General features: G+C 39.3%; 13 protein-coding genes across 13 annotated transcripts; all 13 read left to right on the plus strand.

Annotated features, from left to right (window-relative positions):
• Positions 1-2920: 2920 nt before the first annotated feature.
• Positions 2921-3844, plus strand: LOC133613160 (olfactory receptor 10J4-like). The gene has a single exon (XM_061970555.2). It carries the CDS (start codon positions 2921-2923, stop codon positions 3842-3844), a length of 924 nt encoding a protein of 307 aa, XP_061826539.2.
• A 1269-nt stretch (positions 3845-5113) lies between these two features.
• Positions 5114-6037, plus strand: LOC133613159 (olfactory receptor 10J4-like). Its single transcript, XM_061970554.2, has one exon. It carries the CDS (start codon positions 5114-5116, stop codon positions 6035-6037), a length of 924 nt encoding a protein of 307 aa, XP_061826538.2.
• A 2771-nt stretch (positions 6038-8808) lies between these two features.
• Positions 8809-9732, plus strand: LOC133613155 (olfactory receptor 10J4-like). The gene has a single exon (XM_061970550.2). It carries the CDS (start codon positions 8809-8811, stop codon positions 9730-9732), a length of 924 nt encoding a protein of 307 aa, XP_061826534.2.
• A 2771-nt stretch (positions 9733-12503) lies between these two features.
• LOC133613158 (olfactory receptor 10J4-like) lies at positions 12504-13427 on the plus strand. The gene has a single exon (XM_061970553.1). It carries the CDS (start codon positions 12504-12506, stop codon positions 13425-13427), a length of 924 nt encoding a protein of 307 aa, XP_061826537.1.
• A 4106-nt stretch (positions 13428-17533) lies between these two features.
• Positions 17534-18517, plus strand: LOC133613157 (olfactory receptor 10J4-like). The gene has a single exon (XM_061970552.2). It carries the CDS (start codon positions 17582-17584, stop codon positions 18515-18517), a length of 936 nt encoding a protein of 311 aa, XP_061826536.2. The 5' UTR covers positions 17534-17581.
• A 2740-nt stretch (positions 18518-21257) lies between these two features.
• Positions 21258-22181, plus strand: LOC133613972 (olfactory receptor 6N2-like). Its single transcript, XM_072914576.1, has one exon. The coding sequence runs from the start codon at positions 21258-21260 to the stop codon at positions 22179-22181; it is 924 nt and encodes a 307-aa protein (XP_072770677.1).
• A 1265-nt stretch (positions 22182-23446) lies between these two features.
• LOC133613156 (olfactory receptor 10J4-like) lies at positions 23447-24370 on the plus strand. Its single transcript, XM_061970551.2, has one exon. The coding sequence runs from the start codon at positions 23447-23449 to the stop codon at positions 24368-24370; it is 924 nt and encodes a 307-aa protein (XP_061826535.2).
• A 2745-nt stretch (positions 24371-27115) lies between these two features.
• On the plus strand, positions 27116-28039 carry LOC140679345 (olfactory receptor 10J4-like). Its single transcript, XM_072914577.1, has one exon. It carries the CDS (start codon positions 27116-27118, stop codon positions 28037-28039), a length of 924 nt encoding a protein of 307 aa, XP_072770678.1.
• Positions 28040-29318: 1279 nt separating this feature from the next.
• On the plus strand, positions 29319-30242 carry LOC133613154 (olfactory receptor 10J4-like). Its single transcript, XM_061970549.2, has one exon. The coding sequence runs from the start codon at positions 29319-29321 to the stop codon at positions 30240-30242; it is 924 nt and encodes a 307-aa protein (XP_061826533.2).
• A 4993-nt stretch (positions 30243-35235) lies between these two features.
• On the plus strand, positions 35236-36168 carry LOC133613971 (olfactory receptor 10J4-like). Its single transcript, XM_061971902.2, has one exon. It carries the CDS (start codon positions 35236-35238, stop codon positions 36166-36168), a length of 933 nt encoding a protein of 310 aa, XP_061827886.2.
• A 573-nt stretch (positions 36169-36741) lies between these two features.
• On the plus strand, positions 36742-43487 carry LOC133613970 (olfactory receptor 6E1-like). Its single transcript, XM_072914378.1, has 3 exons — positions 36742-36752; positions 36878-37517; positions 43482-43487. The coding sequence occupies exons 1-3, from the start codon at positions 36742-36744 to the stop codon at positions 43485-43487; spliced, it is 657 nt and encodes a 218-aa protein (XP_072770479.1).
• An 84-nt stretch (positions 43488-43571) lies between these two features.
• On the plus strand, positions 43572-44495 carry LOC133613153 (olfactory receptor 10J4-like). Its single transcript, XM_061970548.2, has one exon. The coding sequence runs from the start codon at positions 43572-43574 to the stop codon at positions 44493-44495; it is 924 nt and encodes a 307-aa protein (XP_061826532.2).
• Positions 44496-69003: 24508 nt separating this feature from the next.
• LOC133613152 (olfactory receptor 10J4-like) lies at positions 69004-69939 on the plus strand. Its single transcript, XM_061970547.2, has one exon. It carries the CDS (start codon positions 69016-69018, stop codon positions 69937-69939), a length of 924 nt encoding a protein of 307 aa, XP_061826531.2. The 5' UTR covers positions 69004-69015.
• Positions 69940-71343: the final 1404 nt, after the last annotated feature.

The raw sequence follows: 71343 nt of genomic DNA on the forward strand, positions 1-71343 counted from the left end.
ATTTCTGTGTTGTTAATTTTTACTTTACTAACTGTTCTTTGCAATCACTTTTCGTATCATATTTGTCCATATTGTTGCGCTTGTAATGCAAAAGCAAGACAACTTGAGATAGCTTTGACACACAGACATGTGTGCCGTTTAATCACACAAAGAGAAGTATGTTTTTACCTAAAGATGGCGTAAGGCCGTGTTGGGAAGAGGGGACTGGGGCAGAAACCTTGTCAGTGTCGAGGAGAGGAGCCCGCTGCTCACCAGCGGACAAGGGTGCAGTAGCGGGCACAACAAGCCGTGGCCGACCCGTAGCGATGTCACAAAGAAGTGTAACATCTGTGTTCTCTAATGGAACTTCAGGCAACTGAACTTCCATTTGAGGAACTTGCTTATCGTATTTGCTGATGTTGTTCTGCTACTGTTGTTGCTGTCTCTGTCTTATGCCCCCTTGTTCCCGCAATTTCCCACTCTGTCTTCCCTTTTCCCTCTTTCTATCCCCTCCTGCTGCGGTCCAGCTGCGCCAAATAATAAAATACAAACCTTGTTTACATACGAGTTGGGAAATTGTGTTAGATGTAAATATAAACGGAATACAATGATTTGCAAATCCTTTTCAACCCATATTCAGTTGAATGCACTACAAAGACAAGATATTTGATGTTCAAACTCATAAACTTTATTTTTTTTTTGCAAATAATAATTAACTTAGAATTTCATGGCTGCAACACGTGCCAAAGTAGTTGGGAAAGGGCATGTTCACCACTGTTTTACATCACCTTTTCTTTTAACAACACTCAATAAACGATTGGGAACTGAGGAAACTAATTGTTGAAGCTTTGAAAGTGGAATTCTTTCCCATTCTTGTTTTATGTAGAGCTTCAGTCGTTCAACAGTCCGGGGTCTCCGCTGTCGTATTTTACGCTTCATAATGCGCCATACATTTTCGATGGGAGACAGGTTTGGACTGCAGGCGGGCCAGGAAAGTACCCGCACTCTTTTTTTACGAAGCCACGCTGTTGTAACACGTGCTGAATGTGGCTTGGCATTGTCTTGCTGAAATAAGCAGGGGCGTCCATGAAAAAGACGGCGCTTAGATGGCAGTATATGTTGTTCCAAAACTGTACCTTTCAGCATTAATGGTGCCTTCCCAGATGTGTAAATTACCCATGCCTTGGGCACAAATGCACCCCCATACCATCACAGATGATGGCTTTTGAACTTTGCGTCGATAACAGTCTGGTTGGTTCGCTTCCCCTTTGGTCCGGATGACATGATGTCGAATATTTCCAAAAACAATTTGAAATGTGGACTCGTCAGACCACAGAACACTTTTCCACTTTGTATCAGTCCATCTTAGATGATCTCGGACCCAGAGAAGACGGCGGCGTTTCTGAATGTTGTTGATAAATGGCTTTCGCTTTGCATAGTAGAGCTTTCACTTGCACTTACAGATGTAGCGACAAATTGTATTTAGTGACAGTGGTTTTCTGAAGTGTTCCTGAGCCCATGTGGTGATATCCTTTAGAGATTGATGTCGGTTTTTGATACAGTGCCGACTGAAGGATCGAAGGTCACGGTCATTCAATGTTGGTTTCCGGCCATGCCGCTTACGTGGAGTGATTTCTCCAGATTCTCTGAACCTTTTGATGATATTATGGACCGTAGATGTTGAAATCCCTAAATTTCTTGCAATTGCATTTTGAGAAACGTTGTTCTTGAACTGTTTGACTATTTGCTCATGTAGTTGTGGACAAAGGGGTGTACCTCGCCCCATCCTTTCTTGTGAAAGACTGAGCATTTTTTGGGAAGCTGTTTTTATACCCAATCATGGCACCCACCTGTTCCCAATTAGCCTGCACACCTGTGGGATGTTCCAAATAAGTGTTTGATGAGCATTCCTCAACTTTATCAGTATTTATTGCCACCTTTCCCAACTTCTTTGTCACGTGTTGCTGGCATCAAATTCTCAAGTTAATGATTATTTGCAAAAAAACAGGTGTGGTGAATTTTGTCCTCTGCATTTGACCCATCCCCTTGTTCACCTATGAGAGGTGAGGGGAGCAGTGGGCAGCAGCGGTGGCCGCGCCCGGGAATCATTTTTGGTGATTTAACCCCCAATTCCAACCCTTGATGCTGAGTGCCAAGCAGGGAGGTAATGGGTCCCATTTTTATAGTCTTTGGTATGACTTGGCCAGAGTTTGAACTCACAACCTACCGATGTCAGGGCAAACAATCTAACCACAAGGCCACTGAGATTTTGTCCACCACCGACGCTGAGATCAGTATTCATGCGTTTGTTACGTCTCGTCTCGATTACTGTAACATATTATTTTGGGGTCTCCCTATGTCTAGCATTAAAAGATTACAGTTGGTACAAAATGCGGCTGCTAGACATGATTGATGTCATGATTCATGTCACATTACAAAACACTAATGCAACAAACTTAGCACCACTTAACCTAAGTATCATTCCTCTACTTCAAATACTCACTAACTAAGTAGCTTGATTTACTTTTATCTACAAGCAAATATACACATATTTTCACATCAACAGTAACCAACAAGGTCTGTACTTTACTTTGATACCAAGATCATCAGCAAATGAGCAAACAGCATGCACTACAAAACACACAGTGCTGAGGGAGCCGCCCATCTGATGACGAAGACAAGGACAGAATCATGTGTTTGCGTCACGTGTTACAAAGCCAGGTGTCTTTGGAGGACTATGAAGTGCAACAGCTTTGAGGTGGTCCTACATCTTACACTTTTCAGCATTGACTGCTCACAACAACTTCCATCAACATCACCGTGAAGACTTGGAGGAGCTTGTCGACATGACAGCATCTCTTGATGGAGGACTTGATGAGATCCATGGAGGGTGAACAATTCTCATAACCGACTTCATTTGACTACTTTTCTGTTAGGTATCATGGATGCTGAATTCAATGGAACATTTATAACTCTTGGTGGCTTTGTAGAAATGGACAAGTATAGATATCTTTACTTTGTCATCTTGTTGACATTATATATTCTCATCCTCTGCACTAACTGCACCATTGTATGTCTAATCTGGATCCACAGGAACCTTCATGAGCCTATGTACATTTTCATTGCTGCTTTGTCACTCAACTCTCTTTTGTTTAGCACTGCTATCTACCCCAAACTTTTCATTGATGTTTTGTCTCAAAAACAGATCATTTCTCATTCTACTTGTATGTTTCAATATTTTCTTTACTATTCATTTGCAGGATCAGACTTCTTACTGTTGTCAGCCATGTCTTATGACAGGTATGTGTCTATCTGCAAACCTCTGCAGTATCCAACTATCATGGGAAAAAGAACTGTTGTTGTCTTCTTGACTTTGGCCTGGTTTCTACCTGCATGTGAGGTTGTAGTGCCAACTGTGGTTAGTTCTCAACAAAAACTCTGCGACTTGACAACAAAAGGAATTTTATGTAACAATACAATGTTGAAGCTTCACTGTGTAAAATCAGCATTTCTTACCTTTTATGGTTTGTTTATCATGATGACTGCTGTTGTTGTTCCTGTGATTTTCATCCTTTTTACGTACATAAAGATATTTATAATAACTTATCACAGGTGTGTAGAAGTCAGGAAAAAAGCTGCAGAGACATGTTTACCTCACCTGATGGTTTTATTCATCTTCCTTTGTTTAGTTTTATTTGATGTCGTCATAGCTCGATTGGAGTCAGATCTTCCAAAAATTGTACGTTTAATGATGACCGTACAAATAGTTGTGTATAATCCTCTGTTCAATCCAATCATTTATGGAGTGAAAATGAAAGAAATCTGGAAACACATCAAGAGATTGTTTTATCAACTGGTGCACTAAAGAAAATGATCCCACTTGTTCGCTACTTGGATGAGAGGGGAAACGTCTTCTAAGACAAACCAAACAGTCCAGTTGTGATCGTTTGAATGCCCTGAGAACACAATGACCCGGGTGAGTGACAACATCCATAGACATAAGATTGAAGTCTTTATTTTCCCAAGTAATTCTTTAAGAAAAGTCATTCACATTATCATATGGTGTTTATAAGATGTATAAATTGAAGAAAAAGGAAGCGAAGAGCCATGCTGTCTGTTGTCATTTTATATCAATAATTGTATTGCTTTTTCACTATTAAAATATTGCAAGGTCAATATCCTGCATTTATTGATACATTATACAACGTAATTCAACTTCAACTTCTGTATTTATTTATGTTTATTGTATCTAAAATCCAGGCTGAAATTTTATTTCATTTTATTGTGCATATGACAATTGGAAATATGTTTTGTACACTTAGATTTTAATTTGAATTGTGATTATTTTTATGATGCTAATCTTTTTTTGTTGTTGTCATTTTTGCCTTCTTGTAAATTTCCGTAAAGCACTTTTAATTGCCTTGTGTACAAATTGTGTTCTATAAATCAACTTAACCCTAACTCATATATATTTATGTACTGTAACACTATTTTCACCTTTATCACTGCAAAAGCCATCCATATATTGATCACAGGTGAGTGTGAAGAGGATGAGAACATGAGGCCTGATTTCCAATTGGAAAAAGGTGTGTTCATGCACCAGGTGGAGGCCTTGAAGAACAGCAGGTGTTGGAAGCGCCATCATAAATCATTGATCATAGATGAATCACGATGACGCCGAGCCAACGGAAAAAAGTGAAACGACAACAGCAGAAGGGACAAATTGACATATTTGGCTGCTTTCTGTTACGAGTCTTCGTGGCAGGCCCCTCCATTTACGTAGTGTAGGGCCCCGTAATCCGTGGGGGCCATGTTTTGCACCAAGAAGCACATGTAAAAATGCCAATTAATGGACAACACTTCATATCAAATTTTAACCTTAGGCAAGATTTGTCATGAGTTTGCATCACATTTTACAAATTAAAATCTTGGGAGGGTTAAAAAGTAAAAGAGGAGAACGCCTCTTCAACTTGGAGGCCAATCGCAGGCAGTCTTCATCCTGTGAGTCATCCTTATAAGGTGGACGACTTCTTACTCTTCTCAGCATTGACTGCTCACAACAAGTTCCATCAACATCACCGTGAAGACTTGGAGGAGCTTGTTGACATGACAGCATCTTTTGATGGAGGACTTGATGGATGCTGAATTCAATGGAACATTTATAACTCTTGGTGGCTTTGTAGAAATGGACAAGTATAGATATCTTTACTTTGTCATCCTGTTGACATTATATATTCTCATCCTCTGTACTAACTGCACCATTATATGTCTAATCTGGATCCACAGGAACCTTCATGAGCCTATGTACATTTTCATTGCAGCTTTGTCACTCAACTCTCTTTTGTTTAGCACTGCTATCTACCCCAAACTTTTCATTGACGTCTTATCTCAAAAACAGACCATTTCTTATCCTGCTTGTCTGTTTCAATATTTACTCTATTATTCTTTTGGTACTTCAGACTTCTTACTGCTGTCAGTCATGTCTTATGACAGGTATGTGTCTATCTGCAAACCTCTGCAGTATCCAAATATCATGGGGAAAAGAACTGTTATTGTCCTCTTGACTTTGGCCTGGTTTCTACCTGCATGTGAGCTTGTAGTGCCAACTGTGATTAGTTCTCAACAAAAACTCTGTGACTTCACAACGAAAGGCATTTTTTGTAACAATACAATTTTTAAGCTTCACTGTGTAAAATCAGCATTTCTCAAGGCTCGTGGTTTGTTTATGATGATGAATGTTGTTGTTGTTCCTGTGATGTTCATCCTTTTTACGTACATAAAGATATTTATAATAACTTATCACAGTTGTGCAGAAGTCAGGAAAAAAGCGGCAGAGACATGTTTACCTCACCTGATGGTTTTATTCAGCTTCTCTTGTTTGTGTCTGTTTGATGTCATCATTGCTCGATTGGAGTCAGGTCTTTCAAAACTTGTACGTTTAATAATGACTTTACAAATAGTTGTGTATAATCCTTTGTTCAATCCAATCATTTATGGAGTGAAAATGAAAGAAATCTGGAAACACATCAAGAGATTGTTTTATCAACTGGTGCACTAAAGAAAATGATCCCACTTGTTCGCTACTTGGATGAGAGGGGAAACGTCTTCTAAGACAAACCAAACAGTCCAGTTGTGATCGTTTGAATGCCCTGAGAACACAATGACCCGGGTGAGTGACAACATCCATAGACATAGGATTGAAGTCTTTATTTTCCCAAGTGATTGTTTAAGAAAAGTCATTCACATTATCATATGGTGTTTATAAGATGTATAAATTGAAGAAAAAGGAAGCGAAGAGCCATGCTGTCTGTTGTCATTTTATATCAATAATTGTATTGCTTTTTCACTATAAAAATATTGAAAGGTCAATATCCTGCATTTATTGATACATTATACAACGTAATTCAACTTCAACTTCTGTATTTATTTATGTTTATTGTATCTAAAATCCAGGCTGAAATTTTGTTTCATTTTATTGTGCATACGACAATTGGAAATATGTTTTGTACACTTAGATTTTAATTTGAATTGGGATCTTTTTTACGATGCTAATCTCTCTTTTTTTTTTTTTTTTTCCATTTTTGCCTTCTTGTAAATTTCCGTAAAGCACTTTTAATTGCCTTGTGTACAAATTGTGCTCTATAAATCAACATAACCCTAACTCATATATATTTATGTACTGTAACACTATTTTCACCTTTATCACTGCAAAAGCCATCCATATATTGATCACAGGTGAGTGTGAAGAGGATGAGAACATGAGGCCTGATTTCCAATTGGAAAAAGGTGTGTTCATGCACCAGGTGGAGGCCTTGAAGAACAGCAGGTGTTGGAAGCGCCATCATAAATCATTGATCATGGATGAATCACGATGACGCCGAGCCAACGAAAAAAAGTGCAACGACAGCAGCAGAAGGGAAAAATGAACATATTTGGCTGCTTTCTGTTACAAGTCTTCGTGGCAGGCCCCTCCATTTACGTAGTGTAGGGCCCAGTGACGTGCAGTCACTAGAGGCAGGTGAGGCGGGGCCTCACCTGCCATCATGGAAAGAAAAAAATTTAAAAAGAGAAAAAATTAATTAAATTGTTATATGTATCCAGTGATTATACTATAAAGTTATTTTCCATTTAACTTCACCAGTTTTAGATAATTTTTATTCAAAATCGCTGAATTTTCACATTCGCCGTTCAAATACTGAGACGAGACGGTGCGGTGAACAGCAGCCAGTTGAAGCACGTCACTCAGTGCCTCAACATGGATTCCGGACTCGGCTAACTGCTGGCCTGTTGTGCAGTGAGACTGTATTGCTATATGAATTACATTATACATTTCCATAGTTTAGTTAGCTGAGGTATATAATGTACAGTGTATTTTGTCAACAACTTTATGTGTGTAACGTATTTCTTGTGCTGAGCGATCATAAAACGGCTGCAAAAGACGCACTGGCTGAGGCTCCAGTAATCCGCCTCCTGCACCCCCGCCGTAGAATTGTTATATCAACTAAAGCCCACACTTAAACTTTCCACGTGCAAGATTGAATCTATTTAAAAAAGTTATTTTATAAGGAGCCAAAAAGTGCAAAAACAATAATGTTCGTGTTGGAGGAGTTGTGAATGACTGCAGGGCCACAACATTAGGTACACCTGCAGACTGCAGGTGTATCTAATTCACAACTCCTACAACATAAACATTTTTGTTTTTGCACTTTTTGGCTTCTTATTAAATAACTTTTGTAACCTATTTTCATGGGCTTTCCTCTTTGTGATGTTAAGTTCCTGTTATGCGCTGTTATACAGTATATGCCTTGAGCTCTTATTTTGAAGGCGCTAACAGCGGAAGTGGTGACACGGTGTGGTGCGGAGGTTTTTGAAAGAAGGTAAATAAAGTGGTCCTCGTGTAAACTGGAGCCTCCGTGTTTGTTATTTTGTAGTTTCATACTGTATAGGCGACATTTATAAACCCTCGGTTACACTTTTTTTAAATAGATTCAATCTTGCACGTGGAAAGTTTAAGTGAGGGCTTTAGTTGCGGCACATGGACTTAATTTATAAGTAAAGCTAAGACCATAATAACGTTTTTTTTTATTAAATGTGCTTCTTTGTGTGCTACAGTTTGTATGTGTAAAGTTAAAGTTCAGTTAAAGTACCAATGATTGTCACACACACACTAGGTGTAATGAAATTTGTCGTCTGCATTTGACCCATCCCCTTGTTCACCCCCTGGGAGGTGAGGGGAGCAGTAGGCAGCAGCAGCGGCGCCGCGCCCGGGAATCATTTTTGGTGATTTAACCCCCAATTCCAACCCTTGATGCTGAGTAGTGCCAAGTAGGGAAGAATGCTGGTATGAGCTTTTAAACATAACCCGTTAACTGCTGCCAATCAAATAGTGAATAAGATACACTTTAGGGTTCATATGTTTGTAAATCTGACTGTGATGAAGTCAGTGCCTCACCAGCCATCAACCTCACCGCACGTCACTGGTAGGGCCCCGTAATCCGTGGGGGCCATGTTTTGCACCAAGAAGCACATGTAAAATGCCAATTAATGGACAACACTTCATATTAAATTTTAACCCTAGGCAAGATTTGTCATGAGTTTGCATCACATTTTACAAATTAAAGTCTTGGGAGGGTAACAAAGTAAAAAAGAAGAACACCTCTTCAACTTGGAGGCCAATCGCAGGCAGTCTTCATCCTGTGAGTCATCCTTATAAGGTGGACGACTTCTTACTCTTCTCAGCATTGACTGCTCACAACAAGTTCCATCAACATCACCGTGAAGACTTGGAGGACCTTGTTGACATGACAGCATCTTTTGATGGAGGACTTGATGGATGCTGAATTCAATGGAACATTTATAACTCTTGGTGGATTTGTAGAAATGGACAAGTATAGATATCTTTACTTTGTCATCTTGTTGACATTATATATTCTCATCCTCTGTACTAACTGCACCATTATATGTCTAATCTGGATCCACAGGAACCTTCATGAGCCTATGTACATTTTCATTGCTGCTTTGTCACTCAACTCTCTTTTGTTTAGCACTGCTATCTACCCCAAACTTGTCATTGACGTCTTATCTCAAAAACAGGCCATTTCTTATCCTGCTTGTCTGTTTCAATATTTTCTCTATTATTCTTTTGGTGCTTCAGACTTCTTACTGTTGTCAGCCATGTCTTATGACAGGTATGTGTCTATCTGCAAACCTCTGCAGTATCCAAATATCATGGGGAAAAGAACTGTTATTGTCCTCTTGACTTTGGCCTGGTTTCTACCTGCATGTGAGGAAGTGGCGCCAACTGTGATTAATTCTCAACAAAAACTTTGTGACTCTACAACAAAGGGCATTTTTTGTAACAATACAATTTTTAAGCTTCACTGTGTAAAATCAACATTTCTTAAGGCTTATGGTTTGTTTGTAATGATGAATCTTGTTGTTTCTCCTGTGATGTTCATCCTTTTTACGTACATAAAGATATTTATAGTAACTTATCACAGTTGTGCAGAAGTCAGGAAAAAAGCGGCAGAGACATGTTTACCTCACCTGATGGTTTTATTCAGCTTCTGTTGTTTGTGTCTGTTTGATGTCATCATTGCTCGATTGGAGTCAGATCTTCCAAAACTTGTACGTTTAATAATGGCTTTACAAATACTTGTGTATAATCCTTTGTTCAATCCAATCATTTATGGAGTGAAAATGAAAGAAATCTGGAAACACATCAAGAGATTGTTTTATCAACTGATGCACTAAAGAAAATGATCCCACTTGTTCGCTACTTGGATGAGAGGGGAAACGTCTTCTAAGACAAACCAAACAGTCCAGTTGTGATCGTTTGAATGCCCTGAGAACACAATGACCCGGGTGAGTGACAACATCCATAGACATAGGATTGAAGTCTTTATTTTCCCAAGTGATTGTTTAAGAAAAGTCATTCACATTATCATATGGTGTTTATAAGATGTATAAATTGAAGACAAAGGAAGCGAAGAGCCATGCTGTCTGTTGTCATTTTATATCAATAATTGTATTGCTTTTTCACTATAAAAATATTGAAAGGTCAATATCCTGCATTTATTGATACATTATACAACGTAATTCAACTTCAACTTCTGTATTTATTTATGTTTATTGTATCTAAAATCCAGGCTGAAATTTTATTTCATTTTATTGTGCATACGACAATTGGAAATATGTTTTGTACACTTAGATTTTAATTTGAATTGTGATCTTTTTTACGATGCTAATCTCTTTTTTTTTTTTTTTTTTCCATTTTTGCCTTCTTGTAAATTTCCGTAAAGCACTTTTAATTGCCTTGTGTACAAATTGTGCTCTATAAATCAACTTAACCCTAACTCATATATATTTATGTACTGTAACACTATTTTCACCTTTATCACTGCAAAAGCCATCCATATATTGATCACAGGTGAGTGTGAAGAGGATGAGAACATGAGGCCTGATTTCCAATTGGAAAAAGGTGTGTTCATGCACCAGGTGGAGGCCTTGAAGAACAGCAGGTGTTGGAAGCGCCATCATAAATCATTGATCATGGATGAATCACGATGACGCCGAGCCAACGAAAAAAAGTGCAACGACAGCAGCAGAAGGTAAAAATGAACATATTTGGCTGCTTTCTGTTACAAGTCTTCGTGGCAGGCCCCTCCATTTACGTAGTGTAGGGCCCAGTGACGTGCAGTCACTAGAGGCAGGTGAGGCTGGGCCTCACCTGCCATCATGGAAAGAAAAAAAATTTAAAAAGAGAAAAAATTAATTAAATTGTTATATGTATCCAGTGATTATACTATAAAGTTATTTTCCATTTAACTTCACCAGTTTTAGATAATTTTTATTCAAAATCGCTGAATTTTCACATTCGCCGTTCAAATACTGAGACGAGACGGTGCGGTGAACAGCAGCCAGTTGAAGCACGTCACTCAGTGCCTCAACATGGATTCCGGACTCGGCTAACTGCTGGCCTGTTGTGCAGTGAGACTGTATTGCTATATGAATTACATTATACATTTCCATAGTTTAGTTAGCTGAGGTATATAATGTACAGTGTATTTTGTCAACAACTCTATGTGTGTAACGTATTTCTTGTGCTGAGCGATCATAAAACGGCTGCAAAAGACGCACTGGCTGAGGCTCCAGTAATCCGCCTCCTGCACCCCCGCCGTAGAATTGTTATATCAACTAAAGCCCACACTTAAACTTTCCACGTGCAAGATTGAATCTATTTAAAAAAGTTATTTTATAAGGAGCCAAAAAGTGCAAAAACAATAATGTTCGTGTTGGAGGAGTTGTGAATGACTGCAGGGCCACAACATTAGGTACACCTGCAGACTGCAGGTGTATCTAATTCACAACTCCTACAACATAAACATTTTTGTTTTTGCACTTTTTGGCTTCTTATTAAATAACTTTTGTAACCTATTTTCATGGGCTTTCCTCTTTGTGATGTTAAGTTCCTGTTATGCGCTGTTACACAGTATATGCCTTGAGCTCTTATTTTGAAGGCGCTAACAGCGGAAGTGGTGACACGGTGTGGTGCGGAGGTTTTTGAAAGAAGGTAAATAAAGTGGTCCTCGTGTAAACTGGAGCCTCCGTGTTTGTTATTTTGTAGTTTCATACTGTATAGGCGACATTTATAAACCCTCGGTTACACTTTTTTTAAATAGATTCAATCTTGCACGTGGAAAGTTTAAGTGAGGGCTTTAGTTGCGGCACATGGACTTAATTTATAAGTAAAGCTAAGACCATAATAACGTTTTTTTTTATTAAATGTGCTTCTTTGTGTGCTACAGTTTGTATGTGTAAAGTTAAAGTTCAGTTAAAGTACCAATGATTGTCACACACACACTAGGTGTAATGAAATTTGTCGTCTGCATTTGACCCATCCCCTTGTTCACCCCCTGGGAGGTGAGGGGAGCAGTAGGCAGCAGCAGCGGCGCCGCGCCCGGGAATCATTTTTGGTGATTTAACCCCCAATTCCAACCCTTGATGCTGAGTAGTGCCAAGTAGGGAAGAATGCTGGTATGAGCTTTTAAACATAACCCGTTAACTGCTGCCAATCAAATAGTGAATAAGATACACTTTAGGGTTCATATGTTTGTAAATCTGACTGTGATGAAGTCAGTGCCTCACCAGCCATCAACCTCACCGCACGTCACTGGTAGGGCCCCGTAATCCGTGGGGGCCATGTTTTGCACCAAGAAGCACATGTAAAATGCCAATTAATGGACAACACTTCATATTAAATTTTAACCCTAGGCAAGATTTGTCATGAGTTTGCATCACATTTTACAAATTAAAGTCTTGGGAGGGTAACAAAGTAAAAAAGAAGAACACCTCTTCAACTTGGAGGCCAATCGCAGGCAGTCTTCATCCTGTGAGTCATCCTTATAAGGTGGACGACTTCTTACTCTTCTCAGCATTGACTGCTCACAACAAGTTCCATCAACATCACCGTGAAGACTTGGAGGAGCTTGTCGACATGACAGCATCTTTTGATGGAGGACTTGATGGATGCTGAATTCAATGGAACATTTATAACTCTTGGTGGATTTGTAGAAATGGACAAGTATAGATATCTTTACTTTGTCATCTTGTTGACATTATATATTCTCATCCTCTGTACTAACTGCACCATTATATGTCTAATCTGGATCCACAGGAACCTTCATGAGCCTATGTACATTTTCATTGCTGCTTTGTCACTCAACTCTCTTTTGTTTAGCACTGCTATCTACCCCAAACTTGTCATTGACGTCTTATCTCAAAAACAGGCCATTTCTTATCCTGCTTGTCTGTTTCAATATTTTCTCTATTATTCTTTTGGTGCTTCAGACTTCTTACTGTTGTCAGCCATGTCTTATGACAGGTATGTGTCTATCTGCAAACCTCTGCAGTATCCAAATATCATGGGAAAAAGAACTGTTATTGTCCTCTTGACTTTGGCCTGGTTTCTACCTGCATGTGAGGAAGTGGCGCAAACTGTGATTAATTCTCAACAAAAACTTTGTGACTCTACAACAAAGGGCATTTTTTGTAACAATACAATTTTTAAGCTTCACTGTGTAAAATCAACATTTCTTAAGGCTTATGGTTTGTTTGTAATGATGAATCTTGTTGTTTCTCCTGTGATGTTCATCCTTTTTACGTACATAAAGATATTTATAGTAACTTATCACAGTTGTGCAGAAGTCAGGAAAAAAGCGGCAGAGACATGTTTACCTCACCTGATGGTTTTATTCAGCTTCTGTTGTTTGTGTCTGTTTGATGTCATCATTGCTCGATTGGAGTCAGATCTTCCAAAACTTGTACGTTTAATAATGGCTTTACAAATACTTGTGTATAATCCTTTGTTCAATCCAATCATTTATGGAGTGAAAATGAAAGAAATCTGGAAACACATCAAGAGATTGTTTTATCAACTGATGCACTAAAGAAAATGATCCCACTTGTTCGCTACTTGGATGAGAGGGGAAACGTCTTCTAAGACAAACCAAACAGTCCAGTTGTGATCGTTTGAATGCCCTGAGAACACAATGACCCGGGTGAGTGACAACATCCATAGACATAGGATTGAAGTCTTTATTTTCCCAAGTGATTGTTTAAGAAAAGTCATTCACATTATCATATGGTGTTTATAAGATGTATAAATTGAAGAAAAAGGAAGCGAAGAGCCATGCTGTCTGTTGTCATTTTATATCAATAATTGTATTGCTTTTTCACTATTAAGTTATTGCAAGGTCAATATCCTGCATTTATTGATACATTATACAACGTAATTCAACTTCAACTTCTGTATTTATTTATGTTTATTGTATCTAAAATCCAGGCTGAAATTTTATTTAATTTTATTATGCATACGACAATTGGAAATATGTTTTGTACACTTAGATTTTAATTTGAATTGTGATCATTTTCATGATGCTAATCTTTTTTTTTTTTTTTTTCCATTTTTGCCTTCTTGTAAATTTCCGTAAAGCACTTTTAATTGCCTTGTGTACAAATTGTGCTCTATAAATCAACTTAACCCTAACTCATATATATTTATGTACTGTAACACTATTTTCACCTTTATCACTGCAAAAGCCATCCATATATTGATCACAGGTGAGTGTGAAGAGGATGAGAACATGAGGCCTGATTACCAATTGGAAAAAGGTGTGTTCATGCACCAGGTGGAGGCCTTGAAGAACAGCAGGTGTTGGAAGCGCCATCATAAATCATTGATCATGGATGAATCACGATGACGCCGAGCCAACGAAAAAAAGTGCAACGACAACAGCAGAAGGGAAAAATTGACATATTTGGCTGCTTTCTGTTACAAGTCTTCGTGGCAGGCCCCTGCATTTACGTAGTGTAGGGCCCAGTGACGTGCAGTCACTAGAAGCAGGTGAGGCGGGGCCTCACCTGACATCATGGAAAGAAAAAAAATGTAAAAAGAAAAAAAAATAATTAAATTGTTATATGTATCCAGTGATTATACTATAAAGTTATTTTCCATTTAACTTAACCAGTTTTAGATCATTTTTATTCAAAATCGTTGAATTTTCACATTCGCCGTTCAAATACTGAGACGAGACGGTGCGGTGAACAGCAGCCAGTTGAGGCACGTCACTCAGTGCCTCAACATGGATTCCGGACTCGGCTAACTGCTGGCATGTTGTGCAGTGAGACTGTATTGCTATATAAATTATATTATACATTTCCATAGTTTAGTTAGCTGAGGTATATAATGTACAGTGTAGTTTGTCAACAACTGTATGTGTGTAACATATTTCTTGTGCTGAGCGATCATAAAACGGCTGCAAAAGACGCACTGGCTGAGGCTCCAGTAATCCGCCTCCTGCACCCCCGCCGTAGAATTGTTATATCAACTAAAGCCCACACTTAAACTTTCCACGTGCAAGATTGAATCTATTTAAAAAAGTTATTTTATAAGAAGCCAAAAAGTGCAAAAACAATAATGTTCGTGTTGGAGGAGTTGTGAATGACTGCAGGGCCACAACATTAGGTACACCTGCAGACTGCAGGTGTATCTAATTCACAACTCCTACAACAAGAACATTTTTGTTTTTGCACTTTTTGGCTTCTTATTAAATAACTTTTGTAACCTATTTTCATGGGCTTTCCTCTTTGTGATGTTAAGTTCCTGTTATGCGCTGTTATACAGTATATGCATTAAGCTCTTATTTTGAAGGCGCTAACAGCGGAAGTGATGACACGGTGTGGAGCGGAGGTTTTTGAAAGAAAGTAAATAAAGTGGTCCTCGTGTAAACTGAAGCCTCTGTGTTTGTTATTTTGTAGTTTCATACTGTATAGGCGACATTTATAAACCCTCGGTTACACTTTTTTAAATACATTCAATCTTGCACGTGGAAAGTTTAAGTGAGGGCTTTAATTGCGGCGCATGGATTTGATTTATAAGTAAAGCTAAGACCATAATAACAATTTTTTTATTAAATGTGCTTTTTTGTGTGATACAGTTTGTATGTGTAAAGCAGAGGTGTGGACTCGAGTCACATGACTTGGACTCGAGTCAGACTCGAGTCATGAATTTGATGACTTTAGACTCGACTTGACAAAAAGTAAAAAGACTTGCAACTCGACTTAGACTTTAACATCAATGACTTGTGACTTCACTTGGACTTGAGCCTTTTGAATTGACATGACTTGACATGACTTGCTACTTTCCCCAAAACCCAAAGATGAAAAAGTTATTCGGGAGCGCTCTGTATTTTTCATTGTGTACTTGTCTATCAGCGTTGCGTGTGTCAGCTGGTGTGGTCTCAGTACAACAGCCAATCAAATTAGATCTACTTTGTTTTCATCACACAGCATTCATCCAATCAAATTGCAGGACAACCAACGAAGAAGACATGTCCAAACCACACGCCAGTGAACAAAAAATGATACCTAAAATAATTTCGTTTGGGTATAAAAATTACGAGGTGGTCAACACAAAACGGTTTGCAGTATGCAACACATGCGGTTCGAAAATTACTGATGGAGAGGCAACAACTTCCAACTTCGTCCGGCATTTGAAGTTGCACAAAGAACGGTAAGTTTTGAATGTAAGATAACGTTTATTGGCTAAGTAACGTGACTTTTATTTGCTGTGTAGTTAAATCAGTGAGGCTGTAAACTCACTGCTAACGTTATAACGTTATTGCAAACACGGGAATCTGTTGCAGTTCACTACCTTATTCATACTTTTTGTTCAGTGATTTTTTTTTAAGCAGGGTTACGTTAGTCAATATATCACACGTAACGTTAGACGGCGGTCAGCAGCACCGCGTATTTTAGCCACCTAAAAAAAGACAAAAGTGGTAAAATAAAAATAAAATAAATACTACGCCCCCATCGTGCACAAATGACTGACAGACTCTTGGCTAATTTGGTCTTTTGCAAATGCAATGCAGCATAGGGCCCTGACATATAAAAAGTACAACTTTTTTGTTATGTTCACGTATATGTCATGTTTTTTCAATGTTAACACTTTTGTACAAAAAAGTACATTTGCACTTTATTTTTTAATGTGTTTGTTCTGTAAAGGAATGAGTTAATGTTTAAAATGACTGGTTAATAGTGCTATTATAAAGTGCAATGTCAGCACAATTTTCTTTCCTGCAATTTAAAATGCACTTGTTTTAATAAATAAATACAGCGTTTGAAAAGCATACACAATCTCTGTTAATATATTAGTCTGTGGTTAAAAGGACTTGAAAGGACTCGAAACTCAAAATGCAGGACTTAGGACTTGACTTGAGACTTTCCAGTCTTGACTTTGGACTTGACTCGGGGCTTTCCTGTCTTGACTCGGGACTTGACTCGGACTTGAGGGCAAAGACTTGAGACTTACTTGTGACTTGCAAAACAATGACTTGGTCCCACCTCTGGTGTAAAGTTAAAGTTAAGTTAAAGTACCAATGATTGTCACACACACACTAGGTGTAATGAAATTTGTCGTCTGCATTTGACCCATCCCCTTGTTCACCCCCTGGGAGGTGAGGGGAGCAGTGGGCAGCAGCGGCGCCGCGCCCGGGAATCATTTTTGGTGATTTAACCCCCAATTCCAACCCTTGATGCTGAGTGCCAAGTAGGGAAGAATGCTGGTATGAGCTTTTAAACATAACCCGTTAACTGCTGCCAATCAAATAGTGAATAAGATACTCTTTAGGGTTCATATGTTTGTAAATCTGACTGTGATGAAGTCAGTGCCTCACCAGCCATCAACCTCACCGCACGTCACTGGTAGGGCCCCGTAATCCGTGGGGGCCATGTTTTGCACCAAGAAGCACATGTAAAATGCCAATTAATGGACAACACTTCATATCAAATTTTAACCCTAGGCAAGATTTGTCATGAGTTTGCATCACATTTTACAAACTAAAGTCTTGGGAGGGTTACAAAGTAAAAAAAAAGAACACCTCTTCAACTTGGAGGCCAATCGCAGGCAGTCTTCATCCTGTGAGTCATCCTTATAAGGTGGACGACTTCTTTCTCTTCTCAGCATTGACTGCTCACGACAAGTTCCATCAACATCACCGTGAAGACTTGGAGGAGCTTGTCGACATGACAGCATCTTTTGATGGAGGACTTGATGAATGCTGAATTCAATGGAACAGTTATAACTCTTGGTGGCTTTGTAGAAATGGACAAGTATAGATATCTTTACTTTGTCATCTTGTTGACATTATATATTCTCATCCTCTGTACTAACTGCACCATTATATGTCTAATCTGGATCCACAGGAACCTTCATGAGCCTATGTACATTTTCATTGCTGCTTTGTCACTCAACTCTCTTTTGTTTAGCACTGCTCTCTACCCTAAACTTTTCATTGACGTCTTATCTCAAAAACAGACCATTTCTTATCCTGCTTGTCTGTTTCAATATTTTCTCTATTATTCTTTTGGTGTTTCAGACTTCTTACTGCTGTCAGCCATGTCTTATGACAGGTATGTGTCTATCTGCAAACCTCTGCAATATCCAACTATCATGGGAAAAAGAACTGTTATTGTCCTCTTGACTTTGGCCTGGTTTCTACCTGCATGTGAGGATGTGGTGCCAACTGTGATTAATTCTCAACAAAAACTTTGTGACTCTACAACAAAGGGCATTTTTTGTAACAATACAATTTTTAAGCTTCACTGTGTAAAATCAGCATTTCTCAAGGCTCATGGTTTGTTTGTAATGATGAATCTTGTTGTTTCTCCTGTGATGTTCATCCTTTTTACGTACATAAAGATATTTATAGTAACTTATCACAGTTGTGCAGAAGTCAGGAAAAAAGCGGCAGAGACATGTTTACCTCACCTGATGGTTTTATTCAGCTTCTCTTGTTTGTGTCTGTTTGATGTCATCATTGCTCGATTGGAGTCAGATCTTCCAAAACTTGTACATTTAATAATGACTTTACAAATAGTTGTGTATAATCCTTTGTTCAATCCAATCATTTATGGAGTGAAAATGAAAGAAATCTGGAAACACATCAAGAGATTGTTTTATCAACTGGTGCACTAAAGAAAATGATCCCACTTGTTCGCTACTTGGATGAGAGGGGAAACGTCTTCTAAGACAAACCAAACAGTCCAGTTGTGATCGTTTGAATGCCCTGAAAACACAATGACCCGGGTGAGTGACAACATCTATAGACATAGGATTGAAGTCTTTATTTTCCCAAGTGATTCTTTAAGAAAAGTCATTCACATTATCATATGGTGTTTATAAGATGTATAAATTGAAGAAAAAGGAAGCGAAGAGTTGTCATTTTATATCAATAATTGTATTGCTTTTTCACTATTAAGTTATTGCAAAGTCAATATCCTGCATTTATTGATACATTATACAACGTAATTCAACTTCAACTTCTGTATTTATTTATGTTTATTGTATCTAAAATCCAGGGTGAAATTGTATTTCATTTTATTGTGCATATGACAATTGGAAGTATGTTTTGTACATTTAGATTTTAATTTGAATTGTGATCTTTTTTATGATGCTAATCTTTTTTTGTTGTTGTCATTTTTGCCTTCTTGTAAACTTCCGTAAAGCACTTTTAATTGCCTTGTGTACAAATTGTGCTCTATAAATCAACTTAACCCTAACTCATATATATTTATGTACTGTAACACTATTTTCACCTTTATCACTGCAAAAGCCATCCATATATTGATCACAGGTGAGTGTGAAGAGGATGAGAACATGAGGCCTGATTTCCAATTGGAAAAAGGTGTGTTCATGCACCAGGTGGAGGCCTTGAAGAACAGCAGGTGTTGGAAGCGCCATCATAAATCATTGATCATGGATGAATCACGATGACGCCGAGCCAACGGAAAAAAGTGAAACGACAACAGCAGAAGGGACAAATTTACATATTTGGCTGCTTTCTGTTACAAGTCTTCGTGGCAGGCCCCTCCATTTACGTAGTGTAGGGCCCAGTGACGTGCAGTAACTAGAGACAGGTGAGGCAGGGCCTCACCTGTCATCATGGAAAGAAAAAAAATGTAAAAGAAAAAAAAAAAATTAAATTGTTATATGTATCCAGTGATTATACTATAAAGTTATTTTCCATTTAACTTCACCAGTTTTAGATAATTTTTATTCAAAATCGCTGAATTTTCACATTCGCCGTTCAAATACTGAGAAGAGACGGTGCGGTGAACAGCAGCCAGTTGAGGCACGTCACTCAGTGCCTCAACATGGATTCCGGACTCGGCTAACTGCTGGCCTGCTGTGCAGTGAGACTGTATTGCTATATGAATTATATTATACATTTCCATAGTTTAGTTAGCTGAGGTATATAATGTACAGTGTATTTTGTCAACAACTGTATGTGTGTAACGTATTTCTTGCTCTGAGTGATCATAAAACGGCTGCAAAAGACGCACATGCTGAGGCTCCAGTAATCCGCCTCCTGCACCCCCGCCGTAGAATTGTTATATCAACTAAAGCCCACACTTAAACTTTCCACGTGCAAGATTGAATCTATTTAAAAAAGTTATTTTATAAGAAGCCAAAAAGTGCAAAAACAATAATGTTCGTGTTGGAGGAGTTGTGAATGACTGCAGGGCCACAACATTAGGTACACCTGCAGACTGCAGGTGTATCTAATTCACAACTCCTACAACATGAACATTTTTGTTTTTGCACTTTTTGGCTTCTTATTAAATAACTTTTGTAACCTATTTTCATGGGCTTTCCTCTTTGTGATGTTAAGTTCCTGTTATGCGCTGTTATACAGTACATGCCTTGAGCTCTTATTTTGAAGGCGCTAAGAGCGGAAGTAATGACACGGTGTGGAGCGGAAGTTTTTGAAAGAAGGTAAATAAAGTGGTCCTCATGTAAACTGGAGCCTCCGTGTTTGTTATTTTGTAGTTTCATACTGTATAGGCGACATTTATAAACCCTCTGTTACACTTTTTTTAAATAGATTCAATCTTGCACGTGGAAAGTTTAAGTGAGGGCTTTAGTTGCGGCGCATGGACTTAATTTATAAGTAAAGCTAAGACCATAATAACATTTATTTTATTAAATGTGCTTTTTTGTGTGCTACAGTTTGTATGTGTAAAGTTAAAGTTAAGTTAAAGTACCAATGATTGTCACACACACACTAGGTGTAATGAAATTTGTCGTCTGCATTTGACCCATCCCCTTGTTCACCCCCTGGGAGGTGAGGGGAGCAGTGGGCAGCAGCGGCGCCACACCCGGGAATCATTTTTGGTGATTTAACCCCCAATTCCAACCCTTGATGCTGAGTGCCAAGTAGGGAAGAATGCTGGTATGAGCTTTTAAACATAACCCGTTAACTGCTGCCAATCAAATGGTGAATAAGATACTCTTTAGGGTTCATATGTTTGTAAATCTGACTGTGATGAAGTCAGTGCCTCACCAGTCATGAACCCCACCGCACGTCACTAATAGGGCCCCGCAATCCGTGGGGGCCATGTTTTGCACCAAAGCACATGTAAAATGCCAATTAATGGACAACACTTCATATCAAATTTTAACCCTAGGCAAGATTTGTCATGAGTTTGCATCACATTTTACAAATTAAAGTCTTGGGAGGGTTACAAAGTAAAAAAGAAGAACACCTCTTCAACTTGGAGGCCAATCGCAGGCAGTCTTCATCCTGTGAGTCATCCTTATAAGGTGGACGACTTCTTACTCTTCTCAGCATTGACTGCTCACAAGTTCCATCAACATCACCGTGAAGACTTGGAGGAGCTTGTCGACATGACAGCATCTTTTGATGGAGGACTTGATGGATGCTGAATTCAATGGAACATTTATAACTCTTGGTGGCTTTGTAGAAATGGACAAGTACAGATATCTTTACTTTGTCATCTTGTTGACATTATATATTCTCATCCTCTGTACTAACTGCACCATTATATGTCTAATCTGGATCCACAGGAACCTTCATGAGCCTATGTACATTTTCATTGCTGCTTTGTCACTCAACTCTCTTTTGTTTAGCACTGCTATCTACCCCAAACTTTTCATTGACGTCTTATCTCAAAAACAGGCCATTTCTTATCCTGCTTGTCTGTTTCAATATTTTCTCTATTATTCTTTTGGTGTTTCAGACTTCTTACTGTTGTCAGCCATGTCTTATGACAGGTATGTGTCTATCTGCAAACCTCTGCAGTATCCAACTATCATGGGAAAAAGAACTGTTATTGTCCTCTTGACTTTGGCCTGGTTTCTACCTGCATGTGTGGATGTAGTGTCAACTGTGATTAGTTCTCAACAAAAACTTTGTGACTTTACAACAAAAGGCATTTTTTGTAACAATACAATTTTTAAGCTTCACTGTGTAAAATCAACATTTGTTACCCTTTATGGTTTGTTTGTAATGATGAGTTTTGCTGTTGTTCCTGTGATGTTCATCCTTTTTACGTACATAAAGATATTTATAGTAACTTATCACAGTTGTGCAGAAGTCAGGAAAAAAGCGGCAGAGACATGTTTACCTCACCTGATGGTTTTATTCAGCTTCTCTTGTTTGTGTCTGTTTGATGTCATCATTGCTCGATTGGAGTCAGGTTTTTCAAAACTTGTACGTTTAATAATGGCTTTACAAATAGTTGTGTATAATCCTTTGTTCAATCCAATCATTTATGGAGTGAAAATGAAAGAAATCTTTAAACACATCAAGAGATTGTTTTATCAACTGGTGCACTAAAGAAAATGATCCCACTTGTTCGCTACTTGGGTGAGAGGGGAAACGTCTTCTAAGACAAACCAAACAGTCCAGTTGTGATCGTTTGAATGCCCTGAGAACACAATGACCCGGGTGAGTGACAACATCCATAGACATAGGATTGAAGTCTTTATTTTCCCAAGTGATTCTTTAAGAAAAGTCATTCACATTATCATATGGTGTTTATAAGATGCATAAATTGAAGAAAAAGGAAGCGAAGAGCCATGCTGTCTGTTGTCATTTTATATCAATAATTGTATTTCTTTATCACTATTAAAATATTGACAGGTCAATATCCTGCATTTATTGATACATTATACAACGTAATTCAACTTCAACTTCTGTATTTATTTATGTTTATTGTATCTAAAATCCAGGCTGAAATTTTATTTCATTTTATTGTGCATATGACAATTGGAAATATGTTTTGTACACTTAGATTTTAATTTGAATTGTGATCATTTTTATGATGCTAATCTTTTTTTGTTGTCATTTTTACCTTCTTGTAAATTTCCGTAAAGCACTTTTAATTGCCTTGTGTACGAATTGTGCTCTATAAATCAACTTAACCCTAACTCATATATATTTATGTACTGTAACACTATTTTCACCTTTATCACTGCAAAAGCCATCCATATATTGATCACAGGTGAGTGTGAAGAGGATGAGAACATGAGGCCTGATTTCCAATTGGAAAAAGGTGTGTTCATGCACCAGGTGGAGGCCTTGAAGAACAGCAGGTGTTGGAAGCGCCATCATAAATCATTGATCATGGATGAATCACGATGACGCCGAGCCAACGAAAAAAAGTGCAACGACAACAGCAGAAGGGAAAAATGGACATATTTGGCTGCTTTCTGTAACAAGTCTTCATGGCAGGCCCCTCCATTTACGTAGTGTAGGGCCCCGCAATCCGTGGGGGCCATGTTTTGCACCAAAAAGCACATGTAAAATGCCAATTAATGGACAACACTTCATATCAAATTTTAACCCTAGGCAAGATTTGTCATGAGTTTGCATCACATTTTACAAATTAAAGTCTTGGGAGGGTTACAAAGTAAAAGAGGAGAACGCCTCTTCAACTTGGAGGCCAATCGCAGGCAGTCTTCATCCTGTGAGTCATCCTTATAAGGTGGACGACTTCTTTCTCTTCTCAGCATTGACTGCTCACAACAAGTTCCATCAACATCACCGTGAAGACTTGGAGGAGCTTGTTGACATGACAGCATCTTTTGATGGAGGACTTGATGGATGCTGAATTCAATGGAACATTTATAATTCTTGGTGGCTTTGTAGAAATGGACAAGTATAGATATCTTTACTTTGTCATCTTGTTGACATTATATATTCTCATCCTCTGTACTAACTGCACCATTATATGTCTAATCTGGATCCACAGGAACCTTCATGAGCCTATGTACATTTTCATTGCAGCTTTGTCACTCAACTCTCTTTTGTTTAGCACTGCTATCTACCCCAAACTTTTCATTGACGTCTTATCTCAAAAACAGACCATTTCTTATCCTGCTTGTCTGTTTCAATATTTACTCTATTATTCTTTTGGTACTTCAGACTTCTTACTGCTGTCAGTCATGTCTTATGACAGGTATGTGTCTATCTGCAAACCTCTGCAGTATCCAAATATCATGGGGAAAAGAACTGTTATTGTCCTCTTGACTTTGGCCTGGTTTCTACCTGCATGTGAGCTTGTAGTGCCAACTGTGATTAGTTCTCAACAAAAACTCTGTGACTTCACAACGAAAGGCATTTTTTGTAACAATACAATTTTTAAGCTTCACTGTGTAAAATCAGCATTTCTCAAGGCTCGTGGTTTGTTTATGATGATGAATGTTGTTGTTGTTCCTGTGATGTTCATCCTTTTTACGTACTTAAAGATATTTATAATAACTTATCACAGTTGTGCAGAAGTCAGGAAAAAAGCGGCAGAGACATGTTTACCTCACCTGATGGTTTTATTCAGCTTCTCTTGTTTGTGTCTGTTTGATGTCATCATTGCTCGATTGGAGTCAGGTCTTTCAAAACTTGTACGTTTAATAATGACTTTACAAATAGTTGTGTATAATCCTTTGTTCAATCCAATCATTTATGGAGTGAAAATGAAAGAAATCTGGAAACACATCAAGAGATTGTTTTATCATCTGGTGCACTAAAGAAAATGATCCCACTTGTTCGTAACTTGGATGAGAGGGGAAACGTCTTCTAAGACAAACCAAACAGTCCAGTTGTGATCGTTTGAATGCCCTGAGAACACAATGACCGGGTGAGTGACAACATCCAAAGACATAGGATTGAAGTCTTTATTTTCCCAAGTGATTCTTTAAGAAAAGTCATTCACATTATCATATGGTGTTTATATGATGTATAAATTGAAGAAAAAGGAAGCGAAGAGCCATGCTGTCTGTTGTCATTTTATATCAATAATTGTATTGCTTTTTCACTATTAAAATATTGACAGGTCAATATCCTGCATTTATTGATACATTATACAACGTAATTCAACTTCAACTTCTGTATTTATTTATGTTTATTGTATCTAAAATCCAGGCTGAAAGTTTACTTCATTTTATTGTGCATACGACAATTGGAAATATGTTTTGTACACTTAGATTTTAATTTGAATTGTGATCATTTTTACGATGCTAATCTTTTTTTTTTTTTTTCCATTTTTGCCTTCTTGTAAATTTTCGTAAAGCACTTTTAATTGCCTTGTGTACAAATTGTGCTCTATAAATCAACTTAACCCTAACTCATATATATTTATGTACTGTAACACTATTTTCACCTTTATCACTGCAAAAGCCATCCATATATTGATCACAGGTGAGTGTGAAGAGGATGAGAACATGAGGCCTGATTTCCAATTGGAAAAAGGTTTGTTCATGCACCAGGTGGAGGCCTTGAAGAACAGCAGGTGTTGGAAGCGCCATCATAAATCATTGATCATGGATGAATCACGATGACGCCGAGCCAACGAAAAGAAGTGCAACGACAACAGCAGAAGGGAAAAATGAACATATTTGGCTGCTTTCTGTTACAAGTCTTCGTGGCAGGCCCCTCCATTTACGTAGTGTAGGGCCCAGTGACGTGCAGTCACTAGAGGCAGGTGAGGCGGGGCCTCACCTGCCATCATGGAAAGAAAAAAAATATAAAAAGAAAAACAATTAATTAAATTATTATATGTATCCAGTGATTAAAATATAAAGTTATTTTCCATTAAATTCACCAGTTTTAGATAATTTTTATTCAAAATCGCTGAATTTTCACATTCGCCGTTCAAATACTGAGAAGAGACGGTGCGGTGAACAGCAGCCAGTTGAGTCACGTCACTCAGTGCCTCAACATGGATTCCGGACTCGGCTAACTGCTGGCCTGTTGTGCAGTGAGACTGTATTGCTATATGAATTATATTATACATTTCCATAGTTTAGTTAGCTGAGGTATATAATGTACAGTGTATTTTGTCAACAACTGTATGTGTGTAACGTATTTCTTGTGCTGAGCGATCATAAAACGGCTGCAAAAGACGCACTGACTGAGGCTCCAGTAATCCGCCTCCTGCACCCCCGCCGTAGAATTGTTATATCAACTAAAGCCCACACTTAAACTTTCCACGTGCAAGATTGAATCTATTTAAAAAAGTTATTTTATAAGAAGCCAAAAAGTGCAAAAACAATAATGTTCGTGTTGGAGGAGTTGTGAATGACTGCAGGGCCACAACATTAGGTACACCTGCAGACTGCAGGTGTATCTAATTCACAACTCCTACAACATGAACATTTTTGTTTTTGCACTTTTTGGCTTCTTATTAAATAACTTTTGTAACCTATTTTCATGGGCTTTCCTCTTTGTGATGTTAAGTTCCTGTTATGCGCAGTTATACAGTATATGCCTTGAGCTCTTATTTTGAAGGCAGGTGATGACACGGTGTGGAGCGGAGGTTTTTGAAAGAAGGTAAATAAAGTGGTCCTTGTGTAAACTGGAGCCTCTGTGTTTGTTATTTTGTAGTTTCATACTGTATAGGCGACATTTATAAACCCTCGGTTACACTTTTTTAAATAGATTCAATCTTGCACGTGGAAAGTTTAAGTGAGGGCTTTGATTGCGGCGCATGGTCTTAATTTATAAGTAAAGCTAAGACCATAATAACGTTTTTTTTATTAAATGTGCTTTTTTGTGTGCGACAGTTTGTATGTGTAAAGTTAAAGTTAAGTTAAAGTACCAATGATTGTCACACACACACTAGGTGTAATGAAATTTGTCGTCTGCATTCGACCCATCCCCTTGTTCACCCCCTGGGAGGTGAGGGGAGCAGTGGGCAGCAGCGGCGCCGCGCCCGGGAATCATTTTTGGTGATTTAACCCCCAATTCTAACCCTTGATGCTGAGTGCCAAGTAGGGAAGAATGCTGGTATGAGCTTTTAAACATAACCCGTTAACTGCTGCCAATCAAATAGTGAATAAGATACTCTTTAGGGTTCATATGTTTGTAAATCTGAATGTGATGAAGTCAGTGCCTCACCAGCCATCAACCTCACCGCACGTCACTGGTAGGGCCCCGTAATCCGTGGGGGCCATGTTTTGCACCAAGAAGCACATGTAAAATGCCAATTAATGGACAACACTTCATATCAAATTTTAACCCTAGGCAAGATTTGTCATGAGTTTGCATCACATTTTACAAACTAAAGTCTTGGGAGGGTTACAAAGTAAAAGAAGAGAACGCCTCTTCAACTTGGAGGCCAATCGCAGGCAGTCTTCATCCTGTGAGTCATCCTTATAAGGTGGACGACTTCTTTCTCTTCTCAGCATTGACTGCTCACAACAAGTTCCATCAACATCACCGTGAAGACTTGGAGGAGCTTGTTGACATGACAGCATCTTTTGATGGAGGACTTGATGGATGCTGAATTCAATGGAACATTTATAATTCTTGGTGGCTTTGTAGAAATGGACAAGTATAGATATCTTTACTTTGTCATCTTGTTGACATTATATATTCTCATCCTCTGTACTAACTGCACCATTATATGTCTAATCTGGATCCACAGGAACCTTCATGAGCCTATGTACATTTTCATTGCAGCTTTGTCACTCAACTCTCTTTTGTTTAGCACTGCTATCTACCCCAAACTTTTCATTGACGTCTTATCTCAAAAACAGACCATTTCTTATCCTGCTTGTCTGTTTCAATATTTACTCTATTATTCTTTTGGTACTTCAGACTTCTTACTGCTGTCAGTCATGTCTTATGACAGGTATGTGTCTATCTGCAAACCTCTGCAGTATCCAAATATCATGGGGAAAAGAACTGTTATTGTCCTCTTGACTTTGGCCTGGTTTCTACCTGCATGTGAGCTTGTAGTGCCAACTGTGATTAGTTCTCAACAAAAACTCTGTGACTTCACAACGAAAGGCATTTTTTGTAACAATACAATTTTTAAGCTTCACTGTGTAAAATCAGCATTTCTCAAGGCTCGTGGTTTGTTTATGATGATGAATGTTGTTGTTGTTCCTGTGATGTTCATCCTTTTTACGTACTTAAAGATATTTATAATAACTTATCACAGTTGTGCAGAAGTCAGGAAAAAAGCGGCAGAGACATGTTTACCTCACCTGATGGTTTTATTCAGCTTCTCTTGTTTGTGTCTGTTTGATGTCATCATTGCGCGATTGGAGTCAGGTCTTTCAAAACTTGTACGTTTAATAATGACTTTACAAATAGTTGTGTATAATCCTTTGTTCAATCCAATCATTTATGGAGTGAAAATGAAAGAAATCTGGAAACACATCAAGAGATTGTTTTATCATCTGGTGCACTAAAGAAAATGATCCCACTTGTTCGCTACTTGGATGAGAGGGGAAATGTCTTCTAAGACAAACCAAACAGTCCAGTTGTGATCGTTTGAATGCCCTGAGAACACAATGACCCGGGTGAGTGACAACATCCATAGACATAGGATTGAAGTCTTTATTTTCCCAAGTGATTCTTTAAGAAAAGTCATTCACATTATCATATGGTGTTTATAAGATGTACAGTATACATTGAAGAAAAAGGAAGTGAAGAGCCATGCTGTCTGTTGTCATTTTATATCAATAATTGTATTGCTTTTTCACTATTAAAATATTGACAGGTCAATATCCTGCATTTATTGATACATTATACAACGTAATTCAACTTCAACTTCTGTATTTACTTATGTTTATTGTATCTAAAATCCAGGCTGAAATTTTATTTCATTTTATTGTGCATATGACAATTGGAAATATGTTTTGTACACTTAGATTTTAATTTGAATTGTGATCATTTTTATGATGCTAATCTTTTTTTTTTTTTTTTTTTTCCATTTTTGCCTTCTTGTAAATTTCCGTAAAGCACTTTTAATTGCCTTGTGTACAAATTGTGCTCTATAAATCAACTTAACCCTAACTCATATATATTTATATACTGTAACACTATTTTCACCTTTATCACTGCAAAAGCCATCCATATATTGATCACAGGTGAGTGTGAAGAGGATGAGAACATGAGGCCTGATTTCCAATTGGAAAAAGGTGTGTTCATGCACCAGGTGGAGGCCTTGAAGAACAGCAGGTGTTGGAAGCGCCATCATAAATCATTGATCATGGATGAATCACGATGACGCCGAGCCAACAAAAAAAAGTGCAACGACAACAGCAGAAGGGAAAAATTGACATATATGGCTGCTTTCTGTTACAAGTCTTCGTGGCAGGCCCCTCCAGTTACGTAGTGTAGGGCCCCGTAATCCGTGGGGGCCATGTTTTGCACCAAGAAGCACATGTAAAATGCCAATTAATGGACAACACTTAATTTCAAATTTTAACCCTACGCAAGATTTGTCATGAGTTTGCATCACATTTTACAAATTAAAGTCTTGGGAGGGCTACAAAGTAAAAGAAGAGAACGCCTCTTCAACTTGGAGGCCAATCGCAGGCAGTCTTCATCCTGTGGGTCATCCTTATAAGGTGGACGACTTCTTTCTCTTCTCAGCATTGACTGCTCACAACAAGTTCCATCAACATCACCGTGAAGACTTGGAGGAGCTTGTTGACATGACAGCATCTTTTGATGGAGGACTTGATGGATGCTGAATTCAATGGAACATTTATAACTCTTGGTGGCTTTGTAGAAATGGACAAGTATAGATATCTTTACTTTGTCATCCTGTTGACATTATATATTCTCATCCTCTGTACTAACTGCACCATTATATGTCTAATCTGGATCCACAGGAACCTTCATGAGCCTATGTACATTTTCATTGCAGCTTTGTCACTCAACTCTCTTTTGTTTAGCACTGCTATCTACCCCAAACTTTTCATTGACGTCTTATCTCAAAAACAGACCATTTCTTATTATGCTTGTCTGTTTCAATATTTACTCTATTATTCTTTTGGTACTTCAGACTTCTTACTGCTGTCAGTCATGTCTTATGACAGGTATGTGTCTATCTGCAAACCTCTGCAGTATCCAAATATCATGGGAAAAAGAACTGTTATTGTCCTCTTGACTTTGGCCTGGTTTCTACCTGCATGTGAGCTTGTAGTGCCAACTGTGATTAGTTCTCAACAAAAACTCTGTGACTTCACAACGAAAGGCATTTTTTGTAACAATACAATTTTTAAGCTTCACTGTGTAAAATCAACATTTGTTACCCTTTATGGTTTGTTTGTAATGATGAGTTTTGCTGTTGTTCCTGTGATGTTCATCCTTTTTACGTACATAAAGATATTTATAATAACTTATCACAGTTGTGCAGAAGTCAGGAAAAAAGCGGCAGAGACATGTTTACCTCACCTGATGGTTTTATTCAGCTTCTCTTGTTTGTGTCTGTTTGATGTCATCATTGCTCGATTGGAGTCAGGTCTTTCAAAACTTGTACGTTTAATAATGACTTTACAAATAGTTGTGTATAATCCTTTGTTCAATCCAATCATTTATGGAGTGAAAATGAAAGAAATCTGGAAACACATCAAGAGATTGTTTTATCAACTGGTGCACTAAAGAAAATGATCCCACTTGTTCGCTACTTGGATGAGAGGGGAAACGTCTTCTAAGACAAACCAAACAGTCCAGTTGTGATCGTTTGAATGCCCTGAGAACACAATGACCCGGGTGAGTGACAACATCCATAGACATAGGATTGAAGACTTTATTTCCCCCGGCCTAAATGTTCTTTAAAAAGTAATTCACATTATCTTGTGTTTATAGGATGTATAAATGGAATAAAAAGGAGGCCAAGAGCCATAATTACTGATGTCATTGTATATAGGAAAATATTATTCTTTTATCAATATTAGGTTATTGCTAAGTCAATGTCTTGCATTCATTGATACATTTATACATTGGTTGTCACTTTCAACGTCTGTATTTATTTATTTTAATGTATCTATAATCCAGGCTGAAAAACCTTTTTTTCAATTGTGCATATGACCACTGAAAGTATGTTATCCACACTCACATTTGAATTTAAATTGTGATTGTTTCATATGATGATGATTATTTTATTTTTGCCTTCCTGTAAATTTCTCTGAAGCACTTTGAACTGCCTTGCATATGAATTGTGCTCTAAATAAACTTGCCCTTGCCTTGCTTATAATCTCTTTATTTGAAATAAATGCACTTATGTCCGCATACTTTTGTGATAAATTATAACATATATATTTATGTATTGTAACACTATTGTCTTAACTTTTATCACTGCATAAGCCATCCATATATTGTCACACAGTCTCTATTATTTTCTCTCCCTATCATGAAATGGAAATATCTTAACACAGAAAGAAAAGAAAAATGTATGAGATATGGAAAAAGTGTAGGATTAAATAAGATCTGCTTCTAACTACTTCTTATTCGACATATTCAATTGTGTATATATAAATGTGTTGTGTTTTAATGTAACTTTGTAAAGCACATTTTAAACAAATTAAACCATTGTTGTTGATGAATCATTAAGAAGAAATGTAATATTTTTGTAATTTTTTTCAACCGAAGCACCTTAATAAACTAGCCTGACATGTATTTTTGTGTTTGGTATGCAATCATGGAGTCACAATGATACATTTTTCTCGGCAGCCACTTTAATAATGGACTTTATAACAATGCTACGACCAGCCCGTTTCACTCCACGAGTGAAGCACATCACACACTCATTTTTTCAGTCCTAAACATTTTTAATTAAAATAGAAATGTTTTATATAGAAATTATAACATACTTTTTTTATCAATCAAATGTGTAAAAAAATAAAATTAACCCAACTTGAAAAGGTATAAATATATATACGTTATATATAATATAACTTGTGCAAGTATCATTCAAAAATATTTACAATTTACACTGTAAATAAATGTAGTTTATTAAATAGTTATTAAAATGAAAATAAGCAAAAAAATTCTAATTTGTATTCGAGCATACGTCCAAGCTTGTGTTGCATCAGCACTGGTCATCATCATCGGCGGTCACTCGAACGAGTATGACGATCCTCCTGGTAGGGGTGTATCCCTTAATGGAGGATGCCTGTGCGTGACTTTGTTTTACGTGCACAGACAGTCACCACACGATCCTTGACAGAATCGGGTCAGGGTCCAGTGGCATGGAGTCCAAGACGACTGGGGACCCTTTTCTGCTGCAGCCTTCTTCCGCCATCGCAGCCGTTGTGGTAGTTCTTAAATCTGCCGTCTTCCGCCTGCTACGCCGTTGAGGTCTTCACCGTATCCCTGGCTAGGGGGGCAGTCAGGTACTAGGCCTTTGCCAAGGGCCACCTGGGGTAACAGTAGTAAAGGGGTTAACCTCCTAGTGCCCCAAGACCCCATAGAGGAGCCTCCACTGCCGGATGCACTTTAACGTCATGCCCAGGACAGTAAATGAACAAGTTGATTAATAGTTCATTTTCTACCACTTGTCCTTAATAATTTTGACAAAACAATAGAATGATAAATGACACAAAGTGGTGTGGACTCAGGCGGCCTTGATGAGGTGTATGCAGACTCGGCTGAGGTTTCTTCATCTTTGTTCCCCAGGAATTAATTTATCAAGCACATTTTGCATGCGTCTTACAGTCGAGAACTTGTTTCTTCCTGTTTTATGTTGAAAATCTAATCCTCCTCTCGTTTCAGGCCACTTGCTCTTCCTCCTGCGTCACTGGTCTGATGTCTCTCCTGATTGCCTGATTGTGCCCACCTGTGTCACCCTCCCTCATGTGTATATAGTCCTTGTCTTGCCCTGTCTTGTTGCCAGAGCATATCGTCTCGTCGTGTACCGCCAGCCGTCTTCCACAGTCTTGTCCAAGTTGCCTTGCTTTATTCTTTGATTTCTTTGTGCCCTCTGAAGAAGAGTGATTTTGATTTGCCAAAGTTTTTTGCTCAGTTCTTTGAGCTAGTTTCATAGTGCTCTGCTTTCTTTTTTCCCTCCTGTTGGAGCGCTTTAATTTGTAGTTTTCTTAACCTTTATAGTGTAGTTTCTGTTTATGGCTTTTTGTCTCCTCTTCGTGAGCGATTTTCTTTTGGTGTAGTTAATTGTAGATAGTTGTTTTTTTATTATTAGATCCGTGTAGATTTTGCGATCACCTTTTTCCCTCCCTCGGGAGTTATTTTCCGTTTATTGTTTTTCGCCCTGTGCTACCTTTAGTTTTTACTCTAGTGCAGGGGTGTCAAACTCAAATACAGAGCGGGCCAAAATTTTAAACTGCACAAAGCCGCGGGCCAAGGTTGATCAAATTAACCTTTTGATAGGGACCCAAACAAGTTTTGCATTGAATAGTGAACAAGCAGACTTATATAACTATATAGTGACACGCAAAATCGAGTTTCAAATAATAATAATAATAATTAAAAAATATCAATGGCATATCAAATGCAATTTAAATAAAAATTGAATGCCTCTTTTCTATTTGCAGCCCATCCATCCATCCATCTTCTTCCGCTTATCCGAGGTCGGGTCGCGGGGGCAGCAGCCTAAGCAGGGAAGCCCAGACTTCCCTCTCCCCAGCCACTTCGTCCAGCTCTTCCTGTGGGACCCCGAGGCGTTCCCAGGCCAGCCGGGAGACATAGTCTTCCCAACGTGTCCTGGGTCTTCCCCGCGGCCTCCTACCGGTGGGACGTGCCCTAAACACCTCCCTAGGGAGGCGTTCGGGTGGCATCCTGACCAGATGCCCGAACCACCTCATCTGGCTCCTCTCGATGTGGAGGAGCAGCGGCTTTACTTTGAGCTCCTCCCGGATGGCAGAGCTTCTCACCCTATCTCTAAGGGAGAGCCCCGCCACCCGGCGGAGGAAACTCATTTCGGCCGCTTGTACCCGTGATCTTGTCCTTTCGGTCATAACCCAAAGCTCATGACCATAGGTGAGGATGGGAACGTTGATCGACCGGTAAATTGAGAGCTTTGCCTTCCGGCTCAGCTCCTTCTTCACCACAACGGATCGATACAGCGTCCGCATTACTGAAGACGCCGCACCGATCCGCCTGTCGATCTCACGATCCACTCTTCCCTCACTCGTGAGCCTTCTGAGGTAAATATTAACATTAACTTTTTCCACAGGCTAATAAATTTGAAAATAAAATAACAATGAATAAACCAACCATTCAGGACTTTAAACTGCTCAGTTTGCAACACACTGATCTAATCTGATGTATCCAAGCCAGATACCTGCCATCTTTTCTTGGATGCTAGTTCATTAATGTCGGGGCTCAGGCTTTGAGCTGAGGCAACCTTCATTATCGAACGAAGGCGTTCATCAGTCATTATATCTCATTATAATGACTGAGATTACCCACAGTCTTGGGGGCGTGCCTTAAAAGCACTGCCTTTAACGTACTCTACGAGCTATCGTCATGTCCGCTTTTCATCCATTCTAACATCGTTCAGACCCAGTCACAAGATATGTGCGGCTTCTGTACGCACACACGAGTGAATGCAACGCATACTTCATCATCAGCGATACAGGTTACACTGAGAATGCCAGTATAAAAAACTTTAACATTGTTAGAAATATACGCCACACTGTGAATCCACACAAAACAAGAATGACAAACACATTTCGGGAGAACATCCGCACCGTAACACAACATAAACACAACAGAACAAATACCCAGAATCCGTTGCAGCACTAACTCTTCCGGTACGCTACAAAATGGACAGAGGGGGGAGGGGGGTCTTAAACGATGGCATTGTTTTTGTGTATAGGGATAAGGTTAGGTGGGTTATATCCTGTATAACCTTAGCTGGCTTAGTGTAGAGGCAGCCTTAACACATAAGGGCCTTGGTCTACTGTGTTTTTCTGAACTAAAAAGTCACCAACTTACCGGCGTAAGTTCGGTGTAGTTTAAAGCATTTATACATACATTTATATTTTAACTTAATCTCTCACCTCAAAAACAGTTTTTCTAGCCTCAGTTGGTTTTCTTGTTTTCAATACTGGACCGAGTATGTGGCAATGTTGGTGAGCGTTTCTCCAGGTTTTTTTTTAGCATTCTACAATGTCTAATTTCACATTAGAGAAGCTAAGTGAAACAGATAATAATCTTTATGTTATCTACCATTGTTTATGTTAACTTATCACTGACATGATCAATATTGATGACTATTGACATGATGACTATGAACATACTAATCAACGTTTCTACTTTTTCAAACCTCTAGTCCCCAGTACAGGGGTCAGTGTGGTTGCGGCTGACCACGAAAAGAAAAGGCAAGATTGGTCATGAGTTTGCATCACATGTTACAAATTAAAGTCTTTGGAGGATCACTATGTAAAAGAGGAGAACGCCTTCTTAACTTGGAGGCCAATTGCAGGCAGTCTTCATCCTGTGGGTCATCCTTATAAGGTAGACGACTTCTTACTCTTCTCAGCATTGACTGCTCACAACAAGTTCCATCAACATCACCGTGAAGACTTGGAGGAGCTTGTTGACATGACAGCATCTTTTGATGGAGGACTTGATGAGATCCAGGGAGGGTGAACAATTTTCGTAACATTTGACTATTTTTATGTTTGGTGTCATGTATGCTGAATTCAATGGAACATTTATAACTCTTGGTGGCTTTGTAGAAATGGACAGGTATAGATATCTGTACTTTTTCATCTTGTTGACATTATATATTCTCATTCTCTGCACTAACGGCACCATTATATGTCTAATCTGGATCCACAGGAACCTTCATGAGCCTATGTACATTTTCATTGCTGCATTGTCACTCAACTCTGTTTTGTTTTGCACTGTTATCTACCCTAAACTTTTCATTGATGTTTTGTCTCAAAAACAGATCATTTCTCATTCTACTTGTATGTTTCAATATTTTCTTTGCTATTCAATAGGTATTTCAGACTTCTTACTGCTGTCAGCCATGTCTTATGACAGGTATGTGTCTATCTGCAAACCTCTGCAGTATCCAACTATCATGGGAAAAAGAACTGTCATTGTGCTCTTGACTGTGGCCTGGTCTTTACCTACAGGCGAGGTTGTAGTGGCAACTGTGATTAATTCCAAACAAAAACTCTGTGACTTTACAACAAATGACATTTTATGTAACAATTCAATTCTCAAGCTTCACTGTGTACAGTCAACATTTCTTATCTTTTATGGTGTGTTCATCTCAATGACTGCTGTTGTTGTTCCTGTGACGTTCATCCTTTTTACGTACATAAAGATATTCCTCATAACTTATCACAGTTGTGCAGAAGTCAGGAAAAAAGCTACAGAGACATGTTTACCTCACCTGATGGTTTTATTCATCTTCCTTTGTTTAAGTTTCTTTGATGTAATCATAACGACTTTGGACTCACGTCAGTCAAAACATGTACGTTTTATAATGACTTTACAAATACTTGTGTATAATCCTCTGTTTAATCCAATTATTTATGGGGTGAAAATGAAAGAAATCTGGAAACACATCAAGAGATTATTTTATCAACTGGTGAACAAAAGAATATGATCACAATTGTTAGCATTGAGGTTTTATATTTCTACATACTATTCTCAGAAAAAGTCATTCACATTATCAAATGGTATTTGTAGTATAATATATAGTTTAGTCAATATCCTGCATTTATTGAAGCGTTATACAGTGTTTGACACTTTCAACCACTGTACATATTTTTTCTTGTATTTATAATCTAGACTGAAAAACACTTGTATTTAATTGTGCATATGATAACGTTTGTTATCTAAACTCACATTTTGTTTTTGTATTGTGATGATTTTAGTTTTTATTTTATCTTTAATTTCTTATAATTTCCTCTAAATAATTTTGAATTGCCTTGTGTTCTAATTGTGCTCTGTAAATAAACTTGCCCTTGCCTTGCCTATAATCTCTTTATTTTCATTAAATTGACCTATGTGGGCATACTTTTGTGATCATTTACAACAAATATATTTATGTATTGGAACTTTATTGTTTTTTCTTTTATCATTGCATAAGCTATCTATGTATTGTCTCTATTAATTTCTCTCCCTATCATAAAATGGAAAGGTTTTAACACAAAACGTAAAAAAAAAATACTGAGATATGGAGAAAGTGTAGTATTAAATAAGATCTGCTTCTACCTACTTCACATTTTAAACACATTTAACCATTACCATTGATAAATCATTTACAATAAATGTAAGATTTTTTAAATGTTTATACTTTCTGCACTTTAAAGGCCTACTGAAACCCACATTTTCATTGCTGCTTTGTCACTCAACTCTCTTTTGTTTAGCACTGTTATCTACCCCAAACTTTTCATTGACGTCTTATCTCAAAAACAGACCATTTCTTATCCTGCTTGTCTGTTTCAATATTTTGTCTATTATTCTTTTGGTGTTTCAGACTTCTTACTGTTGTCAGCCATGTCTTATGACAGGTATGTGTCTATCTGCAAACCTCTGCAGTATCCAACTATCATGGGAAAAAGAACTGTTATTGTCCTCTTGACTTTGGCCTGGTTTCTACCTGCATGTGAGGTTGTAGTGGCAACTGTGATTAGTTCTCAACAAAAACTTTGTGACTTCACAACAAAAGGCACTTTTTGTAACAATACAATTTTTAAGCTTCACTGTGTAAAATCAGCATTTGTTACCCTTTATGGTTTGTTTGTAATGATGAGTTTTGCTGTTGTTCCTGTGATGTTCATCCTTTTTACGTACATAAAGATATTTATAATAACTTATCACAGTTGTGCAGAAGTCAGGAAAAAAGCGGCAGAGACATGTTTACCTCACCTGATGGTTTTATTCAGCTTCTCTTGTTTGTGTCTGTTTGATGTCATCATTGCTCGATTGGAGTCAGGTCTTTCAAAACTTGTACGTTTAATAATGGCTTTACAAATAGTTGTGTACAATCCTTTTTGTTCAATCCAATCATTTATGGAGTGAAAATGAAAGAAATCTGGAAACACATCAAGAGATTGTTTTATCATCTGGTGCACTAAAGAAGATGATCACACTTGTTCGCTATTTGGATGAGAGGGGAAACGTCTTCTAAGACAAACCAAACAGTCCAGTTGTGATCGTTTGAATGCCCTGAGAACACAATGACCCGGGTGAGTGACAACATCCATAGACATAGGATTGAAGTCTTTATTTTCCCAAGTAATTCTTTAAGAAAAGGCATTCACATTATCATATGGTGTTTATAAGATGTATAAATTGAAGAAAAAGGAAGCGAAGAGCCATGCTGTCTGTTGTCATTTTATATCAATAATTGTATTGCTTTTTCACTATTAAGTTATTGCAAGGTCAATATCCTGCATTTATTGATACATTATACAACCAGTGTTGGGACTAACGCGTTACAAAGTAACGCGTTACTGTAACGCCGTTACTATCGGCGGTAACTAGTAATCTAACGCGTTATTTTTTATATTCAGTAACTCCGTTACCGTTACTACATGATGCGTTACTGCGTTATTTTGCGTTATTTTTTATGTAGTATCGGCTAGAAACTGAGAAGATCTGAGTGTTGCAGCGCTGCTGAAGAGGCGACAAAAAAGAGGCGCGCCGCGCGCTGTCTGTGTGTACGTGTGTGTGTGTGTGTGTGTGTGTGTGTGTGTGTGTGTGTGTGTGTGTGTGTGTGTGTGTGTGTGTGTGTGTGTGAGTGTGTGTGTGTGGGAGGGGGCGTGTCTGTGTCTACTATCAAGACGTCATGGCGAACCCCGAAGCCGAGTTTCTTAAAATGGAGATATTTTCAGTACGTTTCTTTTATCGACCACAAAGAAAAGTACATTTTAGTTGAATGTAAGTTTCAAATATGCTGAAACAGCGACAAAAACAACATGCTTCGACGAAGCTAGTAAAGAGACACACACTTCACCTCCAACAGCGGCTGGATTTTAATGAGGCACTGCACACTGAAGGTACACACACTCTGTCAATTCTCTTATATACTCTTTCATTTTAGACTTTTAGAGTGTTTGATTATCACATCACTCTAAATGTTTAGACTATAAAGTTCACAAACCTAAAGAGGGATACTAGTGGGCCAGGCTAATATTTCCTTTTCTCTAAACTAAGTGGGGAAATGTGTAGAGTGTTCTGGGCTTCAGACATGATTTTATTTCAGAATTCCTTGAGAAAACGCCTGGTTAGGCTTTATGTATGTAGTGTGTGCCTTTCTTGTTTTACAGCTATGTTGTTATTATGCTGTTTGTTACTTATGTATGTTAAGTTGCAGCTATTTAAAATAGTTTTGTCAATTTGTTCTGGTCTGAAACAAATTGGCCCTTTAAAACATATCTTTGTCTTTGTGTGTTGTATGTAGACCACATTGCTTAGCAGAGTTCAGTGATGCAAATGCATGTCAAGTTGATCAACATATTGTATTATTCTCCAGTGCAATAACAGTACTAAAATTAAGGCTAAAAGGGCATTAAATGGGGCCTTAAAAAAATAAAAATAAAAATATATAAGTAACTAAATAGTTACTTTTCACAGTAACGCATTACTTTTTGATTTAAGTAACTGAGTTACTTTTGAAATATAGTAACTAGTAACTGTAACTAGTTACTGGTTTTCAGTAACTAACCCAACACTGTATACAACGTACTTCAACTTCTGTATTTATTTATGTTTATTGTATCTAAAATCCAGGCTGAAATTTTATTTCATTTTATTGTGCATACGACAATTGGAAATATGTTTTGCACACTTAGATTTTAATTTGAATTGTGATCATTTTTATGATGCTAATCTTTTTTTTTTTTCTTTTTTTTTCTTTTCTATTTTTGCCTTCTTGTAAATTTCCGTAAAGCACTTTTAATTGCATTGCGTACGAATTGTGCTCTATAAATCAACTTAACCCTAACTCATATATATTTATGTACTGTAACACTATTTTCACTTTTATCACTGCAAAAGCCATCAATATATTGATCACAGATGAGTGTGAAGAGGATGAGAACATGAGGCCTGATTTCCAATTGGAAAAAGGTGTGTTCATGCACCAGGTGAAGGCCTTGAAGAACAGCAGGTGTTGGAAGCGCCATCATAAATCATTGATCATAGATGAATCACGATGACGCCGAGCCAATGAAAAAAAGTGCAATGACAACAGCAGAAGGGAAAAAGGGACATATTTGGCTGCTTTCTGTTACAAGTCTTCGTGGCAAGCCCCTCCATTTACGAAGTGTAGGGCCCCGCAATCCGTGGGAGCCATGTTTTGCACCAAGAAGCACATGTAAAAATGCCAATTAATGGACAACACTTCATATCAAATTTTAACCCAAGGCAAGATTTGTCATGAGTTTGCATCACATTTTACAAATTAAAGTCTTGGGAGGGTTACAAAGTAAAAGAGGAGAACGCCTCTTCAACTACTCCTCTCTGAGCTGCCACCATACCGTGGTAGAGGAGTTTGCGTGTCCCAATGATCCTAGGAGCTATGTTGTCCGGGGATTTCTATGCCCCCTGGTAGGGTCTCCCAAGGCAAACTGGTCCTAGGTGAGGGATCAGACAAAGAGCAGCTCGAAGACCTCGATGAAGAACAAACACAAAGGATCCAGATTTCCCTCGCCCGGACGCGGGTCACCGGGGCCCCCCTTTGGAGCCAGGCCCGGAGGTGGGGCACGATGGCGAGCGCCTGGTGGCTGGGCCTGTCCCCATGGGGCCCGGCCGGGCACAGCCCGAAGAGGCAACGTGGGTCCCCCCTCCAATGGGCTCACCACCCATAGCAGGGGCCATAGAGGTCGGGTGCAGTGTGAGCTGGGCGGAAGCCGAGGGCAGGGCGCTTGGCGGTCCGATCCTCGGCTACATAAGCTGGCTCTTGGGACGTGGAACGTCACTTCGCTGGGGGGGAAGGAGCCTGAGCTAGTGCGTGAGGTGGAGAAGTTACGGCTAGATATAGTCGGACTCACTTCGACGCACAGCAAGGGCTCTGGAACCACTTCTCTTGAGAGGGGCCGGACTCTCTTCCACTCTGGCGTTGCCGGCAGTGAGAGGCGACGGGCTGGGGTGGCAATTCTTGTTGCCCCTCGGCTCAAAGCCTGCACGTTGGAGTTCAACCCAGTGGACGAGAGGGTAGCTTCCCTCCGCCTTCGGGTGGGGGGACGGGTCCTGACTGTTGTTTGCGTTTACGCGCCAAACGGCAGCTCAGAGTACCCACCCTTTTTGGATTCACTCGAGGGAGTACTGGAGAGTGCTCCCCCAGGTGATTCCCTCGTTCTACTGGGGGACTTCAACGCTCATGTTGGCAGCGACAGTGAAACCTGGAGAGGTGTGATTGGGAAGAATGGCCGCCCGGATCTGAACCCGAGTGGTGTTCTGTTATTGGACTTTTGTGCTCGTCACAGATTGTCGATAACAAACACCATGTTCAAACATAAGGGTGTCCATATGTGCACTTGGCACCAGGACACCCTAGGCCGCAGTTCCATGATCGACTTTGTAGTTGTGTCATCGGATTTGCGGTCTCATGTTTTGGACACTCGGGTGAAGAGAGGGGCGGAGCTTTCTACCGATCACCACCTGGTGGTGAGTTGGCTGCGATGGTGGGGGAGGATGCCGGACAGACCTGGCAGGCCCAAACGCATTGTGAGGGTTTGCTGGGAACGCCTGGCAGAGTCTCCTGTCAGAGAGAGTTTCAATTCCCACCTCCGGAAGAACTTTGAACATGTCACGAGGGAGGCGCTGGACATTGAGTCCGAGTGGACGATGTTCCGTACCTCTGTTGTCGAGGCGGCCGATTGGAGCTGTGGCCGCAAGGTAGTTGGTGCCTGTCGTGGCGGTAATCCTAGAACCCGTTGGTGGACGCCGGCGGTGAGGGATGCCGTCAGGCTGAAGAAGGAGTCCTATCGGGTTCTTTTGGCTCATGGGACTCCTGAGGCAGCAGACAGGTACCGACAGGCCAAGCGGTGTGCGGCTTCAGCGGTCGCGGAGGCAAAAACTCGGACATGGGAGGAGTTCGGGGAGGCCATGGAAAAAGACTTCCGGACGGCTTCGAAGCAATTCTGGACCACCATCCGCCGCCTCAGGAAGGGGAAGCAGTGCAGTGTCAACACCGTGTATGGTGGGGATGGTGCTCTGCTAACCTCGACTGCGGATGTTGTGGATCGGTGGAGGGAATACTTCGAAGACCTCCTCAATCCTACCAGCACGTCTTCCTATGAGGAAGCAGGGCCTGGGGAATCTGTGGTGGGCTCTCCTATTTCTGGGGCTGAGGTTGCCGAGGTTGTTAAAAAGCTCCTCGGTGGCAAGGCCCCGGGGGTGGATGAGATCCGCCCGGAGTTCCTTAAGGCTCTGGATGTTGTGGGGCTGTCTTGGTTGACAAGACTCTGCAACATCGCGTGGACATCGGGGGAGGTACCTCTGGATTGGCAGACCGGGGTGGTGGTTCCTCTCTTTAAGAAGGGGAACCGGAGGGTGTGTTCCAACTATCGTGGGATCACACTCCTCACCCTTCCCGGTAAGGTCTATTCAGGTGTACTGGAGAGGAGGCTACGCCGGATAGTCGAACCTCGGATTCAGGAGGAACAGTGTGGTTTTCGTCCTGGTCGTGGAACTGTGGACCAGCTCTATACTCTCGGCAGGGTCCTTGAGGGTGCATGGGAGTTTGCCCAACCAGTCCACATGTGCTTTGTGGACTTGGAGAAGGCATTCGACCATGTACCCCGGGAAGTCCTGTGGGGAGTGCTCAGAGAGTATGGGGTAACGGACTGTTTTATTGTGGCAGTTCGCTCCCTGTATAATCAGTGCCAGAGCTTGGTCCGCATTGCCGGCAGTAAGTCGGACACGTTTCCAGTGAGGGTTGGACTCCGCCAAGGCTGCCCTTTGTCACCGATTCTGTTCATAACCTTTATGGACAGAATTTCTAGACGCAGTCAGGGCGTTGAGGGGATCTGGTTTGGTGGCTGCAGGATTAGGTCTCTGCTATTTGCAGATGATGTGGTCCTGATGGCTTCCTCTGGCCAAGATCTTCAGCTCTCGCTGGATCGGTTCGCAGCCGAGTGTGAAGCGACTGGGATGGGAATCAGCACCTCCAAGTCCGAGTCCATGGTTCTCTCCCGGAAAAGGGTGAAGTGCCATCTCCGGGTTGGGGAGGAGATCTTGCCCCAAGTGGAGGAGTTCAAGTACCTCGGAGTCTTGTTCACGAGTGGGGGAAGAGTGGATCGTGAGATCGACAGGCGGATCGGTGCGGCATCTTCAGTAATGCGGACGCTGTATCGATCCGTTGTGGTGAAGAAGGAGCTGAGCCGGAAGGCAAAGCTCTCGATTTACCCGTCGATCTACGTTCCCATCCTCACCTATGGTCATGAGCTTTGGGTCATGACCGAAAGGACAAGATCACGGGTACAAGCGGCCGAAATGAGTTTCCTCCGCCGAGTGGCGGGGCTCTCCCTTAGAGATAGGGTGAGAAGCTCTGCCATCCGGGAGGAGCTCAAAGTAAAGCCGCTGCTCCTCCACATCGAGAGGAGCCAGATGAGGTGGTTCGGGCATCTGGTCAGGATGCCACCCGAACGCCTCCCTAGGAAGGTGTTTCGGGCACGTCCGACCGGTAGGAGGCCACGGGGAAGACCCAGGACACGCTGGGAAGACTATCTCTCCCGGCTGGCCTGGGAACGCCTCGGGATCCCCCGGGAGGAGCTGGACGAAGTGGCTGGGGAGAGGGAAGTCTGGGCTTCCCTGCTTAAGCTGCTGCCCCCGCGACCCGACCTCGGATAAGCGGAAGAAGATGGATGGATGGATGGATGGCCTCTTCAACTTGGAGGCCAATCGCAGGCAGTCTTCATCCTGTGAGTCATCCTTATAAGGTGGACGACTTCTTTCTCTTCTCAGCATTGACTGCTCACAACAAGTTCCATCAACATCACCGTGAAGACTTGGAGGAGCTTGTCGACATGACAGCATCTTTTGATGGAGGACTTGATGGATGCTGAATTCAATGGAACATTTATAACTCTTGGTGGATTTGTAGAAATGGACAAGTATAGATTTATTTACTTTGTCATCTTGTTGACATTATATATTCTCATCCTCTGTACTAACTGCACCATTATACATCTAATCTGGATCCACAGGAACCTTCATGAGCCTATGTACATTTTCATTGCTGCTTTGTCACTCAACTCTCTTTTGTTTAGCACTGCTATCTACCCCAAACCTTTCATTGACGTCTTATCTCAAAAACAGACCATTTCTCATCCTGCTTGTCTGTTTCAATATTTTCTCTATTATTCTTTTGGTGCTTCAGACTTCTTACTGTTGTCAGCCATGTCTTATGACAGGTATGTGTCTATCTGCAAACCTCTGCATTATCCAACTATCATGGGAAAAAGAACTGTTATTGTCCTCTTGACTTTGGCCTGGTTTCTACCTGCATGTGAGGTTGTAGTGTCAACTGTGATTAGTTTTCAACAAAAACTTTGTGACTTCACAACAAAAGGCATTTTTTGTAACAATACAATTTTTAAGCTTCACTGTGTAAAATCAGCATTTGTTACCCTTTATGGTTTGTTTGTAATGATGAGTTTTGCTGTTGTTCCTGTGATGTTCATCCTTTTTACGTACATAAAGATATTTATAGTAACTTATCACAGCTGTGCAGAAGTCAGGAAAAAAGCGGCAGAGACATGTTTACCTCACCTGATGGTTTTATTCAGCTTCTCTTGTTTGTGTCTGTTTGATGTCATCATTGCTCGATTGGAGTCAGGTCTTTCAAAACTTGTGCGTTTAATAATGGCTTTACAAATAGTTGTGTATAATCCTTTGTTCAATCCAATCATTTATGGAGTGAAAATGAAAGAAATCTGGAAACACATCAAGAGATTGTTTTATCAACTGGTGCACTAAAGAAAATGATCCCACTTGTTCGCTACTTGGATGAGAGGGGAAACGTCTTCTAAGACAAACCAAACAGTCCAGTTGTGATCGTTTGAATGCCCTGAGAACACAATGACCCGGGTGAGTGACAACATCCATAGACATAGGATTGAAGTCTTTATTTCCCCCGGCCTAAATGTTCTTTAAAAAGTAATTCACATTATCATGTGTTTGTAGGATGTATACATGGAATAAAAAGGAGGCCTAGAGCCATAATTACTGATGTCATTGTATATAGGAAAATATTATTCTTTTATCAATATTAGGTTAATGCTAAGTCAATCTCTTGCATTCATTGATACATTTATACATTGGTTGTCACTTTCAACGTCTGTATTTATTTATTATAATGTATCTATAATCCAGGCTGAAAAACCTTTTTTTCAATTGTGCATATGACCACTGAAAGTATGTTATCCACACTCACATTTGAATTTGAATTGTGATTGCTTCATATGATGATGATTATTTTATTATTGCCTTCCTGTAAATTTCTCTGAAACACTTTGAACTGCCTTGCATATGAATTGTGCTCTAAATAAACTTGCCCTTGCCTTGCTTATAATCTCTTTATTTGAAATAAATGTACTTATGTCCGCATACTTTTGTGATAAATTATAACATATATATTTATGTATTGTAACACTATTGTCTTAACTTTTATCACTGCATAAGCCATCCATATATTGTCACACAGTCTCTATTATTTTCTCTCCCTATCATGAAATGGAAATATCTTAACACAGAAAGTAAAGAAAAATGTATGAGATATGGAGAAAGTGTAGGATTAAATAAGATCTGCTTCTAACTACTTCTTATTCGACATATTCAATTGTGTATATATAAATATGTGTTGTGCTTTAATGTAACTTTGTAAAGCACATTTTAAACAAATTAAACCATTGTTGTTGATGAAACATTAAGAAGAAATGTAATATTTTTGTAATTGTGTATAACCTAAGCACCTTAATAAACTAGCCTGACATGTATTTTTGTGTTTGGTATGCAAACATGGAGTCACGATGATACATTCTTCTCGGCAGCCACTTTAATAATGGACTTTATAACAATGCTACGACCAGCCCGTTTCACTCCACGAGTGAAGCACATCACACACTAATTTTTTCAGTCCTAAACATTTTCAATTAAAATAGAAATGTTTTATATAGAAATTATAACATACTTTTTTTTATCAATCAAATGTGTAAAAAAATAAAATTAACCCAACTTGAAAAGGTATAAATATATATACGTTATATATAATATAACTTGTGCAAGTATCATTCAAAAATATTTACAATTTACACTGTAAATAAATGTAGTTTATTAAATAGTTATTAAAATGAAAATAAGCAAAAAAATTCTAATTTGTATTCGAGCATACGTCCAAGCTTGTGTTGCATCAGCACTGGTCATCATCATCGGCGGTCACTCGAACGAGTATGACGATCCTTCTGGTAGAGGTGTATCCCTTTATGGAGGATGCCTGTGCGTGACTTTGTTTTACGTGCACAGACAGTCACCACACGATCCTTGACAGAATCGGGTCAGGGTCCAGTGGCATGGAGTCCAAGACGACTGGGGACCCTTTTCTGCTGCAGCCTTCTTCCGCCATCGCAGCCGTGGTAGTTCTTAAATCTACCGTCTTCCGCCTGCTCCGCTGTTGAGGTCTTCACCGTATCCCTGGCTAGGGGGGCAGTCAGGTACTAGGCCTTTGCCAAGGGCCACCTGGGGTAACAGTAGTAAAGGGGTTAACCTCCTAGTGCCCCAAGACCCCATAGAGGAGCCTCCACTGCCGGATGCACTTTAACGTCATGCCCAGGACAGTAAATGAACAAGTTGATTAATAGTTCATTTTCTACCACTTGTCCTTAATAATTTTGACAAAATAATAGAATGATAAATGACACAAAGTGGTGTGGACTCAGGCGGCCTTGATGAGGTGTATGCAGACTCGGCTGAGGTTTCTTCATCTTTGTTCCCCAGGAATTAATTTATCAAGCACATTTTGCATGCGTCTTACAGTCGAGAACTTGTTTCGTTCGTTTTAGCAGAGGCCTGTCACACTGCGGTGAGGGAAGTCCTGTTTTGGGGTTGTCTGGCAAACCTCCTGTTTTATGTTGAAAATCTAATCCTCCTCTCGTTTCAGGCCACTTGCTCTTCCTCCTGCGTCACTGGTCTGATGTCTCTCCTGATTGCCTGATTGTGCCCACCTGTGTCACCCTCCCTCATGTGTATATAGTCCTTGTCTTGCCCTGTCTTGTTGCCAGAGCATATCGTCTCGTCGTGTACCTCCAGCCGTCTTCCACAGTCTTGTCCAAGTCTTGTCCAAGTCGCCTTGCTTTATTCTTTGATTTCTTTGTGCCCTCTGAAGAAGAGTGATTTTGATTTGCTAAAGTTTTTTGCTCAGTTTTTTGAGCTAGTTTCATAGTGCTCTGCCTTCTTTTTTCCCTCCTCTTGGAGCGCTTTAATTTGTAGTTTTCTTAGCCTTTATAGTGTAGTTTCTGTTTATGGCTTTTTGTCTCCTCTTCGTGAGCGATTTTCTTTTGGTGTAGTTAATTGTAGATTGTTGTTTTTTTATTATTAGATCCGTGTAGATTTTGCGATCACCTTTTCCCCTCCCTCGGGAGTTATTTTCCGTTTATTGTTTTTCGCCCTGTGCTACCTTTAGTTTTTACTCTAGTGCAGGGGTGTCAAACTCAAATACAGAGCGGGCCAAAATTTAAAACTGAACAAAGCCGCGGGCCAAGGTTGAACAAATTAACCTTTTGATAGGCAGTGTTGGGTTAGTTACTGAAAACCAGTAACTAGTTATGTTACTAGTTACTTTATTTCAAAAGTAACTCAGTTACTAACTCAGTTACTTAAACCAAAAAGTAATGCGTTACTGTGAAAAGTAACTATTTAGTTACTTATATATATTTTTTTAAAGGCCCCATTTAATGCCCTTTTAGCCTTCATTTTAGTACTGTTATTGCACTGGAGAATAATACAATATGTTGATCAACTTGACATGCATTTGCATCACTGAACTCTGCTAAGCAATGTGGTCTACATACAACACACAAAGACAAAGATATGTTTTAAAGGGCCAATTTGTTTCAGACCAGAACAAATTGACAAAACTATTTTAAATAGCTGCAACTTAACATACATAAGTAACAAACAGCATAATAACAACATAGCTGTAAAACAAGAAAGGCACACACTACATACATAAAGCCTAACCAGGCGTTTTCTCAAGGAATTCTGAAATAAAATCATGTCTGAAGCCCAGAACACTCTACACATTTCCCCACTTAGTTTAGAGAAAAGGAAATATTAGCCTGGCCCACTAGTATCCCTCTTTAGGTTTGTGAACTTTATAGTCTATACATTTAGAGTGATATGATAATCAAACACTCTAAAAGTCTAAAATGAAAGAGTATATAAGAGAATTGACAGAGTGTGTGTACCTTCAGTGTGCAGTGCCTCATTAAAATCCAGCCGCTGTTGGAGGTGAAGTGTGTGTCTCTTTACTAGCTTCGTCGAAGCATGTTGTTTTTGTCGCTGTTTCAGCATATTTGAAACTTACATTCAACTAAAATGTTCTTTTCTTTGTGGTCGATAAAAGAAACGTACTGAAAATATCTCCATTTTAAGAAACTCGGCTTCGGGGTTCGCCATGACGTCTTGATAGTAGACACAGACACGCCCCCTCCCACACACACACACTCACACACACACACACACACACACACACACACACACACACGTACACACAGACAGCGCGCGGCGCGCCTCTTTTTTGTCGCCTCTTCAGCAGCGCTGCAACACTCAGATCTTCTCAGTTTCTAGCCGATACTACATAAAAAATAACGCAAAATAACGCAGTAACGCATCATGTAGTAACGGTAACGGAGTTTCTGAATATAAAAAATAACGCGTTAGATTACTAGTTACCGCCGATACTTTGTAACGCGTTAGTCCCAACACTGTTGATAGGGACCCAAACAAGTTTTGCATTGAATATTGAACAAGCAAGGCTTATATAACTTTATAGAGACTTGCAAAATCGGGTTTCAAATAATAATATTAATAATTAAAAAATATCAATGGCATATCAAATGCAATTTAAATAAAAATTGAACGCCTCTTTTCTATTTGCAGCCTTCTGAGGTAAATTTCAACATTAACTTTTTCCACAGGCTAATAAATTAGAAAATAAAATAACAATGAATAAACCAACCATTCAGGACTTTAAACTGCTCAGTTTGCAACACACTGATCTAATCTGATGTACCCAAGCCAGATACCTGCCATCTTTTTTTGGATGCTAGTTCATTAATGTCGGGGCTCAGGCTTTGAGCTGAGGCAACCTTCATTATCGAATGAAGTTGTTCATCAGTCTTATATGTTGTAGTCCACCCGGACCACAGTCTTGGGGCCGTGCCTTAAAAGCACTGCCTTTAACGTACTCTACGAGCTATCGTCATGTCCGCTTTTCATCCATTCTAACATCGTTTAGACCCATTCACAAGACGTGTGAGGCTTCTGTACGCACACACGAGTGAATGCAACGCATACTTCATCAACAGCGATACAGGTTACACTGAGAGTGCCAGTATAAAAAACTTTAACATTGTTAGAAATATACGCCACACTGTGAATCCACACCAAACAAGAATGACAAACACATTTCGGGAGAACATCCACACCGTAACACAACATAAACACAACAGAACAAATACCCAGAATCCTTTGCAGCACTAACTCTTCCGGTACGCTACAAAATACACCCCCGCTACCACCAAACCCCCCCCCGCCCCACACACATACCTTGTAGACACTTCATGGCTTCACAGTCGTTATGGAGTACAAAACTAGACGTTGAGTAATCGCTCGACATACATCGCGGACACTAACTGATAGAGACTGCTTCGCCAGTCCAAATGCATTTGCTGTCTTCCCTCGTCGTCCACGTAATACAACGCACACGCAACCTTTTTTATCACAGTACGACCGCCAATTTCAGCTTCCAAGCACAGGCAAGATTGCAAGAATAGACAATGAAGGTGAAGGCAAAAGAGTGAGGAGTCTCCTGACCAGATATCTAGATCCCTAGATTGATTGTTGTAAATGTTCTTTATCACATTGTTTACTTTCACACGTCCATTAAAGATTTCATTCACTTATGATGGCTCAGGTGTGATTCAGTACAATAGGGCTAGTCTAACAGCTGCTGATGGTGAGGCAAGCAAGGTTTTCTGTTCAAAGAAATGTGGCAATAGGCTACATTGAAGTATTTCACATACTAGTCTGCCGGGTAAGGATACACTTCCAGGTCAGCGGTGACTATGACGAAATATATGCGCGTCTGCCATTTTCCGCGCATGCGTACTAGATCGCGTTGCGCCGGTGGACAGAGGGGGGAGGGGGTCTTAAACGATGGCATTGTTTTTGTGTATAGGGATAAGGTTAGGTGGGTTATATCCTGTATAACCTTAGCTGGCTTAGTGTAGAGGCACCCTTAACACATAAGGGCCTTGGTCTACTGTGTTTTTCTGAACTAAAAAGTCACCAACTTATCGGCGTAAGTTCGGGGTAATTTAAAGCATTTATACATACATTTATATTTGAACTTAATCTCTCACCTCAAAAACAGTTTTTCTAGCCTCAGTTGGTTTCCTTGTTTTCAATACTGGACCGAGTATGCGGCAATGTTGGTGAGCGTTTCTCCAGTTTTTTTTTTAGCATTCTACAATGTCTAATTTCACATTAGAGAAGCTAAGTGAAACAGATAATAATCTTTATGTTATCTACCATTGTTTATGTTAACTTATCACTGACATGATCAATATTGATGACTATTGACATGATGACTATGAACATACTAATCAACGTTTCTACTTTTTCCATACTTGCCAACCTTGAGACCTCCGATTTCGGGAGGTGGGGGGTGGGGGGTGGGGGCGGGGCGTGGTTGGGGGCGTGGTTAAGAGGGGAGGAGTATATTGACAGCTAGAATTCACCAAGTCAAGTATTTCATACATATATATATATATATATATATATATATATATATATATATATATATATATATATATATATATATATATATATATATATATATATGTAGATATATATATCTACATCCTGAAAATATGCAAACAAAACTGTCACGTTCAAACACAGGACATCTGTTACACAATCAATCAATCAATCAATCAATCAATCTTTATTTATATAGCCCTAAATCACAAGTGTCTCAAAGGGCTGCACAAGCCACAACGACATCCTCGGTACAAAGCCCACATACGGGCAAGGAAAAACTCACCCCAGTGGGACGTCGATGTGAATGACTATGAGAAACCTTGGAGAGGACCGCATATGTGGGTAACCCCCCCCCTCTAGGGGAGACCGAAAGCAATGGATGTCGAGTGGGTCTGACATAATATTGTGAGAGTCCAGTCCATAGTGGATCCAACATAATAGTAAGAGTCCAGTCCATAGTGGGGCCAGCAGGACACCATCCCAAGCGGAGACGGGTCAGCAGCGTAGAAATGTTCCCAGCCGATGCACAGGCGAGCGGTCCACCCCGGGTCCCGACTCTGGACAGCCAGCACTTCATCCATGGCCACCGGACCTGTGCCCCCCCCCCTCAAGGAAAAGGGGAGCAGAGGAGAAAAGAAAAGAAACGGCAGATCAACTGGTCCAACAGGGGGGCTATTTAAAGGCTAGAGTATACAAATGAGTTTTAAGATGGGACTTAAATGCTTCTACTGAGGTAGCATCTCTAATTGTTACCGGGAGGGCATTCCATAGTACTGGAGCCCGAATAGAAAACGCTCTATAGCCCGCAGACTTTTTTTGGGCTCTGGGAATCACTAATAAGCCGGAGTTCTTTGAACGCAGATTTCTTGCCGGGACATATGGTACAATACAATCGACAAGATAGGACGGAGCTAGACCGTGTAGTATTTTATACGTAAGTAGTAAAACCTTAAAGTCACTTCTTAAGTGCACAGGAAGCCAGTGCAGGTGAGCCAGTATAGGCGTAATATGATCAAACTTTCTTGTTCTTGTCAAAAGTCTAGCAGCCACATTTTGTACCAACTGTAATTTTTTAATGCTAGACATAGGGAGACCCGAAAATAATACGTTACAGTAGTCGAGACGAGACGTAACGAACGCATGAATAATGATCTCAGCGTCGCTAGTGGATAAAATAGAACGAATTTTAGCGATATTACGGAGATGAAAGAAGGCCGTTTTAGTAACACTCTTAATGTGTGATTCAAACGAGAGAGTTGGGTCGAAGATAATACCCAGATTCTTTACTGATTCGCCTTGTGTAATTGTTTGGTTGTCAAATGTTAAGGTGGTATTATTAAATAAATGTCGGTGTTTAGCAGGACCGATAATCAGCATTTCCGTTTTCTTGGCGTTGAGTTGCAAGAAGTTAGCGGACATCCAATGTTTAATTTCATTAAGACACGCCTCCAGCTGACTACAATCCGGCGTGTTGGTCAGCTTTAGGGGCATGTAGAGTTGGGTGTCATCAGCATAGCAATGAAAGCTAACACCGTATTTGCGTATGATGTCGCCTAGCGGCAGCATGTAAATACTAAAGAGTGCAGGGCCAAGAACCGAACCCTGAGGAACTCCGCACGTTACCTTAACATAGTCAGAGGTCACATTATTATGGGAGACGCATTGCATCCTGTCAGTAAGATAAGAGTTAAACCACGACAAAGCTAAGTCTGACATACCAATACGTGTTTTGATACGCTCTAATAAAATATTATGATCGACGGTATCGAAAGCAGCGCTAAGATCAAGAAGCAGCAACATAGATGACGCATCAGAATCCATCGTTAGCAATAGATCATTAGTCATTTTTGCGAGGGCTGTCTCCGTAGAGTGATTTGCCCTGAAACCGGATTGAAAAGGTTCACAGAGATTGTTAGACACTAAGTGTTCATTTAGCTGCTGTGCGACAATTTTTTCGAGGATTTTCGAAATAAAGGGAAGGTGGGACACCGGTCGGTAGTTTACCATGAGGTCAGGATCAAGGTTAGGTCTTTTGAGCAGAGGATGAATAACCGCTTTCTTGAATGCTAGGGGAACAGTGCCAGAGGAAAGTGATAAGTTTATAATATTTAGCACTGATGGACCTAATAATACAAAAAGCTCCTTGATAAGTTTCCCAGGAAGTGGGTCAAGTAAACATGTTGTTTGTTTTATCCCACTTACACGCTGTAATAGTTCCTCTAATGTTATTTCATCAAAAAGAGAGAGACTATTTTGTATTGCAGTATCCGTCGTAGATACAGTTGTATCTGTGTTCATAGAACCCAGTTGTAGCTGGGATGCGTTGTCTTTAATCTCCTTTCTAATGAGTTCAATTTTCTTATTAAAGAAATTCATAAAGTCATCTGCCGAGTGGGTGGAGCTATTGGGAGGAGTCCCTTGTTGGGTTAGCGATGCTACTGTACTAAACAAAAATTTAGGGTTGTTTTTGTTGAGGCGGATGAGATTTGAGTAATATTTAGCTTTAGCTAAGGTAAGCATGCGTTTATACGATATTAAACTATCACTCCATGCTTGATGGAAAACCTCAAGCTTGGTCGCGCGCCATTTGCGTTCCAACTTTCTACATGATAATTTATGAGCTCTGGTTTCCTCTGTAAACCATGGGGTGCGCCTTTTAGGGGCCCTTTTTTGTTTTAGCGGTGCTATACTATCAATGGTTTTGCGCAGGGCATTGTCAAAGTTGTTAGTGAGGTTATCAATAGAGCCGACATAATTTGGGAATGGTGCCATTACCGAAGGCAGTAGGTCAGCAAGAGTCATCGTTGTGGCGGCATTAATGTTGCGGCTGCTATAGCAGTTATTATTATTATTAGTTTGTTGACAATGAGTCAGAACTTCGAATTTTATAAGGTAATGATCGGACATTACTTTAGTATACGGGAGTACCATAACTTTGGAGGTGGTGACACCCCTGACCAGCACTAGATCTATCGTATTGCCGTTGCGATGCGTAGGTTCATTTATTATTTGTGTAAGACCACAGCTATCAATTATAGTCTGGAGCGCCACGCACTGAGGGTCCGATGGGGTATTCATATGGATATTAAAGTCCCCCATTATGATTATATTGTCTGCGTGCGTCACTAGATCAGCAACGAACTCTGAGAATTCATTAATAAAGTCCGAGTAGGGCCCTGGGGGGCGGTAGATAACAGCCATATCGAGAGGCAGCGGTGCGACAGACCTCATAGTAAGCACCTCAAACGATTTGTATTTATTATTTAGGTTAGGGGTAAGGTTAAAGTTTTCATTGTATATTAATGCGACCCCCCACCCCTTTTAAGGGGACGGGCAATATGCGCATTCGTATAGTTAGGAGGAGATGCCTCATTTAGCGCAAAAAATTCGTCTGGTTTGAGCCAGGTTTCGCTAAGACCAATGACGTTAAGATTGTTGTCTCTAATGACCTCATTAACTAATAACGTTTTGGGAGACAATGATCTTATGTTTAAAAAGCCCATATTATAAGTATTGGGCTGTTTTGACGAGTTTTTGTTTAAATTATCCGTAGTAGAAATATTAATAATGTTGCGTTTATTATACGTAGTGCACTTTAAATAGTTTCGACCATATCTAGGAATTGATACGACGGGAATTTTCAGATTGTTTGCTTGATGCTGCGATCGACTGAACGCATCATGATTTGCCACCTCAGTAGAATGCATATCTACCCCGGACACATTCACAACAGAAAACACATTATGTGAGATGTGTGTTATTCTAAGAAAATTGCTATGCGTACAGGAATTATCCAGCCTGGTGCTGGCTAGTTCTAGCTTAACTGACTCCTCACCCGGACTAGCAGGCTCTGTAATTGCCTGTGACCGGGCTTGCTCTAGTGTAGTTAGTCAAATGTGACTTAAACAGTAGTCTATATTCTTAGACAGGATGATGGCGCCTTCCTGGTTAGGGTGAAGGCCGTCCCTCATCAGCAAGCCTGGTTTGCCCCAGAAAGGGGGCCAATTATCAATAAACGTTAGTCCCTGTTGTCTACAGAAGCTAGCCAGCCACTTGTTAAGCGAGACTAATCTGCTATATCTCTCATCATTGCCTCTCGCAGGCAGGGGGCCAGAGACAATTACTCGATGCCTGGACATCTTTCTAGCGAGATCACAAGTCCTGGCTATGTTTCTCTTTGTAATCTCTGACTGTCTCATTCTAGTGTCATTGGAGCCAACGTGTACAACTATATTCGCATAACTAGTGGTGCGATTAGCCTGTCGTACGTGTTTACTAGGCCTGTTGCAAGTTAGCTCCCTAAGATTAGCCTCTATGTCAGGTGCTCGGGCCCCCGGGATGCACTTAATTGTGGCTGGTTTGCTAAGCTTTATGTTTCGGGTGATGGAGTCCCCTATGACTAAGGTGTGGTGCCCGGTAGACTGGGGTGTAGGACTAGCTAAAGAGCTAAATCTATTATGCGTCTCAACCGGTACACCGTAGCTTGTAGGCCGCTTAGGACTACTACAGGCTGGGCTAGTTAGCTCGCTACAGCTAACGCTAGCAGATGTGTCCGCAACATCTAAAGTTACGAGATTACTCTGCTCTAACTGGCGGACACGGCCCTCTAGCAGAGCCAGCCTCTCCGTGAGTAAGGTGCAAGACGCGCAGGAAGCCATACTCACGGTGTTTTCTGTCACCGAGTGAAGTTCCTGCTGTCTTCCGAGAAGTCCTGGTCACGGTGTGCAGGAGTAGACTCCTTCTGACCGGCGCCCGGCGACGCCTTTCTCCGCGCTAGCTTCGTTAGCTTAGCAGCTAGCTGCTAGCTAGCTGCGGGAGGGGTGGAGAGACAGAGATCGGGTGATTTGCAAGTTAAATAGTACTACTAAATATGTTGAGAAAGTAATAAAAAAAGCTGCAGAACAATTTAAAAGCACACAAATAGAACGATACTTAGCTTTTTCGAAACAGCGAGCAGTCAGCGAGCAGTCACGCACGGTGAACCGGACAAAAGACAAAAGGCAAGGAATCAAACAGAGACAGAATTCAATTTGGACTCAATTGAGGAGAGACGGCTTCAACCTGTAACCTCTTACAGTGTCTTAGCACGCTCTGACGAAGAAGGTCTTCGTCTCCTCTTTTAATTCAGATGTTCCATGTTCACGCACCAACATATGTCACAGCCGGAATTGGGAGGTATGTAAAACAGTCATTGTTTTCGGTCGCTTTGAAGTCCAAGAAGAGGATCTCTCGGCCTTGGGCTCTTCCTGGATCCAGCTGGGGCAGGTGTTGGAGGACAATGGACAACCCCTCCCGTCTCCCGACCACAGTGACTTCAAGGGGGCAGCGGGTCGTAAACAGCGTTGACCAAATAGTTGGAAGAGAGTTTGTGAATTACTTCAAAGAGAGTTCGTTTAACACTTCAAAGAGAGTTCGTCCGGGAGTTGAGCACATCCTGCCATCTGTTCGTGCTGAAATCACAGTGGCGCTTCACGAGCCTTCCTCCTCTTGTTAGGCCTCGAAATACAGCCTTCATCTTCTCATCAGGAACATAATGCAATATAATGTTTCTTTTGTGATAACTTACAAACAATTATTCTAACAATTCACCCCTGTTTATCGCAAAACCTTTCCCATAATCTCCTTATCCCTAATAACTTCTTCTTGCAATTTTCAGTTAATGGTTAATTTCCTTACGACAAAGTTATGTTTACACTCAGAGTTCAACATCAATTTTTCTCATCGTTACTCGGGTCTGGAAACAGATCAGGAACACCATCCAGGTAGGTATCCCCATCATCAGATTCATCTTCCTTATCGTCCGCCAGGAGGTGCATCTGAACAGCTTTATCATCTGCTGGGCTAATCGCTGTGGTAATCAGACGGTTAAGCAGAGAACGCAGACAGGGAATACAACAACATCCACACAACGTCAGTATTGCTACAAACACGGCCATAGATACTAGAATTGAGGATACCAAAGACTTGCATTTGCCGAAACCGTCCATCCACCCATCCCACATAGATGTATCTATGCCTGAGTACTCTTTCATTTTACCGTTGAGGGTGCGAAGGCCTTCCAGTGCTTTGGTCAGGCTACCTTCTGCGTCGGTGTTGTTTGGTATGAACGTGCAACACTGTTCACCAAATATTGCGCACACACCCCCTCTTTCCGCTAACAACATGTCTAGCGCCATACGGTTTTGAAAGGCCATAAGGAAGGTGGCGGCGTTGATCAGCGACTGCTTCAAGTCCGGCCTGTGTCCAATTTCCCAATCTCTGTACATTGTAGTGGACATAGTTTATTCTGTCAACATTCTTGTTAATCGTACACCACCAGTAGACGGATGATTCAAATTCAGCTGCAACTTGATTTACCAATTTATAGTCGTCAGATACACCTCTTGGACACCCATCAATATAAGTTGGATCTACAACACTTTGCCAGTTTACATCATGTCTAATTATTTTCCAATGTTCAGATATCAAACTGTTCAGGCGTGTTAACAATTCTTGTACAAATATTGATACTTTTACTATGTGTATGCAGTTATCTGATGATACGTTTCCTAACTGTTGTACAGAGTCTTGCATGTTAATGCAGGTATAATTAGCTTTTTTCACATATTTATCAAATATTGGTTTCTGTTTTGTCTCTTTAGCTACAGGGTCAATTTTGTTTTGCTCATTACTTCAATTCAACTTTTTTTTTGACTCATCTTGAGTAATTGTCTGGGCTTATACATACAACACAATCAGTTTTTGTAGCCTTTCCCACTTGCTCCGCCATAAGGAACAAATTAATTACCAAAACAGGAACCAATTATTAACTAACTTTGACACACCATCAAATGGTATGCTTACAACTTTGTCACAGTGGAATTTGTAGTGTGCTAGTTAACATGTCCCTTTGATAACACAAATACAATTCCAAATACTTTTTTTCCATTATATGACCTTTTTAAATACAATCCCAAATACTTTTTCCCATTACTGTTTTTCTGGCATGGGTTTTCTGGCATTTTTTTTTTTTCCACTAATGGGGTTACTCCGAATCCTCCCATTGCCCGTCTTCTAATACGACCTCCCCTGTGAGTGTATTTTACTTCTTGATTCTGCCAGTGGTTTGGGTTTACTATGGGTGCAGTATCATTTTGTTTCCTGAGTTCTACATTTTCCTCATATTCCCAAGTGAACCATATTAGGGGGCAGGGCCGACCAGTACCAATATCGTTAACCCATATGTTATGGACCGTCTGAGCCATTGGGGTGTCATTTCTGCTGATTCACTCCTCTACCAAGGTCAGTGGTTTGGCTCAAACCCTAGTCATCGTGTGCGTCCACACTATTACCAGACTTTGCTTCCCTTTCCTTATTGGATGATTCAACAGAAATGACCTTTTTACAGTGTACTAAGTGTACCAAGGTTGGTCTTTCCACTATCTTTCAAATGGTGTTAGTCCTGTTGTACTTGTAATGTTAATGTACATTTTTACTAAATATTTGCATAATGCTTTTGCTACTGTCAGCACATCTGCTTTTCCTTTAGGAAATATTTCTAACTACTTTGAAAATGCATCTACTATGACCAGACAATAATGTTTTCCTTCACTCTTATTTAGTTAATTGCATAGATGTTTTATACAAATTTTTTTTATAAGAATTAAACTATAGGAAGTATAGTACTTCTGTATAAGGGCATTCATATCCCTCCTGTTGAGCCATGAGTTCAACCTTGGCTCAATATTGCTGCTCACTTATACCGATTTTTCTTTGTAAGATTGGTTTATTGTCTGGACATACATAGATGTCTTTTTTGTTCAACATCATCCTCATAATTTCTTTGTATTCCTTTCATTGCTTGTCTCAATATATTGGTCAACTTGTTTTTGTAGTTCTTACAGCGTTTTTCAGCATTCTCTGTTCTTGATTTGATAAACGCCTTACAAAGTCTATTTTTCTTTTTACATGCATTTTTCAAACTGTTTATCATCCAAAGTGCATTATTTTGCCTTTGTTTAGATCTGCATGGAACCTCAGGACAATGCTTGTTATACAGAGTAATATAATGTTTACGAAAAGAATCATAGACCGTGTTTATATCGTCTGTATACACCTCTTCCCACTCTTGTTTTAATAGGTCATACCTGAAGTTGTTAATATGATTGACACTTCTTTTCCTCTTAAGTATTTGATGATATGCTCTTTTAGGGAATTGATAGTCAAATATTGCAAATATAGGCAGATGATCACTTATGTCATTTATCACTAACCCAGTAGTGATGTGAATCCCTAAAACATTTGTAAAGATTTTGTCTATTAAGGTTGCACTAGTTGTGGTTATTCTACTAGGCTTTGTAATTAATGGGTACAGCCCTTTTTCATATAATATCTCTACAAAATCTGATGTTTGTTTATGTGAATCTACCTTTAGAAGATCAATATTATAATCTCCACAAATTACGATAGTCCTATTTTTATTTAGACCATTAATCATTTCCTCTAAAAAGATTTCCACTTTTGATCCTGGTTTTCTATATACACATGTAACAACAATGTTTCTGTTTTGTTCTAATTCTATCTCAACAGCTACACACCCCATTAACACATGTATGGCCATTATCATACATTTAACTGGTCTGCATTTAGTTCATTATATACATAGAGGGCCACCCCTCCGCCAGTCCTATTGTCTCTGCTAGTGACATACGGATCATAGTCCTTTAATTTCAGATCAACCTCCTTGCCTTTCTTTATCCATGTTTCAGATAAAGCAATTACCTTAAATCTACCTTTAAGCGACTCCAAAACATTTTTGATTTTAGAAAAGTGTTTTGGTAGACTTCTACAATTAAAATGAATCAAAGAAAATTTATTTTCTATGCCTACGTCATCGAGTTGTTCCTCAGTATAATATTGGAAGAATCCTTGATATGCTTAAATGTATGAGTCTTTGGATGCACTTCATTATCAAAATCAAATGTGTATCCATTTATCTTTCTCTTTTGGAGTACTTTGTTGTTGCATATCTTTCAGTATATCATGCGCTAGTTTGTAGTTTGAAATATGTATTTCCTTTTCTGTTGCTTGTTTTGCTGTTTTATCAGCAAACACATTTCCTATTGATACTGTGTCTGTTCCTTTGGTGTGTGTTGCACATTTGCATATTGCTATTTTTGCTGGTAGCTGTACTGCTTCTATTAATTCTTTTTTCTCTCTCTTTTTTTTTATTTTTTTTATCAGTTCTCCAATGTGTTACAGATTTTCCTGTTGACTTTATCATTCCTATATTTTGGCTATCTTTATATATATTGTGACCTTTTGATCTTTCATTACTTTACATGCTTCTATTAGTGCTTCTAGTTCTGCCGCTTACATTGAGCAATTTGATGGTCATTTGATAGCTTTCAAAATGTTCGTTACTGTAACACAGCGTTTCTCAAAGTGTGGGGCGCGCCCCACTGGTGGGGAATAGAGACATGACAGGTGGGGCGCGAGGAACGGGAGGGAATTTCACTTTAATTTTTTTTTTTTTAGATTTTTTTTTTTTTTTTACTATGCTTTCATTTTCTATACACACTGTAAATCACTTTGTGATTCTGTCTGTGAAATCCGCTATATAAATAAATGTAAATTACTTATTTTTCCTGTAGGCTTTAAATTTCTAGGTAGGAGCAAAAGTTTGACAGACATAGCAACAGTAACTAATGGGGGCGGGGTTAAGCGGAACAAACTTGACGAGACAAGCGCAGCAAAATGAAAAGCTGTCCCACTGTCAAACGACACAGTTGCGAGACGTATATGCGACATTGCAAGTGATCTTGAGGAACAACTCGGAGACAAATGAAAAGAAAGTCGTTTTGCTTTACAAGTGGACGAAGCTACTGACAGCAATAAAGACTGCCTGTTCATCGCATACGTCCGCTTTGTGAATGGCGAGTCACTGTGCGAGGATTTTCTGTTTTGCAAATACATCAAAAATAGAGCCTCTGCTGATGAGCTGTTCAAGATAATGGACAGTTTCCTCAAAGAACACGACCTTAAATGGGAAAACTGTGTGGGCTTTTGCTCTGATGGCGCAATGACCATGGCAGGGTCAAGAAACAAGCTGCAGTCTCTAATAAAGAGGGTTGCGCCAAATGCGCATTGGACACACTGTGTCATTCACCGGGAAGCACTCGCGTCAAGGCAGCTCAGCCCCGAACTCAATGAGGTTTTAACAGATGTGAGCGCGGTAAATTTGATCAAAACACGACCACTGAAAGCACGACTGTTCTCTACACTGTGTGAGGAAATGGGAGCTGATCATACAGCCGTGCTGTTTCACCATACTTGCCAACCTTGAGACCTCCGATTTCGGGAGGTGGGGGTGGGGAGCGTGGTTCGGGGTGGGGGCGTGGTTAAGAGGGGAGGAGTATATTTACAGCTAGAATTCACCAAGTCAAGTATTTCACACACACACACACACACACACACACACACACACACACACACACACACACACACACACACACACACACACACACACACACACACACACACATATATATATATATATATATATATATATATATATATTTATATATATATATATATACATATATATATATATATATATATATATATATATATATATATATATATATATATATATATATATATATATATAAGAAATACTTGACTTTCAGTGAATTCTAGCTATATATATATATATATATATATATATATATATACATATATATATATATATATATATATATATATATATATACACATATATATAAGAAATACTTGACTTTCAGTGAATTCTAGCTGTATATATATATATATATATATATATATATATATATATATATATATATATAAGAGAAATACTTGAATTTCAGTGTTCATTTATTTACACATATACACACACATAACACTCATCTACTCATTGTTGAGTTAAGGGTTGAATTGTCCATCCTTGTTCTATTCTCTGTCATTATTTTTCTAACCATGCTGAACACCCTCTCTGATGATGCATTCTGCTTCGTCTCCTTGTTGTGTGCACAGTTGTGCACTGCACTCTCTAAAAGCCCTAGATGTTAATGTCACATATGCATGTACATTAGATGGCAGTATTGCCCTGTTTAAGAGTGTCACAACATTGCTGTTTACGGCAGACGAACTGCTTTACGGTAGACGAAAACGTGACTGCTGTTGTTGTGTGTTGTTTCCGTGCTGGGAGGACGTTAATTAAACTGTCTAACAATAAACCCACATAAGAAACCAAGAACTCGCCCTCGATCATTCTACAGTTATAACGTGATTGGGCAGGCACGCTGTTTATATTGTGGGAAAGCGGACGTGAAAACATGCTGTCGACACGTCACTCAGGTACGCCTGAATTTCGGGAGATTTTCGGGAGAAAATTTGTCCCGGGAGGTTTTCGGGAGAAGCGCTGAATTTCGGGAGTCTCCCGGAAAATCCGGGAGGGTTGGCAAGTATGTGTTTCACAGTGAAGCAAGGTGGCTCTCCCGGGGCAAAGTGCTGTCACTTGCCCTGTCTTGCCAAATGCATAGCTCCTCCTTTTTTTTTGCAAAGATTGCAAAGTGGCACTTTTATTTTATTTATTTTGAACTTGATGCAAGTTATTTGATTTATTATTGAACTTGATGCAAGTTATAACACTTTTATTTGATTTATTATTGAACTTGATGCAAGTTACAACACTTTTATTTGATTTATTATTGAACTTGATGCAAGTTATAACACTTTTTGATTTATTATTGAACTTGATACAAGTTATAACACTTTTGTTTTATTTATCATTGAACTTGATGCAAGTTATTTTATTTATTATTGAACTTGATGCAAGTTATACCAGGCAGCACGGTGGAAGAGGGGTTAGTGCATCTGCCTCACAATACGAAGGTCCTGAGTAGTCTTGGGTTCAATCCTGGGCTCGGGATCTTTCTGTGTGGAGTTTTCATGTCCTCCCCGTGACTGCGTGGGTTCCCTCCGGGTACTCCGGCTTCCTCCCACCTCCAAAGACATGCACCTGGGGATAGGTAGATTGGCAACACTAAATGGTCCCTAGTGTGTGAATGTGAGTGTGAATGTTGTCTGTCTATCTGTGTTGGCCCTGCGATGAGGTGGCGACTTGTCCAGGGTGTACCCCGCCTTCCGCCCGATTGTAGCTGAGATAGGCTCCAGCGCCCCCCGCGACCCCAAAGGGAATAGGCGGTAGAAAATGGATGGATGGATGGGCAAGTTATACCACAGCTGCACAGTTATTTTATTTATTATTGAACTTGATGTTATTTTATGTTATTGAGTTTGAATGTATACAACTTGATGTTACTTGATGTTCAATAAATTTGAAAATGTTAAGCTTGGCATTAGCGTTCTGTTGGGGCGATGGGGGCAGGTGGGGCTTGAAAACTCCCCCTTGTCCAAAGTGGGGGATGACAAAAAAAGTTTGAGAACCACTGCTGTAACAACCGCACATTCTGTTCTGTTTTTATTTCACAGAATGCTGCTTTAGCTTCTGAATTCTACTCTACAGATGATTACATTTTTTCATTAATTTACTTAAAGGAGCTACTATTTCAGCATAATTTGGTATTCAACTTCTACAATAATTAGTTAATCCTAAAAATTACATCATTTGCTTCTTTGTTTGTGGTTTTTGTACTTGTCGTACTTAGTTTTTCTATTTTCCACAATAGTGCGTCCATTTTTGTTTAGAGAACGTCCTAGATTCTTTACTTCTCTTTTGCATAATTGTACTTTTATTTTGCTTATTTTGTGTCTTTCACTATGTAAATTAATTAATAACGCTAATGTTATTTTTCCTCCTAATTCAAATGTTATACATATTACTTTATGCATTTTTAAGTAATGTTTTAAACTCACTTAACTGTCTATATGCCACTTAATCTATACTTTTAAACTCTGAATTTACATTCTTCCCATTGTTTATATTTTTTATTTGCAATTATTATTCAACAATATTTAAAACAAACAGTTGTCTATCGCTAGCTGATAGTTTTCCTGATTGCCATACCTCCTTATTTATTTTATGTTATGTCCTTATCTTATCTTAGCTCAACACTCAGATGTATGGTGTTGCAAATGTCTAAAACATAATCTAACTTAAGAATGTTATACTACACTTCAAAGTTAAACCTACTTTAAATTTACATGTAATAAATTCACTTTCACACCTCCCCCACTGCGCCACACACACACACACACACACGGTGGTGTGTAAGTGCGTGAGTACACTCTTAAGGGCAAAGGTCAGCAACACTTGAGCTTCTCTCCTTTTTTTTCTTTTTTTTTTCTTTCCTCAGCTAATAACCATGTAACCCACTTTATCATTTTATCATACTATACCTCTCAACTCTTATTATAGTTATTAATCTAGGTTTTTATTTGTTCCATTATTTAATTATACATATATATATTTGTATATATAAAAGCGCTCTTTATATATCCAAACATACATGTATATCTTCAGTCTACCTTTTCTTCATCTCTTATTTCAATACCCCCATTATCTCTCTTTCGCATTAGTTTATTTCATTTTGCATTAATTCTTATTGATTTTTCCCCATTTCTTCATTTATTTTTACTTTTCTCTCACGTTAGCACTTTGAGATTATTCTCCTATTTGCTTTTTCCTTTAACCTATTTTTATTTTTATTTGAACCTCCGGGGTTTTTACACAATTTGTACCTGGAAAGATACACACTTAAACACACACTAACAAACAAACAAACAAACAAACAAACACATTTGCAGCGATCTTACCACCAATGGCATACGCTGACAACATGACTAATTGGTGTCGTCTTTTAACAGTCATGCTGAGTTACTTTGATTGTTAATTTTTTTATTTATTTATTTTTTTCAGGACAGTTTCTTGCAAAATGCCCTTCTCTGCTACAACGCCAACATGTAACCGCTGACGTTGTGGTTGTTGTCTTCTATTTTGGTTTAAATAGATTGTAATAGACCATATTAGATCTGCGTTTCCTTGTGTCCCTCTTTCCATTTTGAGAATTTGGAGTAATCCGTCGCCCCCCACAGAGCCGAAACTTATAAGGATTACTTTTGTTTTTGTTGTAAGATAGTGGTTTAATTTATTATTGTGGTACACATCGCTTCTACTGGAGATGGTTCCCCAGTGGAGGTGTCTTGCCTAGAGCATCCACAATAACCCACTATTTACTTCTCACAACTTTCATATGGAGTGATAGCCTAATGGCGATTACTCCCACACACTCTCACATTCACACCTTTCAGTATATTGATCTACGGAAATTACATGTGGACTCCGTCGCCCTCCAGGTTATTGTTTTTACGGACAAAATTCAGTTTTTTATTCTGAATAGACCATTTTAGGTCTGTTGGACTCCGACGACCCCAGGATAATGGCTTACGGATATTTCAAATAATTATTGTAGGCTCCGCCTCCCCCTAGTATATTTGTTTACGGATGTTACGGGTTCCAGTTTTCGCGGTTCCGTTTACCTGCAGTATATTGGCCTCTTCAGTTTTAGAATTTTATTTTATTTCGGGTATTTCAGTTTTCGCGGACACCGACGTCCTGCAGTGATTTTGGCCTTTTTTACCTGTTAGAGCCTAGGATTTACAGGGTTTGTTTATGCGTCGTAACCCTCGTCACACGCTTTCTCTTAGTCGTTTCTTTCTTCGTCAATTTAAAACGTACTCACTGCTCTCTGCCTTCCTTCCTGTTGTCCTCGGATTTTCCGTCAGTCTTTCAATTCCAGCCCGAAATGAAGAAAAAGCAGTTCCTCAATCAGGATTTGGTTGCCATGGTCCTCTGGTTTCACTCACTCATGCTGGAATCGTCAGACGTGTTGGAATCCGGCTCGAAGGACCAATTTGATGTCACGTTCAAATACAGGACATCTGTTACACAATTACAAAAGGCAAGGAATCAAACAGAGACAGAATTCAATTTGGACTCAATTGAGGAGAGACGGCTTCAACCTGTAACCTCTTACAGTGTCTTAGCACGCTCTGACGAAGAAGGTCTTCGTCTCCTCTTTTAATTCAGATGTTCCATGTTCACGCACCAACATATGTCACAGCAGGAATTGGGAGGTATGTAAAACAGTCATTGTTTTCAGTCGCTTTGAAGTCCAAGAAGAGGATCTCTCGGCCTTGGACTCTTCCTGGATCCAGCTGGGGCAGGTGTTGGAGGACAATGGACAACCCCTCCCGTCTCCCGACCACAGTGACTTCAAGGGGGCAGCGGGTCGTAAACAGCGTTGACCAAATAGTTGGAAGAGAGTTTGTGAATTACTTCAAAGAGAGTTCGTTTAACACTTCAAAGAGAGTTCGTCCGGGAGTTGAGCACATCCTGCCATCTGTCCGTGCTGAAATCACAGTGGCGCTTCACGAGCCTTCCTCCTCTTGTTAGGCCTCGAAATACAGCCTTCATCTTCTCATCAGGAACATAATGCAATATAATGTTTCTTTTGTGATAACTTACAAACAATTATTCTAACAAAAACTGTGTTTAGATAATTGATACTTCAAACTTGCATAAATACATATTAAGGAATATAACATAACTTGGCTTCTGAGAGTTTCAAAATGTAATGAATAAAATGCTAAAGTTGTTGATAAACAAGCAATTATTTTAATAATTAAATATGGTCATTTTAAATGAATTATTATGATAATTTAAAATCAATTATTTGAAATATGTTTATTTTAATGTATAATTCTATGGCTGGATGTAATAAGGAGTCACAAAAAAATACAAATAAAAATACAATTAATTTTGATGTTTTTAGCAAAATATAGTAAAAATGTATTTAGTTTTTTTTTTTAAATTAATAAGTATATTTATTTTTAGGTAAAATAAACACAATAATACAATGTATCTCTAGTCTGGATGATTTAGTTCTTGTCACCTTGTTGTCCTCCCGTCATGAAAAAAGGCTGTCCTCACTCAGGTCCGCATGGAGCTGGAGGGGGCGTGGCTTCCAGCTCCGGCTGAAAATCGGGAGAATATTTGTCCCGGGAGCTTTTCGGGAGAGGCGCTGAATTTCGGGAGTCTCCTGGAAAATTCGGGAGGATTGGCAAGTATGATTTTTTCAAACCTCTAGTCCCCAGTACAGGGGTCAGTGTGGTTGCGGCTGACCACGAAAAGAAAAGGCAAGATTGGTCATGAGTTTGCATCACATGTTACAAATTAAAGTCTTTGGAGGATCACTATGTAAAAGAGGAGAACGCCTTCTTAACTTGGAGGCCAATCGCAGGCAGTCTTCATCCTGTGGGTCATCCTTATAAGGTGGACGACTTCTTACTCTTCTCAGCATTGACTTACATATATCCGAATTTAAGTTGTACTTCTTTCATTTCTTAGTCATATTTGAAAACAGGGGGGGGGGGCGGGGGTTTGGCGTTGGGAGGACAGACCATTTTGGGAGGCGCAATAGAATGTTCTAGGGTTAGACTGGTCTCAAAATGTATATTGGCAAAGCTTTGAAAATATACAACAAAATACCTATTCTGTCTCTGGTGGTTTTTCAACTCAGCTTTAAGTGTCATAAAGAGCTTGGGAGCGAATTGTGACTTGAATTCCCTGGGAGGAACAACTGGTCCAAAACGCAACAATTGGCCTTTAATAAACTATCCTGACATGTACTTTTGTGTTTGTATGTAATCAGCATGGAGTCAAAATTATACCTTCTTCTATGCATCCACTTTAATACATACTTGCCAACCCCCAAATTTCAGTGCCTCTCCCGAAAATCTCCCGGGACAACCATTCTCCCGAATTTCCAGCCGGACAACAAGTCACGCCCCCTTCAGGTCCATGCGGACCTGAGTGAGGACAGCCTTCCGTCACGTCCGCTTTTTCTCCATATAAACAGCCCAGGCCCAGTCACTTTATAACATCTAAGGCTTTTGGAGATCGCACAACTGCACACACAACAAGAAGGAGACGAAGCAGAAGAATGAAGAAGAGACAGTCATGGTCACGGCGAGTAAGAAGAAGAAGTACGCTTGCAAGTCGGGACGGTATGGCGTAGTAGGTCGAGCGGCCGTGTCAGAAACCTGAGGGTTGCAGGTTCGCTCCCCGCCTCTTGACATCCAAATCGCTGCCGTTGTGTCCTTGGGCAGGACACTTCACCCTTTCCCCCGGTGCCGCTCACACTGGTGAATGAATGATGAATGAATGATAGGTGGTGGTCGGAGGGGCAGTAGGCGCAAACTGGCAGCCTCGCTTCCATCAGTCTACCCCAGGGCAGCTGTGGCTACAAATGTAGCTTACCACCACCGGGTGTGAAAGAATGATGGGTTCCCACTTCTCTGTGAGCGCTTTGAGTATCTAATAATAGAAAAGCGCGATATAAAATCCAATCCATTATTTCATTATAATTATTAAGTCATCAGAGAGGGTGTTGAGCATGGTTAGAAAGATAGTGACAGAGAATAGAACGAGGATGGACAATTCAACCCTAAACTCACTCCTTTCCTGCAAAATAAATTTCACAGATGCTGCCCATACCTATGCTCCTTCATAGGCTGTGCTATTGGCTGCAAAGCATTGCACTTTCAAATACAACAATGAGTAGAGAAGTGTTATGTGTTTTATTGTTTCATTTATTTATTTATAAATAAATGAACACTGAAATTCAAGAATTTATTGACCCCCTGCAACCCCGAACGGGACAAGCTGTATATATATATATATATATATATATATATATATATATATATAATAAAATAAATATATATATATAGCTAGAATTCACTGAAAGCCAAGTATATATATATATATATATATATATATATATATATATATATATATATATATATATATATATATATATATATATATATATATATATATATATATATATATATATATGCATGAAATACTTGAATTTCAGTGAATTCTAGCTATAAATATACTCCTCCCTCCTAACCCCGACCCCGCCCAGTCTTTCTAATTTGGAGGTCTCAAGGTTGGCAAGTATGCTGACATGATCAATATTGATGACTATTGACATGATGACTATTAACGTACTGATCAACGTTTCTACAAACGTACATTTTCTAACCTCTAGTCCCCAGTACAGGGGTCAGTGTGGTTGCAAATGACCAGGAAAACAACCGTATTCTTAGAAGAAAATGCAGAATTGGTCATAAGTTTGCATCACATGTTACAAATTAAAGTCTTTGGAGGATTACTAAGTAAAAGAGGAGAACGCCTTCTAGACTTGGAGGCCAATCGCAGGCAGTCTTCATCCTGTGGGTCATCCTTATAAGGTGGACGACTTCTTACTCTTCTCAGCATTGACTGCTCACAACAAGTTCCATCAACATCACCGTGAAGACTTGGAGGAGCTTGTTGACATGACAGCATCTTTTGATGGAGGACTTGATGAGATCCATGGAGGGTGAACAATTCTCAATACATTTGACTATTTTTCTGTTTGGGGTCATGGATGCTGAATTCAATGGAACATTTATAACTCTTGGTGGCTTTGTAGAAATGGACAAGTATAGATATATTTACTTTGTCATCTTGTTGACATTATATATTCTCATCCTCTGCACTAACTGCACCATTATATGTCTAATCTGGATCCACAGGAACCTTCATGAGCCTATGTACATTTTCATTGCTGCTTTGTCACTTAACTCTCTTTTGTTTAGCACTGTTATCTACCCTAAACTTTGCATTGATGTTTTATCTCAAAAACAGATCACTGTTCATTCTGCTTGTATGTTTCAATATTTTCTCTATTATTCTTTTGGTGTTTCAGATTTCTTACTGCTGTCAGTCATGTCTTATGACAGGTATGTGTCTATCTGCAAACCTCTGCATTATCCAACTATCATGGGAAAAAGAACTGTTATTGTTCTCTTGACTTTGGCCTGGTTTCTACCTGCATGTGTGGATGTACCGCTAACTATATTTATTTCTAAACAAAAACTCTGTGACTATACAACAATAGGTATTTTATGTAACAACACAATTCTTAAGCTTCACTGTGTAAAATCAACATTTGTTACCCTTTATGGTTTGTTTGTATTGATGAGTTTTGCTGTTGTTCCTGTGATGTTCATCCTTTTTACGTACATAAAGATATTTATAATAACATATTACAGTTGTGCAGAAGTCAGGAAAAAAGCGGCAGAGACATGTTTACCTCACCTGATGGTTTTATTCAGCTTCTCTTGTTTGTGTCTGTTTGATGTCATAATCGCTCGATTGGAGTCAGATCTTCCAAAAATTGTACGTTTAATAATGACCGTACAAATACTTGTGTATAATCCTCTGTTTAATCCAATCATTTATGGAGTGAAAATGAAAGAAATCTGGAAACACATCAAGAGATTGTTTTATCAACTGGTGCACTAAAGAAAATGATCACACTTGTTCGTAACTTGGATGAGAGGGGAAACGTCTTCTAAGACAAACCAAACAGTCCAGTTGTGATCGATCGAATGCCCTGAGAACACAATGACCCGGGTGAGTGACAACACCCATAGACATAGGATTGAAGTCTTTATTTTCCCAAGTGATTCTTTAAGAAAAGTCATTCACATTATCATATGGTGTTTATAAGATGTATAAATGGAAGAAAAATGAAACAAAAAGCCAAGCTGTCTGATGTCATTTTATATCAATAATTGTATTGCTTTATCAATATTAATATCAATCAATATTATATGTACTTATTTACTTTTAATGCATCTATAATTCAGGCTGAAAACACTCCTATTTAATTGTGCATATGACAACTGAAAGTATGTTATCCACACTCACATTTGTATCTTAATTGTGATTATTTTATATGATGATTATATTTTTCACTTTAGTTGTTGCCTTCTTGTTATTTTTTCTAAAGCATTTTGAATTGCCTTGTTAAGAATTGTGTTTCATAAATAAACTTGCCCTTGCCTTGCCTCTAATCTCATTTTTCCCCATTAAATTGACCTATGTGGGCATATTTTTTTGGTAATTGTCTACAAATATATTTATGTATTGTATCTATTATTTTTTATTACCTTTACCACTGCATAAGCAATACATGTATTGTCACACATTCTCAATTCTTTCCTCGCACTATCATAAAATGGTAATGTTTTAACACAACGAGTAAAGATAGTGAAGGATTAAATAAGCTCTGCTTCTACCTACTTCTTCATATTCAATTCTGTATATATAAATATGAGTTGTGCTTTAACGTAACTTTTGTAAAGTACATTTTAATCAAATTAAACCATTATCATTGATAAATCATTTAAAATAAATTGTATATTTTGTAACTGTTTATATCTTCTGCACCTTAAACTATACTGACATGTACTTTTGTGTTTGTATGCAATCAACATATACAAAATATACATTCTTCTAATAATGGACGTTAGTCATAACAATTTTCTTTGTGCGTATACACGCGCTCACACACATTAGTTGTATGTTATGAGCCTATGTCATTTATTAGTTTCACCTAGTAAACCTAGTTGTAGGAATAAACTAACCTTTGCAAGATATTCACATTTTTTGTATTTCACCTGTATATGGGTTAGTGAGGAGGAGCCATGTAAGAAAATACACTATCTTAAGGAGCCAACACAGACCCAGGTCACAGACCCAAGGACCTAGGAGTCTCCTCGCTGAGGAGCCCACGAGACAGTATGGATGTCAACCCACTCATCAAGTCCTGGGGCCTTATGTACAAAGGGTGAAGATGCACGAAAAAGTGGCATGGACCTCCACCAGGACCTATCTCGTAATAGTAAAGAATCCTTCAAAAAA

This window comes from Nerophis lumbriciformis, linkage group LG13 (assembly GCF_033978685.3).
Source record: "Nerophis lumbriciformis linkage group LG13, RoL_Nlum_v2.1, whole genome shotgun sequence".
NCBI classification, from domain to species: Eukaryota; Metazoa; Chordata; class Actinopteri; order Syngnathiformes; family Syngnathidae; genus Nerophis; species Nerophis lumbriciformis.

Excerpts from the sequence above, each read along its gene's own strand:
- LOC133613152 (XM_061970547.2), top strand. The coding sequence starts at position 69,016 with ATGGATGCTGAATTCAATGGAACATTTATAACTCTTGGTGGCTTTGTA.
- LOC133613153 (XM_061970548.2), top strand. The coding sequence starts at position 43,572 with ATGGATGCTGAATTCAATGGAACATTTATAACTCTTGGTGGATTTGTA.
- LOC133613154 (XM_061970549.2), top strand. The coding sequence starts at position 29,319 with ATGGATGCTGAATTCAATGGAACATTTATAACTCTTGGTGGCTTTGTA.
- LOC133613971 (XM_061971902.2), top strand. The coding sequence starts at position 35,236 with ATGTATGCTGAATTCAATGGAACATTTATAACTCTTGGTGGCTTTGTA.
- LOC133613156 (XM_061970551.2), top strand. The coding sequence starts at position 23,447 with ATGGATGCTGAATTCAATGGAACATTTATAATTCTTGGTGGCTTTGTA.
- LOC140679345 (XM_072914577.1), top strand. The coding sequence starts at position 27,116 with ATGGATGCTGAATTCAATGGAACATTTATAATTCTTGGTGGCTTTGTA.
- LOC133613155 (XM_061970550.2), top strand. The coding sequence starts at position 8,809 with ATGGATGCTGAATTCAATGGAACATTTATAACTCTTGGTGGATTTGTA.
- LOC133613160 (XM_061970555.2), top strand. The coding sequence starts at position 2,921 with ATGGATGCTGAATTCAATGGAACATTTATAACTCTTGGTGGCTTTGTA.
- LOC133613159 (XM_061970554.2), top strand. The coding sequence starts at position 5,114 with ATGGATGCTGAATTCAATGGAACATTTATAACTCTTGGTGGCTTTGTA.
- LOC133613972 (XM_072914576.1), top strand. The coding sequence starts at position 21,258 with ATGGATGCTGAATTCAATGGAACATTTATAACTCTTGGTGGCTTTGTA.
- LOC133613157 (XM_061970552.2), top strand. The coding sequence starts at position 17,582 with ATGGAGGACTTGATGAATGCTGAATTCAATGGAACAGTTATAACTCTT.
- LOC133613158 (XM_061970553.1), top strand. The coding sequence starts at position 12,504 with ATGGATGCTGAATTCAATGGAACATTTATAACTCTTGGTGGATTTGTA.